The sequence below is a fragment of the Amblyomma maculatum genome, chromosome 9 (genome assembly GCF_055883805.1).
Source record: "Amblyomma maculatum isolate TAMU_Amacu chromosome 9, ASM5588380v1, whole genome shotgun sequence".
NCBI classification, from domain to species: Eukaryota; Metazoa; Arthropoda; class Arachnida; order Ixodida; family Ixodidae; genus Amblyomma; species Amblyomma maculatum.
The window spans coordinates 10,357,985-10,428,178 of NC_139352.1; the positions used below are offsets into that span (position 1 = coordinate 10,357,985).

A 70,194-nucleotide genomic window follows, 5' to 3' on the forward strand; every position below is an offset into this window, starting at 1 on the left:
ATATAGTAACGGGACCTGCTCATCAACCTTGACACGTACTCCAACAAGCGTCGCGTTATGGGCTATGCCTCCTTCAAAGTTTTACACCGGTCTTCTAGGCATACGTATGACACGAACTTATATGACGGAGCAAATGGGCACTCTTCCGAATTCGCCGCGTCCCCGTCGCAACTAAAATAGCAGGTGGAGCGCAGCATCTATGGGCGCATTGATAAGGAGACGATGCCTACGCTGACGGCACGAAACCAAGGCACGAGCCAAGATAAGAACATTTAATGCCCTAAAATGGGTTTCAACATAGTTCGAACTGAGGCTGTCCCGCACACGTAGCGAGCAGAGAAGGAGGTATTGGGGAGGGGCAGTACGGGGGATCGCGGAACCCACAAAAGTTGGCCGTGCAACCCAGTATGAGAACGTCTATTTAAATAAAGTATTTAATATACTCAATTCACTATATCATACTACATTCCATTCAAATGAAACCAGTTAGAATTTATTTACACTGGTAAAAAAAAGAAAACAATCTACATGCATTAAATAATTATCAGGCACTTCACCTAAACGCAAGCACTGCCTAGCCAGTTGTGAAAAAAATGTTTCTCAAACACAGTCTTCATTTCTCAGGAACACCAGAAGAGCCTCTGCTACTCATCGCACTCCGCATTCGCTTTAAGAAGCGATCGGGATTGGCATGGAACTCCTTGAACAGCTCAGTTATTATGGTGGTCTTTTTGTCGCGGTGAATTGCGGCCCTCGTATTCCTGCACCAAGTTTCCCCGCTGCCACGGCAGCTTTCCGTTATTCGAGCCAATAAGCGTTCGGCGTCCGCATGCATGACCGCCTGTCTGTCATCCATCTTGCGGATCGCATATACATGGCCTCTGGCAGCAAGCAAACTTTTCCTGCAGCGTTCTTCCAGCGTGGTACAGTGGTCTGTCGGCGGGTCACTTTTGGCATCTTCCTGTTGCACTACAACTTCTCCAGCTCCAATCCGCGATCTAGCGTTGGCGGCAGATTCAGCAACGAGGGACTTGCAGTAATGCTGTCGCGATGAGAGGATGTCGCGAAGACTGTGAATGGCGTTCAGGACATCGTCGGTGCGCAGCTCGTAAGTCTTTGCACAGGCCTGTATGTCACGAAGTCGGTCATTTTGGTTCAGCAGTTGGCGCAAAGTGGCCACTCGCTTCTCGAAGATTTCCAAACGTTTCAGTATATCTGAACAGCAGCTGGCGTCTTCTGCGTCAAGCCGCGCTGACAGGAGCACGCGTTCAGCCAACACTTTCGGAAGCTGTCCCGTCGTTGGCGATGCACACGACCTGTCGAAATCGTCACCATCACCCAGAAACGCGCTAACACGTTCCTCAACAAGGCGCGGTAAGGCAGCATACACGGCTTTGAGCGTGTTCTGGTGAAGTTCTTTGTTGGGCCTTTCGAGACGCGCTACGTCGTGCGTAGCGGCGGTCCACACCTTCACGTCGTGAGTGGCATAGTCGTCACTGGATAAAGTGAAAACGAGCTGTGCGCAGAGGTTTTCTTGCCCTTGTGCGACGAACTCCTCTCTGCCATCCCGCAGGATGCCAGCAATGAGCCGGTTAATATCTTCTGCAACGCCCGATGTTGAGTGAGCGCCAATCGTTTTCTTGGAGAAAACTAGGCGCAGTAAAGTGGCTTTGCCCGGTTTGCAGAGCTTGTAGCAGAGACTTGTCTCAGCTTTCAGGCGGACGAGTAGCTCACCTGTATCGAATGGCATTCCGGTCCCACCAGCGTATCTGTGAATGAGCAGACCAATTTTCTGGGTCACTTCAGCGACAACTGCTCCAGCCTTTTCGTGCACTTTCTTCAAACTATCATCACAAGCCGAAAGCCGCGACAGCTCCGTACCTACTCTGCTTATCGCAGAGTCTAAACACTCGGACGTCATAACCCCCTTCGTGACAGCACACGCGATGCACGGAGTCCAGCTGCTTATCTACGGACCGCTCTATTTATACCCTGCGTTCTTGAAGGTCCGCTCCCATTGGTCGCCTCCGCAATTGAAAATTTAAGGCAAAACATATGACGTTGCACACACATCAACCGTCGAAGAATGGGAGCGCAGCAGCCGTTGTCAAAAGCGCCCGACGCGTCCAGCAGTAGCAGCAGTGTAATCTGTCCCACTACTTCCGCTTGCTCGAGCGTTCGAGCGCACTAACAACGTCGGAGTTAAAATCGGCCATGCATCGCATTCCGCGGAAGCCAGTATGTCGCTCATCAGACAAATCCAGTGCCGGGGCCCACTCGTTAAGACTCTACAAAGCCATGTGCTCCATGCGCTTACCGGCCGCAGATATTAGCCACACTTGAGCGGCTCTATGCAGTCCAGTAGTTGGCTGGAATCGTGTAATCTACGAGGAGCTCAACCACCACCTCCTCGTGTACACTGATGGCTCCGTGACCAGAGAAAGCTATTCGCTAGCAGCGACAGCCACCATCCCCGCCCTATACCCGCATACCCGCATAGTCCGCAGCATGTGCCATTCCCGAAGTCTTCCACCATGGCGGAGCTGTCTGGACGTCTCTTCGAACTAGCTCCGCCGCCGCCCAGATGTGCGCTGCTGTGCAATTTCTGCCTCGCCTTCAGCTGCCTTCGAACAAACGTCCATAAAACTCTGCTGTTGTGTCAGATTCATGCACGCCTCCAGCGTCTCGTATAATGCGGCTGGGCTATACGCGCACAGTGGATCCCCAGTCATTGCGGCACCGAGGCAACGAATGCGCCGACGCGCTCGCGACCTCAGCACACAAAAAATTACCTCCAAGCGACGCGCCCCTCGCGCTGGAGAACGTGCGTACGGTATTCGACGACCACCTCCGGACGCAGCATTCCGACCCACGCACCGCACTAGGTGAGCGCATCCGTAGGAGGAGGAAAAGCTTTTACTTGCAGGCCACTTGGATCTCAGGACGACCCCACTCGCGGTTAAACGTTCATGTCGTGTTAGTCCATGACGTATGCGGCCCGGCTGGCGGCGATCTTCTGCCTGGCCGGATCCACTGACCGCCTTGAGGTCTTCGACGTGGGAGGAGACGTCTGGCAGGATAAACGAATGTGATTAAGGCTGGCTTTAGGGTGGCAGCACAAGGTACACTTGGGGATACCCGCCTAAATTTAGAGAGATTGAATGGTGTCGGGAGCGTTCGAGTCTGTAGGCGACGTCAGATTGCCTTAATACGGATTGCTGAGGTAGTGAGGGATGGGTGGGGTGAAGGGCAGATGATGCGCTCAGCGCGGGAGTTTGCGGTGAACTCAGCAAACGAGTGCATACGATCATTCGAGAAATCCCCCACAAGTTCCGCCTGTGAACAGTTTCTTGGCCTCGGGCAAAGCTGTCGGCGGCCTCGCTGCCGGCATTTCCCAAGTGCGCAGACACCAAGATGAGCTCAGCTCAGCCCATCGGAGGAGGTAGGGGTGGTCATGTGCAGCAGGAGTTGAGCAAGTGGATAAACCCTGCTCCTGGCATAATTTAAATGGCGGTTTTATAATGACTATATAAATGGCGTCTGTGTATGGGAGGGCAGTAGTTATAGCGGTCCCCTCGGCTTTTCAGGGGTGGTGCCTGAGGAATCTGGAGAGTTATGGGGGTTCTGTGGGGGTTGTGGACTATCTCAGTTTCTAGGTAATAGTTTCAGCTAGATTGAAGTGTAAGATATACGATGTAGGTAGGGCTTGCTACTAGTGATTTATTTTTTGCAGGAATAGTAATGCCTAGCTGGGCGAGTATATGTCGTCCAGTAGATGTAGCGGCAAGTTGAGCTTAAGGGGGCCTCCAAAAGTTCGTGTATTGGGTTAGGGACTTCAAGTTCTAGCAGTCTCTCATTGCTAGTGCTTTTCGGTAATTTGCGTGCCGCTGGTATCTACCATGCCACCGGCGCAGACGAAAGCAGATTAAGAGCGCGACCGTCTCCGCGGGTGGCGTGTTTTTTCGTAAGGACAGACCCCGTATTTTACGGCTCTCTTGGCCTTCGAAGCGGAACTACTGCAGTTTGTCAGAGCGGCAAGGTGATGAACAATACTTTGCCGAACAACTCTGCATTTCAAGCAGTTTAGGCTGACCGCGCCGGCTGATTCCTTGAATTGCGCAGCTTTGAACAGGCGCCTGCGCGCACGTCATGGGTCAGCCAGTTCGTGACACCCCGGCAGCTTCCAGCAAAGACAAGGTGAATGCAAACTACGCCGCATTTCAAGCAGTTTATCTCGGCACTCTGACTGGCGCCTATGTTCTCAGCGTACTCGCCGGATGGTGCGCAGGCAGATAACAACGCGCCCACGCTTTAGGCTTTTTGCTTGTTTTGCCTAAAAGTAATTAGTTTTGCGTGATTTTGCGTTCAGTTTTAAATATTGGGGCGTTTTCTTTTTATGGTATTTACCAATGCACAATTTATTTCGGTTGATGTGCGTTGGACTGTGTGAAATTTGAACATTTTGAACAATTTGAAATTTGAACGGACGGACAGACGGACGGACGGATGGATGGATGGATGGATGGATGGATGGATGGATGGATGGATGGATGGACGGATGGACGGATGGATGGATGGATGGATGGATGGATGGATGGATGGATGGATGGATGGATGGATGGATGGATGGATGGATGGATGGATGGAATATAAGTGCGTCCCCTTTGAAACGGGGTGGTAGCTGTTGCTACCATGCTCGTTTTTTTTCTTATATCTTAATTCTTGTTTTAGATCGGCTTACTATACCATCATTCTATTTGGCGCTTCGATGCGCGCGCCCTCTCGAGCGGCAGGGGAGTTGGCGCATTGAGACACTTTGGAGGATTGAGTTTCGTGGCGCCTCCTGCGAACTATGATTCAAAATGATCACGTGATTGTGACATCACAAATACACACTGACGCAGGTTTGGCAGGGGATTTTTATATTGGGACGAAAAACAAGGCGGTCAGCGACGACGGAAGCAGAACGATGCTCGGATAAAGTAGCAAAATGGACGCCGTAACCGTTCAGCCAACTTTGAATTTCGCCTACCTTCGACTGCTCCCTGTCTTGGCCAGAGAGGTCCAAATGGGAGCCTAGAATATCAGATATATAAGGCAAAAACTATATATATATATATATATATATATATATATATATATATATATATATATATATATATACCTTTGTCAAGGAATGTATGTATATATATATATATATATATATATATATATATATATATATATATATATATATATATATATATATATATATATATATATATATATATATATATAAATACACACACACACACACACACACACACGCGCATATATATATATATATATATATATATATATATATATATATATATATATATATATATATATATATATATATATATATATATACTTGGCCACTACTCTGGATTTCTCTCGTAGTTAAAATAAAAACACAGTTGCGTTTCATGAAACTGCTATACAAGGTTAATCTCCTTTATAAAGTTCGCCAATACACCCTATATATGCTGTGCACCTTGACTTAATTTCCAGCACTTGTATATGATCTGTCCTAATTATTTTATGAATAAGTCTCTGAAGTAAGCTTGTAATACAGGAGGTTGCCTCTGCATTTTATACTTGCGCGGATAGCAGCACTATCGTTTCTCCGTAGAGTACGCTGGGAGCGGTGGGCCGTTACCTACGAGGACTGGAGCTTGGCAGGTGAAAAGGACACAAAATAGCCTCATTATCACTGATAAGCAAGGCGCAAGTTGCAAAAACGCACGCTGCAAAAGATAAACTCCGAAGGTGTGTTTCACTGCGTGATAAGCTCCGAGGAACGCCCTTCATGACGTAAGTGTTCGTCTTGCGGTCGTCACATTGGCTTGCAACCAGGAACTGGAAACGCAATCGTAGTGCTTTGTTTAGGGAGCTCCCACCTACGGTGATGTCCCAGACGGATATATGGCGTCGCGTATACATAGATTATGGTGGCTCTTCACTGCCTGGCAGCGGCTATGACACAGATGTTAATAGCGGAAACTACAGTGGACAAAGTACCAACTGTAGGCCTCCTGCAAATCACACAACAAACCAATTTCGACTTGATCTGGCAGTGTGATAAAATACCCTAATGAATATTTCAGATGGTTACATTCTACCTAATCTGCCGTAGCCGAAAGGTTTGGAATAAAAACAACTTCTCTATCCGACGCAAGATTTCTCTACTGAATCTTCGTGTGGCTGCTGCAATAAAGATGCGCTGTCTTTCACGTCCGTGTCAGGCACTCTCTCTAGACGGCTTGCATGAATTCGAGACAGGGTTACATGGCAAAATATCGTGCGCAAAGCAAATCTGGTCCGGTTCGCGCGGTGAACCACTTTTACGCCGTGAGCCATTGTGCAGCGATTGCAAGCATGGACCGATTTCTGACTGACCCCCGCGTTGTCAGTGAGGTTGGTATGCAGGCCCGAGATAAAGGCAGACACTCGGCTTATTCGAAACCAAACAATAGCGTGACAAGCACTCCAACGGGTTGTTGCGCAAACGTGCGCACACTTCTTTGCACTGTGGCGTCATTGGAGGTTCACGATGCGTTCTTGATGGATATCGTTCGGGCTTCATCGCCACGAGGCACGCGCAACAGTACAAATGTGCCAGTACTATGGTGTCATTGTAGTAGTTCTTCCATCTTGTTAAGGCGAAAACCTTACCTATGTCGGCAAGGTCGGGTCTGCAAAACGTGTCCGCAGCCGTTCTATCGTTTTCGGAAGAGTTAAGATCAAACGAATGGTTTTGATCGATAAAAAGATGATATGAGGATGCTGTAGAAAAAATTCTGCCGATAGGATGATTTGTTAATTAGAGCCAAAAATGTAAAAGTAAAATCAAGCATATGTCGACATTAGCCATGCCACTAAGGTTGGAGTGAAAGCGGAAAAAAAGAGAAAGGGGTGCTGTAGTGAAGTGCCGCGGAGTAATTTCGACCGACTGGGGATCTTTACGTGCGCTGACATGGCACAGCACACGGACGCCTCTTCGTTTCGCCTCCATCGAAATGTAGTCGCTTCCTCGCCTATCATTTGCCTCTCATCGTTTGCCTCTTATCGGTGTTAGTTGCAGTTGCTACACATAATTTTAATTGGCTTGAAAGGAAGGAAAGGCGCAGTATCTGTCCCACTTTCTCCGGCAAGTGTGTTTGGACGGTGCACCATCGTTCCTGTCGCGTGGCGTTCCTTGTCGCGCGTTCAAGTGTGGGATTGCAGATGACAGCAACGGTAGAGCCCTGCCGGGGTGGTGCAGTGGTAAGACGCCCGACTACTGTCCGGAGTTCCCGGGTTCGAACCCGACCTCGGCGGCTGCGTTTCGATGGAGGCGAAACGAAGTGGCGTCCGTGTGCTGTGCGATGTCAGCGCACGTTAAAGATCCCCAGGTGGTCGAAATCCGGAGCCCTCCACTAGGGCTCCCCTTTCTCTATTTCCACTTTCACTCCCACCTTCCTCCCTTCCCTTACGGCGCGGTTCAGGTGTCCACAAAGCAAGTGTGACAGATACTGCGCCTTTCCCTTCCTGTGAACCAACCAACCAACCAATAGTCACCTGCGAGGGAACCTGCTAAAGCACACTCAGCTGACGTTGATGCGTTAGTGTGACGCAGTAAGCAAAACATGCAGCAAAGAGAGCGGAGCGAAGGCTTTGCAAAATGTGACACGTGTTTTGAGGGCAATAAAACCTGCAGCTTCAACGTTCAGTGAAAAAACGATGCAGTGAGACGCTCTGCATGCAGACGTGTATTTGCACGATAAGCCGCCACTTATGTGACATGTTCGGGAAGCCGAGCGTCGTATCGCCCGAAAATTAGCACGCGCAGCTGCAGCTACGTTCTCAACGAGCTTGGTTGGTTGGTTCATAGGAAGGGAAAGGCGCAGTATCTGTCACACTCGCTCTGTGGACACCTGAACCGCGCCGTAAGGGAAGGGATGAAGGTGGGAGTGAAAGTGGATAGAGAGAAAGGGGAGCCGTAGTGGAGGGCTACGGAGTAATTTCGACCACCTGGGGATCTTTAACGTGCGCAGACATCGCAAAGCACACGGACGCCACTTCGTTTCGCCTCCATCGAAACGCAGCCGCCGAGGCCGGGATTCGATCCCGGGAACTCCGGCACAGTAGTCGGGCGTCTTACCACTGCACCACCCAGGCGGGGCACTCTCAACGAGCACGTACTGTCTTTGCCTCGCGGTAGACCTTTACCACGACCAGCACAACGAAATACTGAATGTTTGACAGATAACCTACGTTTCACGCACACGCTTGCAAAAAACCGCCCACAGCGTTGAACTGGGGCCGCTGTCGCGCCCACCCCGCGTGAAACAAAACAATTATCTCACACGTGTAAACTATAACGGAATACGACGGATATGGCACATTAGACGGGCCTAAAGACTACACGCCGCCTTCTAGGCTCACTCCCATCCTGTATCTGTGTAATAATAAAGTTTTACCACCACTCCGAGCCTCGTACACCTACGCATCGAATACTAATGACCGAAAGAGGTCGCTAAACGAAGCTGAGATGGTATTACAAATGTGACATTTCTTTCCCCAGACAAAAAACGTAAACTGCCTTCATTTATGTGCGTGAACAATATATTTGCTTTCTAGTTGTTTGGTATAATGTTAATTTGAGTGCTTTAATATTTTTAATCACTGTTCGCGTGGGCCCTCTGCATCATTCATCATCATCATCGAGCTGAAGGCGCTGGCAATGGGTTTCGACAAGTGTTTTGTTCATATAGTAACGGGACCTGCTCATCAACCTTGTCACGTACTCCAACAAGCGTCGCGTTATGGGCTATCCCCTACAAAGTTTTACACCGGTGTTCTAGGCATACGTATGACAAGAACTTATATGACGGAGCAAATGGGCACTCTTCCGAATTCGCCGCGTTCCCGTCGCAACTAAAATAGCAGGTGGAGCGCAGCATCTATAGGCGCATTGATAAGGAGACGGTGCCTACGCTGACGGCACGAAACCAAGGCACGAGCCAAGATAAGAACATTTAATGCCCTAAAATGGGTTTCAACATAGTTCGAACTGAGGCTGTCCCGCACACGTAGCGAGCAGAGAAGGAGGTATTGGGGAGGGGCAGTACGGGGGGATCGCGGAACCCACAAAAGTTGGCCGTGCAGCCCAGTATGAGAACGTCTATTTAAATAAAGTATTTAATATACTCAATTCACTATATCATACTACATTCCATTCAAATGAAACCAGTTAGAATTTATTTACACTGTTAAAAAAAAAGAAAACAATCTACAGGCATTAAAAAATTATCAGGCACTTCACCTAAACGCAAGCACTGCCTAGCCAGTTGTGAAAAAAATGTTTCTCAAACACAGTCTTCATTTCTCAGGAACACCAGAAGCGCCTCTGCTACTCATCGCGCTCCGCATTCGCTTTAAGAAGCGATCAGGATTGGCATGGAACTCCTTGAACAGCTCAGTTATTATGGTGGTCTTTTTGTCGCGGTGAACTGCGGCCCTCGTATTCCTGCACCAAGTTTCCCCGCTGCCACGGCAGCTTTCCGTTATTCGAGCCAATAAGCGTTCGGCGTCCGCATGCATGACCGCCTGTCTATCATCCATCTTAAGGATCGCACATACATGGCCTCTGGCAGCAAGCAAACTTTTCCTGCAGCGTTCTTCCAGCGTGGTACAGTGGTCTGTCGGCGGGTCACTTTTGGCATTTTCTTGTTGCACTGAAACTTCTCCAGCTCCATCCCGCGATCTAGCGTTGGCGGCAGATTCAGCAACGAGGGACTTGCAGTAATGCTGTCGCGATGAGAGGATGTCGCGAAGACTGTGAATGGCGTTCAGGACATCGTCGGTGCGCAGCTCGTAAGTCTTTGCACAGGCCTGTATGTCACGAAGTCGGTCATTTTGGTTCAGCAGTTGGCGCAAAGTGGCCGCTCGCTTCTCGAAGATTTCCAAACGTTTCAGTATATCTGAACAGCAGCTGGCGTCTTCTGCGTCAAGCCGCGCTGACAGGATCACGCGTTCAGCCAACGCTTTCGGAAGCTGTCCCGTCGTTGGCGATGCACACGACCTGTCGAAATCGTCACCATCACCCAGCAACGCGCTAACACGTTCCTCAACAAGGCGCGGTAAGGCAGCATACACGGCATTGAGCGTGTTCTGGTGACGTTCTTTGTTGGGCCTTTCGAGACGCGCTACGTCGTGCGTAGCGGCGGTCCACACCTTCACGTCGTGAGTGGCATAGTCGTCACCGGATAAAGTGAAAACGAGCTGTGCGCAGAGGTTTTCTTGCCCTTGTGCGACGAACTCCTCTCTGCCATCCCGCAGGATGCCAGCAATGCGCCGGTTAATATCTTCTTCAACGCCCGATGTTGAGTGAGCGCCAATCGTTTTCTTGGGGAAGACTAGGCGCAGTGAAGTGGCTTTGCCCGGTTTGCAGAGCTTGTAGCAGAGACTTGTCTCAGCTTTCAGGCGGACGAGCAGCTCACCTGTATCGAATGGCATTCCGGTCCCACCAGCGTATCTGTGAGTGAGCAGACCAATTTTCTGGGTCACTTCAGCGACGACAGCTCCAGCCTTTTTGTGCACTTTCTTCAATCTGTCATCACAAGCCGAGAGCCGCGACAGTTCCGTACCTACTCTGCTTATCGCAGATTCTAAACGCTCGGATGCCATAACCCCCTTCGTGACAGCACACGCGATGCACGGAGTCCAGCTGCTGATCTACGAACCGCTCTATTTATACCCTCTGTTCTTGAAGGTCCGCTCCCATTGGTCGCCTCCGCAATAGAAAAGTTACAGCAAAGCATACGACGTTGCACATACATCAAGCGTCGAAGCATGGGAGCGCAGCAGCCGTTATCAAAAGCGCCCGACACGCCCAGCAGTAGCAGCAGGTGTAATCTGTCCCACTACTTCCGCTTGCTCGAGCGTTCGAGCGCACTAACAACGTCGGAGTTAAAATCGGCAATGCATCGCATTCCGCGGAAGCCAGTATGTCGCTCATCAGACAAATCCACTGCCGGGGCCCACTCGTTAAGACTCTACAAAGCCATGTGCTCCATGTGCTTACCGGCCGCAGATGGTAGCCACACTTGAGCGGCTCTATGCAGTCCAGAAGTTGGCTGGAACCGTGTCATCTACGAGGAGCTCAACCACCACCTCCTTGTGTTTTCGCTAGCAGCGGCAGCCACCATCACCGCCCTACAACAACCTAGGCCGCAGCATGTGCCATTCTCGAGGTCTTCCACCATGGCGGAGCTGTCTGGACGTCTCCTCGAACTCGCTCAGCCGCCGCCCAGATGTGCGCTGCTGTGCGATTTCTGCCTCGCCTTCAGATGCCTTCGAACAAACATCCATGGAACTCCGCTGTTGTGCTAGATTCGTGCACGCCTCCAGCGCCTCGTATAATGCGGCTGGGCTATCCGCGCACAGTGGATCCCCAGTCACTGCGGCAACGAGGCAACGACTGCGCCGACGCGCTCGCGACCTCCGCACACAAACTATGCCCCTCGCGCTGGAGAGCGTGTGCGCGGTCTTCGACGACCACCTCCGGACGCAGCATCGCGATCCACGCACCGCACGAGGTGAGCGCATCCGTAGGAGGAGGAAAAGCTTTTACTTGCAGACCACTTGAATCTCCGCTCGACCCCATTCGCGGTTAAACGTTCATGTCGTGTTAGTCCATGACGTATGCGGCTCGGCTGGCGGCTAGCTTCTGCCTGACCGGATCCACTGACCGCCGTGAGATCTCCGACGGGGGAGGGGACGTCTGGCAGGATAAACGAATGTGATTAAGGCTGGCTTTAGGGTGGTAGCACAAGGTACACTTGGGAATACCCGCCTAAATTTAGAGAGATTGAATGATGTCGGGAGCGTACGAGTCTGTAGGCGACGTCAGATTGCCTGAATTGCGGTTGCTGAGGTAGTGAGGGATGGGTGGGGTGAAGGGCAGATCATGCGCTCAGCGCGGGAGTTTGCGGTGAACTCAACAAACGAGTGCATACGATCATTCGAGAAATCCCCTACAAAAGTTCCGCCTGTGAACAGTTTCTTGGCCTCGGGCAAAGGCCTCGCTGCCAGCATTTCCCAAGTGCGCAGACACCCAGAAGAGCTCAGCTCAGCCCATCGGAAGAGGTAGGGGTGGTCATGTGCAGCAGGCGTTGAGCAAGTGGATAAATCGTGCTCCTGGAATAATTTAAATGGCGGTTTTTAGGTAATAGTTTCACCTAGATTGAAGTGTAAATGTAGGTAGGGCTTGCTACTAGTGATTTATTTTTTGCAGGAATAGTAATGCCTAGCTGGGCGAATATATGTCGTCCAGTAGATGTAGCGGCAAGTTCAGCTTAAGGGGGCCTCCAAACGTTCGTGTAGTTGGTTAGGGACTTCGAGTTCTAGCACTCTTTCTCATTGCCAGTGGTTTTCGCTAATTTACATGCCCGCTCCTTATTCGCCTCGCATCCATATGGTCAGTGGGCGATCGCTAACCCGGCTTCAGCGCGCGATGATCCTCCGTGCGCGCATTGGGTGTGTGTGGCCCAGGGAATCACGTATGCACCCCGGACATGCGAGCAGTGATGATGGGACGGCTATGGCGAAATCCTTCTACCATGGCTGGGGCATATAGAAAGGGTTTAGTAAAGAGCGGACATTCGGCGAAATCTGGCCCCAGGAAATGACTCATGACTGACAACGTTAGGTCAGCTCCTCTAAATGGATGGCGCCACGAGCTCTGGCGCACTTGCGTCGCGCTCGCGGGTGCCGCTGGTATCTGTCGTGCCGCCGGCGCAGACGAAAGCAGATTAAGGGCGTGACAGTCTCCGCGGGTGGCGTGTTTATTCTTAAGGACAGACCCCTTATTTTACGGCTCTCTTTGCCTTCGAAGCGGAACTACTGCAGTTTGTCAGGGCGGCAAGGTGATGAACAATATTTTGCCGAACAACTCTGCATTTCAAGCAGTTTAGGCTGACCGCGCCGGCCAGTTCCTTGAATTGCGCAGCTCGTGAACAGGCGCCGGCGCGCACGTCATGGGTCAGCCAGCTCGTGACGCCCCGGCAGCTTCCAGCAAAGACAAGGTGAATGCAAACTACATTCCAAGCAGTTTATCTCATCACTCTGACTGGCGCCTATGTCCTCAGCCATGGCCGAGCACGTATAAGTAGCGGTACGTAATCGCCGGATGGTGCGCAGGCAGATAACAGCGCGCCCACGCTTTAGGCTCTTTGCTTGTTTTGCCTAAAAGTTAGTTTTGCGTGATTTTGCGTTCAGTTTTAAATATTGGGGCGTTTTCTTTTTATGGTATTCAACAATGCACAATTTATTTTGGGTGATGTGCGTTGGCCGGGTGAAATTTGAACATAAAAGGAATAGGCTAATGTGTTAAAGACTAGTGTTCTCGCATAGATACGTACGGGACCATTATTTTTGAGACTGCCAGAAAAAAAAAAAACGATAACGCACAAAGATCATCATCATTTCCGAATACCAACAGGCTCAAATCACAAAGCTTCTAGAAAAACAAACCTGTGCGCCGAAGACTTAATCATCTGTTACAGGGAAAACCCGCTTTGCAAATACGTAATGATCACTTGAATGCGCTTTAAATATGGCCAGAGAAAAGCCAACACTTAGATCTTTCTGAAAACCTTGATATCTGAGAAGTGGTGCGCCAATAATTCCGTTATCTCCGTTTGAGAAAACATGCATTCCACCTGCGCATTTATTTTCAGTGCTCCGAACACAAATGGCTGGTAGCTTGTCTGTTATTGCCGTCGGTGTGCGAAATATTTTTTATCAGATGAAACGCCTTGTCTGCTGTGAATGCAACTTTTAGAAGCCAAAGATTAACGTTGGAGAATGAAGCAATGCTTGGAAATTTTAGTAGGAATCTTCGTCGTGCAGTTTGACGTGTGTATCTTGCGTGGGCAAAAATGTTCAGCGTGCAAGGTTCGGAAGAGCATATTACCCCTGTTCGTAATTTCATTCCTTTACAGCTTTCTTACGTTTCGCTTGCTTACGCAGTTTTTGGTAAACGGGGCTTAACAGCAACAAATACTTCCATTTATTTATTTCACCAGTACAACTGGAGGGATCTCCTGGCAAAGAGCTGCTTTTGCAGCTTGACGGGGCCCAGAGAACCCTTACAAAGTGTACACACTGCTAATTTTCCTCCTGATTCCAGCAACCAGCATTCTTTGCTTCGTGTCCTGGTGAAACAATTGCTGCATACGTGCAAGGGTCTCGAAGAAATCTTCGGAATCCCACGATTCAAAAGGCTTGTTGAGCTTTGAGTTTCGGCTTGCCATTTCACGGGGGTTAGTGAAGATCGTGTATTTCAACAGCAATATAACTGTTAACCTGAAAATGTGTTAATAAGCACGAAATAGATATCCCTGATGTTTTCTGAGAGATACGAGTATCAGTGCGTAATTTCGCATTGTAGGTAGATTGACAACGTGAAAAAATTGCGTGGTAAGGTTGGTTGGTTTATATCGTTTTTCATCCCAAAGAGAACCGGGATACAACGACGCGTATAATCGAATCATTTCTATATTTAAACTACTGTGCAGTGCGGCTATGAAGTCTATAACGAGTGCTAATTAAATTTTCATCGTGAAATCAATGCAAGGTAATTTTTGCTTGGAGTCTGGATGCTTTTCAGTTTATTTCAGCCTTACAGCATAATATTTGTGTTTGGAAACTTTTCAAACTTTGTTAAAGTCGTTACCTGCTGGAATTTAGCTAGCAAGGTCGTGTACCCGAAAGCACGTGAGTGTGGTCGCTAAGCTCAAAGCAATGTTGTTCCCTGCGGAATAATTTAACCAAGACGGCTTGCAGTTTATTTGCTTGAAATATGTGTTTAAAATAAAATACAGCGTGATATTTCTGAAAGAGCCGCGAGTGCACTGTGAGCGTTGTAATATATAATTTGTGTTTTCTTACGCATCATTTGCGATACCTTGTAAATCTGTCATGCTACATTTGTCCACCTGTATTGTTTCTTGCCTTGTGTAGACTTTTTGTCACTTGGCGCCTTTTCTGCAATACTGCTACATGGCAAAGGCCGTGACGCAACTACATTGATGGTCAGTCAGCAATTGTCACGAAATTTTATTTTACAGTGCTTAACATATCTAGGAAGAGATTGTGGCTTCAATCCACGCTGTGAAAATGGTTGGACAGCGATGCTGTAAACGAAACCCAATTACCCATTTCGACGTCACATGGTTTTGTTCTTTTCGTACAACAATATATTCACGCTGTTCTTCTGGCGTGTCTACTTTTCGTGGTCTACCATGGTAGCCTGGAATGAACTGAATGAGTTGATAGACCGGTCTTGCTGTTATATATGAGAACATGATGACGTCACTACGTTATTTCTATGTTTTTCGGGGCTTTTACACTCGGAGTAGCTTGCGTAGCCGTAATCTTTACCGGGAAATACAAGCGAGGAGAAGGAACATGATTCGCATTGTTTTGCAGGCGCTGTTTTCATACATTATACGGTTTGCACTTCACACGATGGCTTCGAATGACGTCAACCCCATTTCGAAGGGGCTGCAAACCCAGTCTTTACCTGTACACGCCGAACTGTCTTCCATTGTTGACACACGCCTTATTATCCATCATGTTCTTCTGATGCTTGTTTTGTGGAGCTGTATGAGTATTCTTGGTTTAAAAGGAGATATGCTGTTTGTATTCAATTTTTATCTTGGCGTTTTTTGCTTACGACAACACGAAAATTTCCCTGGACGGCAGAGGTATAGAGCTTGGCTGTGAAATAATAGTAGACCGTACCTAACACAACGAATGCTCCCCCGGGGCGTGGCAGGACGGACGCGCTTGCTAGCATTCAAAACTGCGCGCCAGGGCGCAGCGCATATCTGCATTCAAACTGCGTGCCTTAACCGAAAGCGGAGGTGTCAAAGTCCGTTGGGCCCTATGGGAGCCTCCGCTCTTTACCGAATCCTTTCTCGGTGGCTGCGGTGCGGTGAAAACTCTGGAGCACGTGCTCCTTTACTGTGCCGTGCTAGCCGAGTCACTCCGCTCGTTGCTCCCCTTCGAAACGGGGTGGTAGCAGTTGCTATCATGCTCGCTTTTTTTCTTATATCTTAATTATTGTTTTAGATCGGTTAAATATACCATTATTCTATTCAGTGCCTCGATGCCCGCGCCCTTTCGGAGCGGTGGGGGAGTTGGCGCATTGAGACACTTTGGAGGATTGTGTCTCGTGGCGTCCCCTGCATACTGTTATCCAAAATGATCACGTGTTTGTGACATCACAAAAACACGTGGCGTCACACTGACGCAGGTTTGGCAGGGGATTTTTATATTGGGACGAAAAACAAGGCTGTCAGCGACGACGGAAGCAGAACGATGCTCGGATAACGCAGCAAAATTGGTGCCGTAACTGTTCAGCCAACTTTAAATTTCGACTATCTTCGACTGATCCCTATTCTGGTCAGGGAGGCCCAAATGGGAGCCAAGAATAACAAATATAAGGCTAAAACTGGATCTTCCCAGATTTCTTCCAAGCACCCATAACTCATTCCTTATTTATATTATCTATTATCTTCATCCCATCCCATTCCGCTACTCCCCATGGTAGATCGGGGGAGTTTTCCCGGGCCCGCTCTCTTGACTGTGGGTCGCTATAGTGGCATTTCCTTTTTTTTTGTTGTGTAACTCAGGGGATGAACTGCAAATAATGATTGATGACCTAGACAAAAAAATGAGAAAGGTAGACTTGAAAATCAATATGCAGAATACTAAGGCAATGTTCAACAGCCTAGGGAAGGAACAGCAGTTTACGTTACGTAGCGAAGCACTGGAAGTAGTAGGCGAATATGTCTGCTTAGGACAGGTGGTAACTGCAGATCTGGACCATGAAAGGGAAATAAAAAGGAGAATAAGATTAGGATGAAGCGGATTTGGCAAGCACTCCCAGATTATGATTAGCAGCTTACCGGCATCGCTCAAGAGGAAAGTATACAACAGTTGCATCTTACCGTTGGAAAAATATGCTATAACAGTTTGATCTACCGGTTAATTTACAGCACCACAAATTAATTGCTAATGGAAAATGCTGTAGCAGCTATAGTGTAGAAAGGGATGCAGTATTTGAGGTTGGACCTGCTTTGAACAATGCCAACAGTGAGCCTCCGCGCACCCTCGGGTCTGGTCGTATTCTGCCTGATGTGGGAAAGTATACTCTGCAGGGGTGGCGGTACTAGCACTGAGAACACTGATCTGAATGTTTTGTTCACTAACGTACGCAGTATCTTCTCCAGAAGAGATGACTTGTGTGCTCTGATAAATGATTGCAGCGCTCATACTATTGTTCTCACAGAGACGCGCACATCAAACGAATCGTAAATAGCATCACTTGTGGAACAACCTTATGTATGGATTCCACAAAAGAAAAGTACTCAAAACTACGGATACCAAAGGTGCGCGATATGTTTCAGTTCTCCGTGGTTCCGCTGCATTATTTCTCAAGTGATTTCACAATAACTGTCTAGAAAAATGAAACACTAATAAAAACAGAAAGACACGTTATTTCAAGTTTTCACTAAATATGGTAACATTAAGGAAGTATTATGTCCCTGGAAGATTTACCGAACTTAGCGAGAACCTCTTTAATATTAAAAAAATGTCGAACGATAAAAAGCAAGAGAAAATGGTACTTAGCGACAATGCAAAAATAAAGATGTCTGCGACTTTGGATGAATAAACTGTCTTTTTCTACATCTTCGGACTTTGGTTATTGCTATTGACTTTTCACAGCCTTTTCTTTTTTTGTTTTGTCGGACAGGATAGAATACCCCTATCTGATATTTGTTTTCTGAATTTATGCGCTTGAAACTGATGGTGATTCCCTGGCTGCCATGCCACCCAACAGGCGTTCTGTGCTTAGGCTGACCAGCAGATTACATGTACGAAAAACAAAAACTGCGAATACGTTGTATTGTATTCTTTTAAAACCATATATTATTTTGGTCATTCATGGCTTTTATGAAATGAAATGAAGGCGGCTGAAGCTAGCAGAGGAAAGCTTTACTTGAACCGTTGGGGAGAGAGGTCGAACGCGTTGGCAGCGGAGCACAAGGCAACGATGTTGGAATTAGTAGCTATCATTCTGATATAAGTAAGCACACCAGAGTGAAACAAGTGGTCAACAAATGTAGGTCATATGAATATTTGCGCTACACATGGGCACAACGGTTATTGCGCAAATGCCTCTGTTTTGGATGGCGTCCTGTGCACACTAGAATCGGTTATCCAGAGAGCAGCTGGTACGAGCTGGAATTTCGCGAGATAGCGTTTCTGTCATGCGTTCTCCGCACCACCTGCAGAAGCATTGCGCCGTGTACGTGCGCTGAGCAGTTGTAGTTAACATCGGTGGTTGTGGAAGGTCGCAGGGGAAAACAGAAAACATTTTGCAGTTCTGTACACCTGGTTGTGTGAGCAAGCTTTTCCGCAGCAATGAAATGCCCGACGATGTGGCTGGCTTCAGTTACGGTCGCGTTTTACACCGCTGGATTCGAAACTTCAGGTATGATTTTAAATGTAAAGGTGGGAAAATCAGTAAAAGAACCACAACATTCCGGTTCAGCTGGAATCTTGGCTTGTCTTCCAGAAGTTAGGAAATATCGTTTTTTTCATATGAAAGCCCAATAGTGTTGCTATACCTGAGGGCACCCATTATAGCTGGCTAACTATGTTAGGCAACGTCTGAAAAAAGATCTGAGGGTAGTATAGTGTTCTGTTTACTTTTATCAGCACCTGTGCCTTTATTCGGCATGTATAATGACAGCGTTCGATGTGCCCCGCACTGTATTCATCATATGCAGGGACGCAGAGAACTACAGTCTCGCGGATCAAAACGGTGTCATAAGGGCAAATAGAATCTACTTGACTGATTCATACATTGTTTTTATACGTTGTTAAGTGTTTTGATGGCCCAGCTAGCTATCAGAAGAGAGGAGAATGGGCCCCCATTTTCGTGGCTGAGCATGGTTTGGGTTTTGTGCACTAAATCAATAACTTGCTAGACATCGTCCTAATAATCCCATAGGTACCTTGCAAGCTTGTTCCGGTATTGAAAAGGGATATCTCCGAGCCTTAAAATACCTCTAAAGCTCGCTGCCGTGACCCATGCCATAACCATGTAAAGGTAGGCGCCTTTTAAAGGCTCAAGTGGCCAGGCTATTAGAAACACTGTAGTGGAAGGCTCCGGAAATTTCGGCCACTTGCGGTTTTGTAACATGCACTGGCACCGCACAACGCACGGGCGCATTGCGTTTCACCTCCATTAAAAAGTGGTACCCGGCCGGCATTCGATCTCGCATCCTTAGGCACAACACAGCAGTAGAGCTCCCTAACCCTTGCATACCCGCGGTGGGGTGAAATAATAGTTAGAATGGCGTGCTGCAATCATTAGGGACCCGTTATTCTCGTGGCCTGTGGCGAAAAAAGTTACTTATAAAGGCGCGCAAAACTGGCCGTAATAAATTTTATCATGCAGTATATCGGCTGGTTTAAGACGAAGCAAATCCAACGCGTTTGTAAAATCGACAACCAAGGATGCAAGTGACCATGTGCGGGTGGTCATTGCCCTTTGGCTTCAGAAAGTAGGGGCAGCACACGAGCACGAATTATTTCAATTCTGCACGACACGTTGGATTTTAGAACAGGAACTCGCTGGCAGAAAACAGAGATATCATTTTTTTTAGAAAAGTTGATGCCATTATCAGGGACACAATTAATGGCGAACTATTTATTTCTACTAATTTCAAAATGCGTTCGCAGAATTGTACCTCACACAAAGAAAGCCAGTTCAATAAAAAGTAGCAAATCATAACGGGGCCTACTAGAGAGCACTGTTTCTCGTGCTTTATTAAATATATGGCTTACCTGAAATGGTTGGTGGAGCAGCCATTGCGATTCATAAAAGCGGCGATGTTACATCTATGCAACATTGAGCGCATGAGCAAACCAGCAAAGCAGACAAATTGTGACTCGGCGAGATACATAAAACAATTTTGCATCCCGCATTTGCGCAAGATTTTGAATGGAGGCGTATTGTAACGCAGATTTCATCTAAAAGTCCCCCCAAAAAAACGTAAATTGTTGCTTCTTGCAAGTAATAATATGGTCCTTTGCAAGAGAACCGTTTGTATATTGCTTTATCAGGCGAAGGTTTCACTACGACATGTATCCGCCAAGGACAACCTGTGTCAGAAAGGTGTTGTGACCTCGACCTGATTAAGCGTAGGCGTGCACAATTTCGTGGTGTCAGCCCAAAAGTATACTGCGCCTTCCTTTCCACAAGACCTAACTAAAAGAGCAAAAATACTACAGGTTAAACTATCCTTCAACCAAGTTTCATAAGCGTTAGCCATCGGCCGCAGTCGCTGTTGCAGCTTCGATCTTGGTTTGCTTCCGCGCTTGGTAAGCTTCACGGCCGGATTTCGCATGAGTAACCATATTTTGATAGCAGCGTTTGTGCCAGGTTATGGTAAATAGTTTTACACCATCCAGAACGTCCCACATCAAACGGTTTGGCTACAATGGTCATTTGAAGGTTTATGGTTTGAAACGACAAAGGTCGTCGGTGCAAATTCCTAGGGTGCATTAGGCTCTGGCGTAACCAGTAATTTTGGGCACCTTACCACGCTAAATTGTTCGGTCACACTGAAATTTCTGAGTGAAATAGGTGGTCCACAAATTTGCACAAGAATTTGCATGGTTCACAAACCAGGGCATATATAGCGGAACGAAAGTACATTGTTGTGTTACGGCACCCTAGTGCCGCTCATGTACCAGAATAACGCGGTATTGACAAAAAATAACACTACCCTTATCAGTACTCCCACCAAAACATATATAACGGTAAGAAGGTGACCGCAATGACGATATGTTTTAACAGACAGCTTAAAGAAATTTCGGTGCAACTGCATAAATTCAGTTTACTTCGAGCAGCAGGGATACATGTTTAATCGGAGCCTTTTTGTTGTAGTCATCTATTGCATACAGGGACGAAGAAGCTGTATCAGTGTATTCTTGTTTTGCCATGACGCAGTGTCGGCGTCGAGCTACCCGGCCCAGAAGAACAACGCTGCCTCTGATGGAAACTGCAGAGTAGCCACCATACCGGACGTACTTGGCATTAAAGAAGTATGAGCAAATCGCGTTGAGAATTCTTGCATCAGAGATTTGAACGCAATAGCTTTAGGCGCCTTATTCACCGAAAATCTAGAGTCGGTGGCTGGCATTGCCGCTGTGAGCAAACAATGACGAGCATGGCGCTGGCAGGCGGTAGCTCGCAGCTGACGTGGCCGAGCACTAACTGGAAGTAAAGCATTACGTGTGGCGGGAGCTGCCAACTTGGGGCGCTCCTTTCACGTGTGAGGGAAATATCAGAATCATTCTGCCAAGGTTGTCGCATTGGTTTGGTAAAACTTTGTTTCCCACATGGACACTCGGCTAGGCGCCAGGTGTAGAGGGCAGCTCCCACGTCGGCGTAGAGAGCCCGAAGCTCTCCGCCGCCGCGCGGGCCTCCTGGACAACCCGACGCTGTTCGTGTAGTGAAGCACTGCAAGCGTAACGTGACCGACTGGCTGCGGGTTAATTTCTTATTCTATATATTAGTGTTAGAGCTAGAACATTTTCCCACACCTAAATCATTTGCATAATGGGGATTGGGATGGACTTGATATGCCCCTCTGGCATTGACTGCTGCTTCAATATATTGCACATAATTTAACAGCATTTTCAGCTTCTCTGGTAAAACATTTTGTGGAACACTTAAGCTCCGCTTTTAAGGATACGGCGCGGCACCGTATGCTACCATCTGATATATAACCCCCCCACTCTTTAAACAAGCCGGCCCGTATGAACGTGTGTGCGGGGAGTAGAGGTAACTTGAACGCAACGGTCTCAAGGCATAAAAAACTGTAATCATTAGAACGGTAATTATTATAACTAATTACCGAACTGACTAGTTAACAATATTCGACTGTTTTCTGATGTCCACCAACACTGGCACGACTGTTGCGCAGGGGCCGTTTTCACACCTGTGAATTAGGCCTGTTCCCAATTTTTTGCTGAGGCTCCTTTCAAAGTGTTGCTATAATTACTCGCTTCTAACATCAAGAAGCCGCTGCAAACAGCGCTTGCCTTTCCACTTCTGCTCTCTGTGTGCTGTGTTTACTTGACTTCAGCATAATTTACGCAGAACGCTTTAAACACGACAACATCGTTAGTTGCTGAGGTTTCCCGACATGGAGCATGCATTTACATGCTATGTTCCTCATAAATCTCACAAAGGGCGGTACAGTTACTACAGAGGCTTGCCATTGCTCATGCCGCAGAATGCGTTATGGAAAGCCCACAGTAAGAGTGCAGCATCCACTCTATCGAACACAGAGAAACTTGATTGATTGATTGATTGATTGGTTAAAATTAACTAATTTCCACTGATTTAGGAGGCCCCTTACTTCCCGCTCCTGGCATACAGGCCTGAGGAACGGGAGCTGGAACCTCCGCGACTAAGGACTGGCGAATATACATTGGTTGTTCGCGGCCTCAGCCGCCAGGCGGACGGCTTTTTGCTGGTCAGCGGGGACGTCGCTTCGCAGCAGGGTTACCCAGGCTTCTCTATTTTTAATGGAGACTTAGGGCATTCCCAAAGTATACTGTCGAGGGTCCCCCTCGCTTCGCAGGCTTTACATTTATCATTTCTTTTCTCATCTATCTGGGTGCGATACAACCAGACAGGGTTTGGAAAATTTCCGGCTTGTAATCGCCGCCAGGCTATGGCCTCTTTATTATTTAAGCTTGGATCCGGTGGCGGCATCAGGCGTCTTCCTAATCTATAATTTTCGATTATTTCTTTATAAGTTTGCAAACGTTCGTCCATCGCCTGGCAGTCGGGCGGCTCCGCGTTTGCCAGGAAGTAGAGATCTCGGGCTAAATCATGGGCCGCCTCGTTGCCGGGGACGGACGCGTGTGCTGGGACCCAAGTTAGGGAGATTTCGCGATCGATTTTAGCTACAGCTGTTAGAATTCGGGCGGCTTCTTGCGAGACCCTGCCTTTTCCGATATTCCAGAGAGCAGTTTTACTGTCACTAAAGATCAATCTAGCCTTCGTTCCGACGCAAGCGAGCGCTATTGCGACCTCTTCAGCCGTGTCTATGTTTCTGCTTCGGATGGTGGCGGAGACGACTGGTGCGCCGTTACCATTGACTACCGCGGCGACTGCCGCCCCTGATCGGCCGCTTGCAGCGTCTACGTAGGCAACTTGTTTTACTCTGAATTCTTTTGCTCTTTTAACCAGTGCTTCTGCTCTCTTCTCCCGTCTCTTCTTGTGGTATTCTGGGTGCATGTTGCGGGGGAGAGGACGGACAATGATGTTCTCGCGACATTGTGGCGGTAGGGCAACCTCGTCGGCTGTGCCCCTATCTATTTCTCGACCCACCCATTCTAAGATGGTTCGACCCGTGCTCGACCTACTTAATCTCTCATGTTGGGAGATTCTCACCGCTTCAGCGAGTTCCGTCCAGCTATTATGCACTCCCATTTCTATCAGGCGTTCCGGGGCGCTAGGTCTACCCATCTCCCAGAGAAACTTTACATTCATCTCATGCAGCATAACAGCAAACATTTTGATCAGGCTTGAAAATATTTGTAATTGAATTAGTTTTTTTCTGCGAATGACGAGGGTACTTAACTTAATTTTCTTCTCTTGCTTCTTACAGTGCCTCCATGACAAGGAGAATATGTGTGATATCAACAACGTACGTAAACATCCCTAGACTTGCTGCTCCCTTTTGCGAATGGAAACGGTTTTCATTTCCTGTGATTTTTCAGCTTGCCTCTATGGTCGCATTTCGATGGAGGCGAAAGGCTCTCGTGTGCTGTGCGCTATGAGTACGTAATAAAGTGCAGGTGGCAAAGTTGATACGAAGCTAACCGCTATAGCGCTCCTCGTAGCCAATCTGCCGCTTCGAGACGCTGATATCCTGCATTTATATTTTGTTTTCTTAATCCTCGCGTTGTCTAGATATTAGCCGAAGCTTCTAAATTCTATCAGATCTCCACGCAAGATGATGCAACTGAAGATAGCTTGCTTTGTGCTCTGCGAATTTAACAAATAAATGTTACGTTTACCTTCTTTGAGCAGAAAGTTTAACAGCGTTACTAAAGACAATATCATATATGGGGTTTAATTATTGCCGCATAGCAACACGGTTTTATTTTATAGTGTTTAATGTCTCATGGTGAGTAAGGCTCTGAGAAACGCTGAAGTGGAGGGCTCTGAACATTTCGACCGCCTTGGGATTTTTAAAGCACAACAACAACCGTCTAGGCTGTTGTTGTGGCTGTAGGAAGAAAGAAAAGAAAATGCACGGGCCTGCTACTGGCTGAGCCACTTCCGATGCCTCGTGCGGACCGAAGAAAAAATAGACAAGAAAGAAAAACGAAGAGGGAGAGAAAGACGCGCTCCGCAACAACAGCCGTCGTCCACCACCACCGAGGCGTTGGCGGGTGCAATGACGGCCATCCACTAGACGGGCGCCTTGCCTTTCGCTTTTCGAGAGAACTTCACGTATTCCATAAAATGTACTGGTGCAGGTTGGTTATTCAACTTGATCTTAGTAGTTTATTCAAGAATTTTATGCTCATTGTGCCGCAATTTCCGCCTCATTCCGAATCCCGTAACAAATGCAGGCTGTTCATACGCGCCTTATGAACAAGCAGTTACCAAATAAAATTTATTACATAGCAGTGGTGCTCAATGCAGCAACAGATTGTGATTTTTCATTATTAGAGTTTGTGAATACCGGTTTACCTTTATTTTTTTATACGCGTTTACCATAGAACTATGAGCCATGATCACCAACGAGAACTAGTGGTTAACATCACTACCTAAAGCAATTTCTTCAAATATTAGCAGTGCCCATATCTTGAAGCGTTATCGAATGGAAATGAATTTCTCTGCCGAATAGAACAAAATTTGCACCAAAATGTGAGCTTCCATCTCGGACGTGCATGCTACAAATCAGGCGGTACTAACTCCTTGTATATTTAGCCCTAAACAGATGGAGGCAATATTCTGTCTATTCTGCGCTCGCCGCTATGTGAGCAAGACTGATGTACATGAAAAGGGCTTTCGTAAAGCGACAGTTGAGTCTAACCAGGAGGCCGTGGCTTTCAACCTTTGTATTTAAATCACACGTAGTAATGGGTTCTAATTTCGCTGTGCGGAACATTTTCTTCTAGCGGGACGTCGTGGAAATTCAACCTCTTCTCAGGGTAAGTATAGCTAATATATATCCATGCGTTCTCTTTACCATGGAATGTTTAATAGAACTCCCTGAAAGCGCCGGACAAATTTGTTCCTTGAGAACTACGGAAGATTTGGCAAATATTCTGCCATATGTGAATCAAAGAAAAACTTGAAAGCTCTACCATAATAAGTAGCATGCGAAGGAAAATATGATATAGAACGCTGGGCTTCTACGAGCCTTAAACAATAATTAACCGCTCAGGTGAAAAGCAGAATGACCCCTAACATGCGCCTGTGGCAGCTTCGTCTCCTTTTCGGCTGATGACGGGCAACGGTCAGAGCTCCTTCGCCGCACGCACGCCTGATAAGAGGGCAGCCCTTCTCGTATTTTCTTAATTTTTGTCAGCGATGCAGTGTCCTACCTCTCGTTTCATCGTCAGGTTTGTCTAAAAGCTTTTCACTGAAAAATATCTGTGAATGCTTATTAAAACTATGCACCCTCGCGGAGAAATAATATTCAACTTCAACTGCTAACTAGCTATGAGCAGCGCCTAACTGAGCTTGAACAATATTCAAGGCAAAAAAATGTGGAAATCAAGGGTCTTCCTTTTGATCAGAACGAACATCTGCCAGAGATACTTCTGAAAGTTGGCGAAGCTATCAAGGAGCCGATAACAATGCAGGACATAGAAATTTGTCATCGAGTCCCGACAAAGAATAACCCATGCCCAAACATTATCGTACAATTCCGAAATCGGTCAAAGCGTGATGCTGTACTTGATAAAGCCCGACAATCAAAGATTACCACTGACAGTCTTCACCTTGAAACAGTTGCACAGGCAAGCGCTGCCGATGGCAATTCTAACTCCGAAGGTGATTCAAACGGCAGCCCGTCCCGGACTCGTGCAGCAATTTATGTTAATGAGCACCTTTGCCCCACATTGAAAAAATTGCTGGGAATGACTGTCACTCGAAAAAAGGAGAAAAAATGAAAATTCGTCTGGACGAGAAATGGACGCATTTTTGCGAGAAAGGATGAATCGTCCGATGCGATCCGCATTGCCTGTGTAGGTGACCTAGATAAAATAGTTTAAGGAGAGCTCGTTTCCCGTTGATTTTGTTCCACTTCACCATGGCCAAGCAGCTCTTCTTGCCCGCTGATGTTTCTAATTTACATTCGAAAAACAAAAATGTCACTTCTTTCTTTCATTTGAATTCTCAGTCATTACGCAACAAAGAAGATGAGGTCTTTAATTTTCTCAAGTCGCTAAAATTCTCATTTGATGTAATTATGATAACAGAAACTTGGTATCGAGACGATGAAGAAGTTCTAACCCTCGAAGATCACAATACATTTTCCCAGCATCGAGTTAATAAGAAAGGAGGTGGTGTGATGTTAATGTTAAACAAATCTTTTAATGGCTGTGTTATTCCTCGTTTCTCCATGGTAGTCGACGACTATGAAATACTTTCTTATCGCTGTGGCTCAGATGTGTTTTCAGTGGTTTATCGTCCTCCCGGTGGAAATGTGTCTTCTTTTCTTTTGTTTCTTGATGATTTTTTGTCCTGGATAACTGACAATGGGCTGAACCTGATATTAGGTGGCGACATCAATATAGATTCTTTAACTTCATCTCATGAACAGCGTGAATTAAATATGATTTTGGATTGTAACGGTTTTCGAAACGTCATCTTGGAGCCAACAAGAATGCATACAGGCTCATCTATCGATGATTTTATCACCAATGTTCAGTGTACATTCACACAATCTGGTGTAATCTGTGCTCAACTGAGTGATCACTTACCAATTTTTCTCTTTGCTGATCGTGCAAACAAGCGTCAACGAAAGAAGCAAATAGTTCAAACATACCAAACGATAAACCCAGATACCTTAGAACTATTCAGAGCCAAACTTAGGGAAGTGTCCTGGAGGTGCGTGTACGAAATTAATGATCCAGATCTAGCGTATGATACTTTCATAAAGATAATTACAAGTATATATTTAGAGTGCTTTCCTGAAAGAACTTGCAAGAAGTCAAGGAAAGCTCGTAAACCGTGGATCAACAGAGACTGCCTCAAAATGATAACAAAGAAAAACAAACTCTACAGCCGTTTCCTTTCTTCAAGAGCTCCCGATGACCTTAAAGCTTTTAAAAATTTCAGAAACCAGGTAACATCATTTCTTCGCCAAGCAAAGAAAGATTACATGAATAAGCTATTCAACTCCAATACAGTAAGACGAAGCGATCTTGTTTTGGAAGGAAATTAACAATATCTTAAACCCTCAAGGAGACCCCCAAACTTGTACATCGATCAAAATAGGCGACTGCGCGTTATCCGGAAGGCAGCTGGCCAATCGCTTCAACGATCACTTTATTTCAGTTGTGAGGAGTGCTCATGATCAACGCTCTGCAGAATATCTAAAATTTCGTACCACTGAAACTGCGTTTCTGTCGCCGACAGATAAGCATGAGATTCAAAGTCACTTCGCAACCCTCCGTAATAGCAGGTCTCGTGATATAGATGGCTTCCAGGTGCAACCCTTTAAATATGTCATTGATATTATCAGCCAAGTTTTAGAGTACATATTCAATATCTGCCTAGAAAACGGAGTATTCCCAAAGCGGATGCAAATGGCTAGGGTTTCTGTTATCTATAAAAGCGGTGACAGAAACGACCTCTCTAACTATCGTCCAATATCGATACTTCCCGTCTCAAAATGTCTAGAAAAGGTGATGTTTAAACGTATTGCTAGCTTTAGTAAAAAACACAACGTAATAACTACATGTCAGCATGGTTTCAGAGAAGGCAGGTCGACAGAGAGCGCCCTTCTTGTGCAGAAAGAATTAATACTGGAATCATTTGAAAAGAGGGAGCTTGTTCTGGGCATATTCGTTGATTTTTCAAAAGCGTTCGACCGGATCAACTATGAGACTTTAATAGCCAAGCTAGACATATACGGTTTTCGGGGCGTCTTTCTTCAGTTAATCCGATCTTACTTAACCTTCCGTTGTCAGCAGGTCAAGATTGACAATCAGCTTTCCGATATACAGGCTCTACGAGCTGGTGTTCCTCAAGGCAGCATATTGGGTCCACTGCTATTTAATCTTTACATAAATGATGTTACTAGTCTAGATAACAAATGCACATTTTTAATGTATGCTGATGACACCAGCCTATTTTTTAAATCAACTAATGTATATGATCTCTTTGGGCAGGCGAATCAGTGTTTGCTTTCCCTCCATGAATGGACAGCCATTAACTCCTTGGAAATTAATACCAAAAAAACCAAAGCAATACTTTTCCGTCCCAAAAATAGAATCATTGATTTCCTGGGATTATCGCTGTGGCTAGGTTCGGTAAAAATTGAGCTCGTCCCGGAATTTAAAAGCCTTGGAGTGTATTTTAATGAACATTTATCATGGAATAAACATGTAGACACTACGATTATCAAAATAGCTAAGGTAGTGGGTATTCTTTCCAGGCTTCGGTATTGCTTACCGCAATCTGTAAAAAAAATTATCTTTCAGTCCCTATTTTCTTCTGTTATAGGATACTGCTTTTTGGTTTGGGGGACCACCACCTTTTCGAATGTTAGCAAGCTTCATAGATTACAAAAACGAGCCCTTAGAATCATCGTCAACGTTTCTCGAGACGCACCAACAGAAGCGATTTTTTGTAAATTGAATATAATTCCTATCCCGCAGCAATATGAACAAACTTTATTAAGGCGCTACAGGACTACAGCCATAAACACAGCTATCTTCTTCAAGGAACTCTACAGACTTGAACGCAAGTCTCACAATTACAGCACTCGTACAAAAAATCATTTCGTCATTCCAGAAACCCGAACAAATTACGGACGACAGAGCATTAGTTACACCTTGCCTCTTCTTCTAAACACAATTCAATAGTTACAGTGTGCAGATAACGCTGTTATTTTTATTACCTCACTGAAAGTGTGCATTTCTGTAAATATGTTTTCCACACTGCGTGTATGTTTTTTCTTCCTTGCCGCAATCGTATGTCACCTTTCTACAGTATTTAGTTAAACATTATATGAAAGTGCCATTTCGCCCTGTTGTTTCTGTTAAAATTATATTTCATTGCATAGTCAACTCATACGCCGAAGTTACCAAGTTTTTGTAAGGGGCGCAGCCCCTCGTCAAGCCGTTAATAGGCTTTTTGGCTGCGCCCCTAGCATCCTTGTGATGTTGAAATAAAGATGACTTGACTTGACTTAACTTGCTGGATAGAAATCAAGGTTGAAAAACGTGAGTGAAATTCAATCAGTAAAATGGAATTCAAGCGGTTAGTATCTAATTCATTGTGCTGCAGTAGAAACGGGAATGAGAGCAGCAGCAGATTTATATGCTATGGCGGTAACACCTACACTAGTAACAACTTTAGGTTAAATTCCTTCAAGTGCGCAGTGACGGAATTGAGTAGTTCTTTTCCCCTTCTAGGATGACTGAACCTGATGATTTCCCTCAGAATTGCAGTATAATATTTTATTTGACGCTCGCTCTTCGCGAAGAGAATTGTTTGTCATGAAACTTATAAGGGTAATTGCTCTTTTATTCCCCAGTAATATCCTTACGAATCCTATTGCGATAGCTGTCAATCGTCTCTTCCGACCGATCCTATAACCCGGGTTCCCTTCCCGCCTTGGCAACTTAAAATATCTTTTTCGTATGCCTATATGAAGTCCTTCTTATTGCTCGCTATATCTAAAACAATAACAGTTCTGATCCCATCCCTTGTCATGAATTATATGCTAGTTTCCACGAGAAGGCGTTGTTGACGTTTTAGTACACTGTCTCCGAGTTGAACCGCTGCTGTTCGTAAGCTTACTCTGGTAGCGCTGTACGACCCAGGCCGAGCGCACCTCGGCGCCACTGCCGCTTCGCGTTTGCAGCCCACAGCCTGTGTTCCGCGGTACATCGTGCTTGGTCATCCCACCGAACCAATGGCATTCTGTCCGTGAAAGTTCTGCAGCTTCAAATCTCAGCAACGTACACAATGGCACCTGACCCCTCTAGGTGTCTCTCATTGCCTGAGTCTCTTTGAGACATTCAACCCCACAAACCAAACCAAACCTGACTCGATCCTCTAGGTTTCGCGGCGTAACTGGGTAGAGGGGCACAGCATACTTTTATGCTCAGGATTATCCCGACTGTGAGAGTGAAGCCCCCAGACTGGCTGTTTCCTTTACCTGCTCTCACTGTCCATAATGACGCCATGCGCGAACGCTTGCTGACGTATGAACAGCAGGATCGCGGAGACGAGTGACACCAGAAAATGTGCGAGGGGAATATTTTTACTGGATCGCTCTTGTTAGCCCGTATGAAGAGAGGAAATAACCCCTGGCTTTCATGTTAAATTACTAATTATTTCATAAGTTTGCTGCTTTGCGCGTATTGTTGCAAGAAAACTGTATTTATTTTGCCCAGTATGCGCGCTTAGGTCATTAAATAATTAAATTTCACTGCATGGTAAATATTATATTGCTCATTTGATCAGTGTCCTTTCAGATTAAGAATTTTTTTCACCGTATGTAAGTGATCATATATAAATGGTAATGATCCTGTAGATGGGACATTTGCAGCATAACTTTCACTGTCTTATCTGAGATGTTATTGTACTTTTCAGTGTGCCATGGTCGGATTGTTTACAAAGATCTACAGGCCCTTCGCCCTAAAATGGCTGCGGTTCATGGTCGTGGATTTTGTCGGTGGTAAAGACAAAGAGCGTATGTTTTCTTCTCCTGACACCCCTTTAGTCTTAAATGGAATTGTCATAAACAAAGTCTTTTGGAGGTGTAAAATAAAGGTCCTAATCAATGATACCTTGAATGTACTGATGCTGAATGAGAAACAAAAGGAAAGAGAACAGATTGGCGCTGCTGAAGGGCCAGCTGCAGAAGCTACCAAGAACCGGCAATGAATTATTCCTGGAGCATAAATAAATGTTAGAAAAATAACTGAATCATAAATCCGATATTTTAAATTTGACATATTTCATGTACGCGTAGGTTAAGGGTACGACCTCTTGACGTATGGGATAAGAGTCAACAAAAGAGGAAGTTTATAAGCACAAAGCAGTTCAAAAGACACCCACAAACAATTTGACGCAGGAGCGCCCACCAACAACTGTAATTTAATAAAATAATCAAATACTTCTATACTGTCTTTGTAATAAAATTACGCAACAAAGATATGTATGATACATAGGTCTTACTACTTCAAAAATCGCATTTCCGCTTTTGTTTGGGAAACGAAAAGTGCCACTGACAGAACAATCATACGGCCTGGATTATCTCAGCTGCAATTACATTTTTCTGCATCTGCTGGTCGCAGTGCCTTGTTTACACGGAGCAGCTGACAAGGCTTGATGCGAGCAGCGTTTAGATACCATCATCTTATCTATTTATCACAATTGTTTTTTGCACAATAAATATTCGTCGTGGATTATCAAGCTAATATCCTAAACCTAGCCTGAGATAGCTGCAAATATTGCAAATCAAGCACCACACGTCTGTCAGAAAAACTGTTATAAACTGTAGTAATCGGAAAGCAGAGCTATCTGGTATGACATTTTGTGCAAAGAGTGCAAAGCACAATGGACAAAAAAGGAAGACGGGACGACGGCTGCCTATCAACTGAGAATTCGACGAAACACGTATAAATATACATAATGGTCTCTTCCTGCAACCAGCTGCGCATATACATAGATAAAACCTAACGCTGAATATCATTCAGAATCGTGAAGATAAGAGATTTCTCTCTGATGGATATGAACAGATAGGGCGCTGACGCATGTATCATGGTTCTTATAGATGAGATATGAATTCAATTCCCTTGTCAATTTATATTTGCGCCTGCAGAGGACCGAGACCTTATGAAACAGGGGGATGCAAGGGGTTTATGGGGACATTTTTGATGGTGAAATGCAAAGTTTGAGGACGGATCTTTACCCGAGGAACTATGCTCTTTTAGACGTGTGCTCAGGCATAATCTACCTTTTTTCCCTATGTGACCTTGAAGCGAAAGCTTCACTACGCCAGCTGTTCGAGCCGTCAGCCTCACGGCGGTTTTCACCTTCGAGTGACCTTGACAGACACTGCGCCTTACTTTTCTTATAACCCAATTTACAATGAAAGTGTTGTTGTTGTGGCTGTAGGAAGAAGGAAAAGAAAATGCACGGGCCTGCTACTGGCTCTGTAGCTGAGCAACCTTCGCTGCCTGATTGATTTATAGGAAGGGAAAGGCGCGGTAACTGTCTCACTTGTTTTCTGTGGACACCTCAACCGCGCCGTAAGAGAAGGGAGGAAGGTGGGAGTGAAAGTGGAAAGAGAGAAAGAGGAGCCGTAGTGGAGGGCTACGGAGTAATTTCGACCACCTGGGGATTTTTAACGTGCGCTGACATCGCACAGAACACTGACGCCCCTTCGTTTCGCCTCCATCGAAACGCAACCGCCGAGGTTGGGTTCGAACCCGGGTAATCCGGCACAGTAGTCGGACGTCTTACCACTGCACCACCCCGGTGGGGCCACCTTCGCTGCCTCGTGCGGACAGAAGAGAAAATAGAGAAGAAAGGAAAAAGAAGAGGAGGAGAAAGACGCGCGCCGTAACAACAGCCGTCGTCCCCCACCGAAGCAGTAGCAGGTGCAATGACGGCCTACAACAGATAAAATTCGGGGGCTGGCTAGCCCCCGCCGCAAGCGGCGTTGACCTACTGTCCCAGACCCGTAGGGCCAGGAACTGCCACCCTTCACCGCTAGATGTAGCAGTGTGACTAAATTTACCCTTCAAGTGGCCTTGGCTTGGCAGTGGTAAGACGCCCGACTACTGTGCCGGAGTACCCGGGTTCGAACCCGCCCGCGGCGGCTGCGTTTCGATGGAGGCGAAACGAAGACGCTCCCGCGTGCTTTGTGATGTCAGTTCTCCTCCTCCTTACTTGTGGCTGTGGCGAGTCCAGGGTGGCTTCTGTCTGCACGATGCAGCGGAGGTGGCTCAGCTACAGAGCCAGTAGCAGGCCCGTGCATTTTCTTTTCCTTCTTCCTACGGCCACAACAACAGGGTGGCTTCCGGTCGGCGGAGGCCTCTTGAGCTCGCGTAATTATGGCCAGTTGGGTTGTTTTTCCTGAACTGGCACTAGGCGGAGTGAAAACGAACGTCTCTCTAGAAGATCCGTTAAACACGCGAGTAACGGAATCAGCCGACATCGGCATAAAATCAGGGCCGAGGGCATTTCAGATAGGGTAAAATGGCTTCAGAAATAGGACGCACAACCGTAGAATACAACATGCGTGCATTGAGATAACGTTGGGAAAATCTTTCGCTGGGACAGGGAAAATCTTTCGCTGGGCACTGCCGCTTGCGGCGGGGGCTAGCCTGTTCGAATTTTTACCTGTTGTGAGCCGTCATTGCACCCGCCACCTCTTCGGTGGTGGACGACGGCTGTTGTTGTGGCGCGCGTCTTTCTCTCCCTCTTCCTTTTCTTTCTTCTCTATTTTCTCTTCTGTCTGCACGAGGCAGCGGAGGTGGCTCAGCTACAGAGCCAGTAGCAGGCCTGTGCATTTTTTTTCCTTCTTCCTATACAGCCACAACAACAACAACAACAATCGCTTTTCTTTTATTCAACGCATTACTAATCGTTAAAAATGTCCTGGGCCAGGGTTACCAAGGCCAACTGATCATTCAGCTGGTCAGATGCTAACCAAGCCAGCCACGTTGGGGGAGGTGTGTGTGGAAAGTGGGGTGATTGAATTGCGACAAGGCATGAAAACATGCAGTCGAAATTACTCCGGAGCCCTCCGCTACGGCGCCCCTTTCCGCTTTCACTCTCACCTTCCTCTCTTCCCTTGCAGCGCGGTTCAGGTGTCTGCCCCCGCCGGGGTTGTAAAGATCCCCAGGTGGTCGAAATTACTCCGTAGCCCTCCACTACGACTCCTATTTCTCTCTTTCCACTTTCACTCCCACCTTCCTCCCTTCCCTTACGGCACGGTTGAGGTGTCCACAGAAAACAAGTGAGGCAGTCACCGCGCTTTTTCCCTCCTATAAATCAATGGCCCGGCGGGGTGGTGCAATGGTAAGACGCGCGACTAATGTGCCGAAGTACCCGGGTTCGAACCCGACCTCGGCGGCTGCGTTTCGATGCAGGCGAAACGAAGAGGCGTCCGTGTTCTGTGCGATGTCAGCTCACGTTAAAGATCCCCAGGTGGTCGAGATTACTCCGTAGCCCTCCACTACGGCTCCTCTTTCTCTCTATCCGCTTTCACTCCCACCTTCATTCCTTGCTTTATGGCGCGGTTGAGGTGTCCACAGACAACAAGTGAGACAGTTACCGCGCCTTTCCCTTCCTATAAATCAATCAGTTTTTCCGATAAATCAGTCAGTTCAGGTGTCTGCGGACAAGGGTGACAGATAGTGCGCCTTTCCTTTCTTGTGAACCAATTATTATTACGGAGTGGCAGTACGATGTCAGCGCACGTTAAATATCTCCAGGTGGTCGAAATTACTCCATGGTCCTCCAGTACGGCTCCTCTTTGCACTTTCACTCCCACCTTTCTCTTTTCTCTTAGGCGAGGTTCAGGTATCCACAGAAACATGTGTGACTGATACTGCCCCATTCCCTTCCTGTGAACCAATTTATAACGTAGAGGCACCCATGGGTTGTGCGATACCCGCGCACGTTAAAGGTCCAAAGGTGGCCAAATTGCTCCGGAGCCTTCCCCCAAGGGACTTCTTTCTCTCCGCTTTCGCTCCTATTAAATCTGGAAGATACTGCGCCTTTCCTCTCCTGCAAAACCAATGTACAATATACAAGAAAAAATGTGAACACGATCTTAACCTCGTTAGGTGTATGTAGCGTTCACTCAAAAGTATAAGGCTCCTTCCTCGTTTTCACCAAAACGTAATTAATTATTATAAATAAATATGAAGAAACCGCGGATTGAAAAGCGGGTGTTAAAGAGGATATCGCTGCAACACTCACTTATCTCTATCACTTGGTTGAAGCTATGCTTAAACTCCCACAATTTTTTTCTCACACGTGAGAATGACTTGCGTTCTAAAGGACGCATGGAATGAAATGTGCATCAGGCTTAACCTGGCATCCCTTGCTTCTAACGCTTGGGGATACTTGATCTCGTAATTTTCTGTCGTCCTTGGCACAAATGCTGCCTGGGTGCGGAAAACACTACTTCCACCTGTGTCCTATACAAGCTTTAAACGATGTGGCATATCATGAGTGTATGGCACCACGGCGAACTTTTTTCTGCTTTTGGGGAGGCCCCGGCGTCTTTTTTTTTCTCTACTGTACTCCTTCAAGGACCTTGTTACATGCTAGCAGGAAAGCCAGCTGACTTTAGTCTGTTAACCTGCTCATGGAAACTGTACTCAATAGCGTGTTCACAGGACTTGAACGTCGCTGTACAAATACATGACACTATACTATCCCATAGTTCACGAGTTTGGATTGCTCGGAATTAAAATTCATCGAAGGCTTGGTTGAGCTCAGCTGAAAGACCCAGCTCGTCTGGTCTTGCGCGAGAATCCTCTTTAAACCTAAAAACTGCCGCACACTTTTAGACTATGTTTCAATGGTGTATTTAAGGCCTTTTTCACGGTCCCAGAAAATCTTCAAGATGTCTTCGACATGTTTGGTGGCGTCATGTGTTTCCACAAAAATCAGAAAATCATTCACATAACGGAAGACTTTATTCGCAAAGCCTGGCCTTGTCGACAACAAAGCACAAGTCAATATTGCGCAGAATAGGTTCCACGCTCGACCCAATGCATACGTCAGTTTTCTGACAATGCGATTTGCCTTCCCAGTGGAAGAAGATTGATTTCGAATAGAAAAACAAAAGTTTCAAAAAGGCCCCGACTGATATTGATTGATTGATTGGTTCACAGGAAGGGAAAGGCGCAGTATCTGTCACTCTTGTAGCTGTGGACACCTACCGACTGATATACCTAAACTCTTAATGAACCTCTGTTTGTCCTTATCTTTTGTTATGCATTTTCTGACAGTTTCCAAGACGAAATCGTGCGGAAGCGAGCAATAATATCCTGAGCGTGAATGCTGACTACATTACAAGCACCTGGGTTGTGGCACCACAAATAGTCAACCGCAGCTGATGAATTTGACACCAGAGAAGGATCTTATTGCTTGAAGATTTTTTTTACTTTTTTTTTTTACTCAGGCACAAAGAAAGATACACTGAGAAGGAAATTGAATCAAGCCTGTCTCATCTCAGAACCACGATACTTGAGTCAGAACCCCATCTGTTAATATCCATCAGCGTGAAATCTCATATCTTGACGATTCTGAATGATTCCCAGTTGTACGTTTTACCTATTAACATGCGCACCTGGTTGCAGGATCATTCTGAATATTTATGTGTGCTTCCTCGAATAAACTGTGTTGATAGTCAGCGCTTGTCCCGTCTTGCTTGTCCGCTGTGTTTGGCGCTGTTTCCACACATAAGAAGAACAGTTACATTCGTATGTAGGTATTATTCAAAAAAGTAACTTTGTTTACGTAATCTCGGAGTCTTTGTTATTAGTACTCTCTGAAAATATCACGGTTTCCTGTTGGCTTCCGAATATGTATTTTCCTTGTGGACCCATGCCAGCGTGCCAGTTGATTGGGGTTATCCTTTTTATCTTCACACATTTGCAATCTCAATTGAGGTAGCCGCAATTTACAAAAAAAAAAAAGAAAGAAAATCGGAGATAAATCAGCATATTATAATATTCACCAGCATCCAAATGATAATAAATACAGAGAAACGGAAACACAAACTCCCAATTCAAGTAGAATGAGTGCCTTATTTGGTCCCCATGATCCAGCCGTGTGGGACAGATAGAAATTACGGCGGATGAAAGTGAATGAAACGCATACACCGTTATCTCTTCGTCCCAAAAAATGACGCATATTATGGTATTTGTCAGCATGTAAAAAGAATTTATCTTGGATTTCTTTGCGTGATTATAAGTGCAAGCAAACCAGAGTTATAACAAAGCCAATACTAAACGAGAGGATAACATATAAGGTATATTTATGCCCAACATAAGCTTGTCCTGCGCGTGGTTGGTGCCCATTTCATAGAGAGGCCAAGAAAGTGCTCATTTCTTCTCTGCGGCATGCATAAGTCAGGAGAGTGCTCATTTGAAGGAAAATATTTTTCTGCAAGGTTATTAGGTACGCTAATGCTGTTTGTATATTTAGCACCGAAAACCATATCATAGTGCGCAAAAAGATAGATAAATAATCTCAAGCTCTTTGGTTTCCTTATAGAACACAAATAATTTCTGAGCAATGGTTATAGCGTGACTGAAGTATTTTCTGTGTTCTTCCGCTCATGTATCTCAAATAAAGGTCCAACTATTTCGATGGGGCGACTCCTTAAGAGACAATCGTTACTATTGTTTTGACGGAGGCGCTGTTTCTTCTTTTTTTTTTTTTCAGTTGAAAATAAAATCACCGCCGTCGCGCAGCTGAGTTTATTCCTTTCTAGTTTTCCTGACAATCTCACGCTGCATCACACAACCTGCGGCGGTTATTTCGAGGCTTTAATGACAAAGAAGACTGAGAAAGTAAGTAGCATTCATATTCAAATTTGAAATGTTGCCATTTGTTAATAGTAATTTTAATAGTAATAGTAAAAAGATCTGGACAATTTTTGGAAACTTTCGGTCAATTGTTGCGGGGAATAACGCTTGACAACACTTTATGGCATATTATTTTTGGCAGGATCTGCGAAGCCTTCTTATTCTACATAAAACGTACCGATCCTGAGTCCGCAATACATATCTTGAAGGAATCTTCAACACATCCAGAGGGGATCGAGAAGGTATTTGAGCCATGCTAAATGCCAAGAGGTGTAGAAAAAACTGCGTGATAGTATAAATGGTTTCCTTGAACGGGCGTGTTCTGTAGTAAAACTAGTTCATTACTGCACTGCAGTAATGAACTCTCAATTTTTCCTGATATGAAGGCGGCCTCACTTGATTTTCCCCTCTATTAACGAATAATTACGCCTGCAGTATGCGTGTCCCATCTTATTCATATTAAGATAAATACAATATATGCACGCAAGAAAAAAGAGTTACTTGGTCTTCCTTAATGCTCCTTTTGCGCCCGAAATGGTGCAAGACAATTGCTCACATTGTGCGGTACACAAATTCGCATATCGTTTCTTATTATTTCTTATTACTGCTGACAATCTAAACACCTAAAGACAATACTTATGAAGACTAGACTTAAAAACATCTAAAGCTTTATGGAAGGTTAGCGTACGGCAAATCGCATTTATTCATTTAATTTAGATACTCCTGGATTGCTCGATCAATATATTTTTATGCAACAAAAGAAATGTGCTCTTCTGAAGAACATTGCGAATTTAATGCATTGATTGATAGTTCATAGCTCAGTACTCCTTATTGTAGGCTTTAAATAACAACTTAAAATGCTTTTAGTTGGCATTACCCCATTATTTGTACAATTCGCAGCATGCAGCTTTACGATGTTGAATGACGTGCAATATATTTCAAAGGCTGCCGGAAGAACAGTAAACTTTTGCACAGTGTATCCAATTCCTTGCACATCTGACAGACTTAGGCAATTTCATCATTTTAGCGATGTTTTTTAACTCGGTACATAAAAGGATACATTATGATGGATGAAGGGTACGGTCAAATAAATGAGGAAACGTTAGCTGATGTAATGAAGTCCAGGAGTGAACGATGGTGCGATCTCTGCATATAAGCGGCATATGACGACGGATTGTGGGGGGAGAGACCAGACCAGTTGCCACCAGGTGCCGTGTACGCGTCGGTTTTAGCGCTGGACATTGCCACAGCAGGTGTTGGATATATCATCTCGGGACTTGCGGACAGGACACCCACGGTGGGGATACAAATCTTAAAACTGGGGCTACTTTCGAGCCACTGCAGGTGTTATGGCAACCCCAACTCTCATCATACGAAGCCCAACCTCCTCTGCACGGGTTAGACCACGGGGAGGCTTGCCGTACACGGATGTATGAGAGCACGTGTGTGGCGTCGGAGTTGCTCCTTTCTTGCTAAAAGGAGGGTAGCATTATCCAGTTTCATGGGCTTTGGCGATGACGAGTTTGGAGTGGAAGTGCCTTTTTCACCCTTTACATCTTTTCGGTGCTTATCAATTTTATGAGATCAGATTAAGGAAAAACCCTGCTGCAAGAGTGGAATGACGGCTATCTGTTGTAGAAGGCAGAAAATTAATAATTTTGTATTATGTTCTTTAGTAGCGTCTTCAATTATGTCGTATTTTAGTTTCCATAAATTAGTCTATAGCTATGATGCCCATGTCTTCTTGATTTGATTTGTGCTGTTAGTGCGACTATAAGGTTATTTAAAAATGGTAAAGACCTTCTTACAAGAAAGGGAATCTTTGCTTTATACGCACAAATAATTTGATATAAGCTATTATATAACTAGACAAGTGTCAGTTTACAGCAGGGCTATGATTATTTTGGCCGTGTCCTTTCTGTAGCGAAATAGTTTACGGCGATTGCTAATATGTGAGAGCATTTATTGTTAAGAGCTTCAGGAATAAAGGCCAGCAGATAATCGCCTTACAGTTTGATATCTGATCTCAAACTGCAGATATCTGATCTCGAACTGCAAGCTGTTCACAAGCTTTACCAAGATGGCTTGCAGGCGTTCAGAAACTATTTCATTAAAATACGTCGTAATCTTCGTTAGAACATGCCAGATTCATATGTACAGCTGTAGTTTTTGCTCAGTCATGTGAAGCATGTTCAAAAAGTCTAAGAAAAATATTGCTTTATCGATAGTTCTTTTTTCTTATTATCCGAAGTGTAAGCAGAAATTTGTGCTGGCTGGACTGGATTTCTTAGTATACCTTCTATCAAATAAATCCACACTGGAGGAACAAGCTTTGATAAAATGCTTAAAAAGTGCATTCCAGGAAGGTGCCTTCCTCACAAGCCTAGCCGCAAAGGTGTTAGTTTAGGGGAAATGTAAATTTTTAATGCAACTGTTTTGTATAAGGGGATACCTTTTTCTGTGCACAAAATTTACTTACCCGATGTAGTTCGGTAGTCCTGCCCTAGGCTTAATTCTACCTACTTTTGCACAGTGAAGCAATTACCTTGCTAGTGATCGTTTAATACTAGTGGACCAGTTGTCAGCGTGGACGTCACGAGATGTTTGTCTACAATAAATCAAACAGCACTGCAAGTAGAAATAACCATTAAAGTCATTTTTATAAATCGACTACGCATATCCCTCTCGACCTTTTTTCAGCGTCTCAGTTCCACCCTACACATGGGCAACACTGATGTTATGAAAAATTAGCACATATCCAAGAGTGCTGTTCAAAAGGCACCACCTAATGCTTTTCGTGGGAACATATTTCGTCGTTCCTAGTACCATGGCATACACTGGGGTGCTGTTTTCTGGCGTTTTGCCCATTTTCAGTTTTCGCTTAACATGGCGTACAAGCCCACCATTTCAAATTGTTCAACCCAAAGGAAGTGCACACGATCTCGAAAGCGCAACATAGCTTTATCTACTCTTCTTCCCAGGCGCAGCGCTAACTCTACTTATTTGTGGCAGCCACGAGCCTGAACTCATGATTATCGACACCTGCGAAAGACGTGCGCTTGCCTGTAGTTCTTAGCCAGGAACGCTGCAGCGCGTGCAGCAGTTCATAACGTTCTTACCACATATATACGTTACACCTACGTTTCCCGCCAGTTATGCAATATATACGTTACGGTGCTGTGAGTTGCCAGTTTCGTGTTGTAAGACATAGCTGAATAATTAAATTCCAGTAAGAAAAACATTATGAATATCCGGATATTTGGTGGAGGCTTGCAAAGGTACCCCGTTATGGGCGGCGAAGGAAGAAGCATGAAATAGATATTGCACATAGATCGCGGGTATCTCGGCGGGAATAAAAGCAATTTGGCATTTGAAGCAGGTTTATTAAACAGGTGGAACGATTGCTGTGTTCTAGAAGCTATAGTACTAGTAGTAAACATTTGTTTCATAAACACATTTATGCTGAATACATGAGATTATACTATTTTAGATGTGGCTGAACACCATCCAATGTCAATAGTTTTAGCTATTTCAAAAATGTCAGATATTGGGACATCTCCTAATTTTAGGACAACTGTAAAATATTAGCAAACGTTATTATTCACATGTTGATGCGAATGGTTTAAGCTTGTGATGACAAATGTTTTCTTCCAAATGTTTTCTTCCCTCTAAGACAGTTAGTATAAGCGTCTTAGAAAGCTACTTGGATGCGTTTCTGAAAATATTTGTGAGGTAGCTGCGAAATATTTCGAAAAACGGTTTATAAACATGCACTTGAAATGGTTTAAGCTTTCTAGTGGTCAGAAATTTCTTTAGGTTTGTTTAGCACTCACTGCCCATAACTCGGACAGCCACGTATAACCAACTAAGCTCGTTGCGAAAATATTGTGTCACACATGTGGCATATTGTAATGTGTTGTTATGTGTATATTGATAGATATGCTTCCGTTCTGAGGTACAGAAACTTGAATATCGGAGCTTGCCCTGCGCCCACACCAAATGATTCTGACTGCCATAAAACGCAAGTGGAGAGAGATGTCAAAAGTATCAGCAAAAAGAAAAAAAATACAACTAAGGACCTACCGAAGAGAGATCTGCTGATATTTTGATTGTTATCGTGAAGTTATGGAATGTATGAGAGAACGTTACGCTTATAAACTCTTTCCCGGAAAAGGTCCATAACTGGTATGGCTAAAGCACAAGGGGCCCTTTGCCTATGTGCTAAAGGAGAACTTTTTTTTTTTTTTTTCAGTGCATAAATGAAACATTGAAGCTGTGCATATCTGGCGAAGAAGTCGATGTAAGTTTATTATTATTTGTTTACACTAATTTTTAATATTTTGTTAACAGTTCTTAGTTTACAGGTGCCAGGAATTGTATTGCTACAACAATATGGGAAAATATCGGTCAAAAGCTTCAACCATGCGCTTAAAGCCCATTTTGTATTGCTGTTATTATTAAGAACATTTGGCTTGTGTTTCAGTAAGGATGCAGCCTAAAAAAAGTCTCGAGCGGTTTGAGCCTATTGCTTCCATGCAGATCTTTTTATCGTCATTTCGCTTGCTGTCCTTAAAAGGGGCATTCTTTAGTCTGACGAATACCTGTTGTCGGATTAGTTCATGGATTTCGAAATGCGTCATTATAGCTAGGACTTTCCCATCATCACTAGGCAATGTTATATCGACGAAGGTTCCCGTACGATATGAGCCGACCCAACTAGCATGATGAATGCTGAAATGTTTTGGAAGGGCGCTTGTAATATAATTACAAATCACGTGACGCAAGCAACCAATGAACAATTACGAATGTTCACAAAGAAGTAAACAGCCAATAAGAAACAAAACCCCAACCGAAACTGATACAACAACTTCGTGACATAAAAACAAAATTAAAATTTATTTGTCGCCTTAAAGAAGAGACCATTCACGTACAAAACATCTGTGGAGCAGCGCAAAGAAAACTCTGATTTTTACGGCGAAAGCTAAGAGATGCACCACCGGGTGTGAAATTTAAAGCATATAAAACAATTGTAAGGCAGTGTCTGGAATACGCAAGTATAATTTGGGACCGAAACCAAAAATATCTGATAAACAAACTTGAACGTGTCCAGAGATTAGCAGTGAGGTTTGTATTTTCCTGTTACCAAAAAACGAAGTCCATTAACAGAAGTTCTTTCACTAGCTGAACAACCAGATTCTGTAACTCGGAGAAAATAACTAGGCTCAAATTCTTTTATCAGCTTTATCACAATAATTTCAACCTAGATTCCAGCTTCCACTTGCGGCCACCTGGAAGACTGTCATCCCGTACAGACCACCCCTTGGTAGTTATGTCTTATGCGCCTAGAGTTGACGTTTACAAATTTTCATTTCTGCCTAAAACAATTGTGGAATGAAATAATCTTGACCGACGTGTATTTAATAGAGCTTGTTCTTTAGAAACCTTCGAAAAAGTGTTGGAACTGTGTTGCACTGAAGAATGCACCTTTCCCACCCTGTAACAGCCCGGAAGGGGTAACAAAAACGTCGGTCTCAAAAATTTGCGCAAAAAAAAAAAAAAAAAAAACTTTTTACTTCTTACACTATTTTTGAAAGCGCTCTCTGCATGGATAGTATTTATATGGTACTCAGGAAAAGCTTCATGCGTGAAGACACCATTATCATAATCATAAGCCCAACTGCGCCAAGTGCCGAGCAAAGGCCTCTCCCATATCTCTCCAAACGACCCGGTTGTGTGCCAGCTGCATCAACAAAATCCCAGGAAAAATTCTAATTTAATCCACCCAGCTAAACTTCTGTCGCACCTTCTTACGATTGCCTTCACTTCGAATGTAGAAGTTTACCCTCAGAGGGCATCGTTTATCCTGCCTTCGCATACAAGCCCAGCCTATCAATGCTCTGTATTTTCAGTCAGTAACTCGCGTTCATTCCCTGACGCACTCCCCAAGCTTCTTGTCTTTTAATGCTACACCTCTATACTACGAAACATGGATGTGAAAAGGGAAGGATTGCCAACCACAACAGCTGAGTGCGTCAGGGTGGTTTCTGCATTGTGAACAAGGGAGCTGTGAAGGCTGTGCAACATTGCTTTCGAGATTTTTAATTCCACAGTATTTATTGACTAAATACTTTTGAGCCCAGTTTCGAAGCGACAAAATATCGGGTGTCATTAAAGTGGACCCGAACTAAAAAGAAAAAAAAAAGCAGGCAAGCAGAGGTTACAGGTTTGCGCATGATCACAGAAAATTTGATGTTGTAGCAATCGTTAAAAGGCAACTCTGAGAATTTGTATCATGCTTCCAGATAAAAAAAAAATCTTTTTTTCATCTTTCTGTTCTGATTTCGCCATGTGAAAATGTTCACCTGAACTCTGCATACTGTTTCCACAACAAAATTTTCAGTATAGACACCCCTAGACTTCAGCGTTCCGAGGGAGTTCGTGGTGTCTTTGAGACCATATTACATTGATCCAAGCGAATGATCTCTACAGGCCAAGCTGAGTTGATGACGTCACGCGTTAGTATGCGGCATCCGCAGCACTCGATTCGCAAATGGCTGCCGCGCATACCTAAGCGTGCCCACAGCGGTTTATTTTCCTGACTTAACTTGTATACGTCACAGATCACAGTGATGGCTGAAGGGAACTTTTGCTCGGCTGTGGAATGTGTTTACAAATTCCATGACGGTGAATGCGGGCGTTATCTGCCATACATTGTCTAGCGCAAAGAAGCGCTACAGGCAAAGCTGCCCGCCGCTCCGACAGGCTTCAAGTACACGTGTGCTCATGCCATATCCAGCAGAGTATCATGACGACTACATGCATTTAACAGAATCTTTTGGACTCGCTATGGCTGTGTTTAAGACGGGTTCAAGTGCAGGCTCTGCACCATCGTTGTTTGGGCACAACTGTGCATCGAAGGAGGCAGGTTAGTCAGGTGTAGCCGTCAAGAGGATTTAGAATATAGCGAAGCTCGAGAAAAAAAAAAAGACAAATACATAGTTAGCCCAATGAGTAGGGATCACATGACTAAAATGCGCAGCGGGAAATAATATACTAACAATTTCACCTGAAACAGGGTATAGACGCATGTCAATTGTGAGCAATAACAACAACAAAGCTACCTTGTGGCGGAGTCACCTCGTGGTGTCTCCTATGTATACAAACGACGTCAGAAGTTTACGAGGCATGCGCTTCGACGAAAAACAGTGCTTTTCTGCAATCTCAACAGCCAGCCTGAAAACTATAACTGCTTTTTCAGCGTTATCTCGTTGAAGCGCAGCCTACATGCTTTCATTTCACGGTGTACATATTGGTATTTACAAAATTAATTTGCTTCGCATTTTCATGCCCCGTAATCCTTGACATCTAAGTTAACAAAGTACGATTTCTGTATAAGTGCATAAAGAATTATTACGGCGAATAGTTACTTGGCTCGCGATTAGAGTGAACAGGAAGTGCACTAAGTAAACGAAAAACTATGCCGTTGCTTCGTTTGCGTACAGTTGCCATAGCAACTGTGGGGAACAGATACCACTTTAGAAGGGCCCAAGGGAGGTAAATGCGACCTGGCGACGTGCCCTCCTCCCTCCTACACCGTTTGGATGGGCCGGAGTGATTTCGGCTGCTAGGCATTGTCCTTCTGTAAACGCTACCGTTGGGAATAGGTTGGCCAGGACCCATCTTCTGGAGCTGGAACACCGCAAGAGGCTGCAGCGATGGCCTTGTGGTAGAGCATCTGCCTCGTATTCGGAAGGTACCAGGATCGGTCCCCGGTGCCGCCGTGTACCCACCGGTTTGCAATGAGGGCAAGCTTTCCCCCGGCCTAGTGCCCGGCTCCTTGGGGTGAAATGCTTGGGAAAGGGCCACATAATGGACTTTTTCCGCGCGAGGAGGACTTATTGTTGTCCGATGGCCGAATGAATCACTGTCCCATCAGAGCAACTATTTGGGACCTATGACCCTACAGAGTGTCCTAAGTAGACATCCCAGAGGTGGCTGTGTGCTCCTTCGAGCAACACACGAAATAAAAGGAGAAATCTAGCTACCAGTTCATGGCCTATATGCAAAGATATCACATTTGATTACCACTGCATTAGGTCACTGCGCCATCTCGCTAGCCGTTCTCTTCGTGTACCAGCTTCCATAATAATAATCATCACCATCATCAGCCAGACTATACCCACTGCAGGTTGAAGGTCTCTACCATTTTCCTCCAATGAACTCAGTCCTGTGCTAGCTGCACCCACGTGAAACCCACGAATTTCTTAACTTCTTCCACACAACTAATTTTCTGCCGCTTCCTGCTACGCTTTGCTTCCTTTGGAATCCAATTGGTTACGCTTAGAAACTATCGATTGTCCTCTCTTCGCGCTGCGTGCCCTGTCCATTGTCATGTCTTCTTCTTAATTTCAACTGGGATGCCAGTAACTCGAGTTATTTCTTTGACCCACTCTGCACGCTTCTTATTTCTTAACGTTACACCTACCATTTTTCGCTCCATCTCTGCGTAGTCCTCAACTTAAGGAGAACCCTTTTCGTTGACCTCCATGTTCCAGCTCCATACAGGCGAGTAGCGGTATAGGATACAAGTATTATACTTTCCTCTTTGGTGATACCGGTAAGCTGCTCGTCATAATGTTTGAGTACCTTCCAAATGCGCTCCATCCCAATCTAGTTCTAGTTATTTCCCTTTCGTGGCTCGGATCTGCTGTCGCTACCTGTCCTAGTAGACATATTCGCCTACCACTTTCAGTGCTTCGCTACCTATTTTAAGCTGCTGTCCCTTTCCTAGGCTGTTAAAGGTTACCTTGGTCTTCTGCATATTAATTTTAGACATACCTTTTTGCTTCACTTGTCTAGATCAATCATTAGTTAAAATTGGTCCCCTGAGCTACTTAACTAGGGATTGCCATCAGAGAATCTTTGATTACTGAAAGATTCTTCATCGACCCTGATGCCTGACTGCTCCCATTCCATGTCTTTGAATACACCCTCTAAGCAAGCTGTAAATAGCACTGGGGGTATCATGTCTCCTTGCGTAACACCTTTATTAAGTGGAATTTTATCATTTTCTTTATGCAGACCTATGATCGATGTGTAGCATCTGTAGATATCTTCCAGTACTTTCACATGGGGCTCACCTACACCCAGATTTCCCAATGCCCGCATGACTGCTGAGGTTTCTACCGTGTCAAACGCTTTCTCGTTGTCAATGAATGCTATGTATAGGAGCTGGTTATATTCCAAGCACTTTTCTATTACCTGGTTGATAGTGTGGATGTGATCGATTGTAGGCTACACTTTCCGAAATCCTGCTTGATCCTTTAGTTGATTGAAGTCTAAGGTTGTCCTGGTCCTATTAGCGATTACCTTAGTAAATACCTTGTACGTAACAGATAGTAAGCTGATTGATCTGGAATTTTTCATGTCCTCAGCATCCCCTTTCTTATAGATTAAGGTAACGCTAGCGTTCTTCCGTGATATCCGGTACTTTCGATGTCATCAGGCATTGCGTGTACCGGGTGGCCAGTTTTTCTAGCACGATATCCCCTCCATCTTTCAACAAATTCGTATTCACCTGACCTTCATCCCTTCCCTTACGGCGCGGTTCAGGTGTCCACAGAGCAAGTGTGACAGATACTGCGCCTTTCCCTTCCTATGAACCAACCAACCAACCAACCAACCTGATCCTCCCCAGCTGCTTTATCCTTTTCATATATGCATCTAAGGCTTTCTTAATCTCGTCTCTCGTTACTGGCGGAACGTCTGATTGCTTGTCACTACCGGCAATTTTATTTTTGTCTTGACTACTTTGGCTATTGTAGAGGTTCGTTTAAAACTCATCGGCTACCTTGATTATCTTGTCCATGTCAGTAATGACATTGCCCGCCTTGTCCTTCAGTGCATACATCTGATGTTGCTTATGCCTAATATTCTCTTAACCGCTTTCAGGCTACTACCGTTCTTTAGAGGACGCTCAATTTTCTCTGTGTTATGCTTCCTTATGTCGGCCACCTTACGCTTATTGATTAGCTTTGATATCTCTGCCAGTTTTATCTAGTCTTTTGGGTTGGAGGCTTTCATACTTTGTATTTTCTTAATCAAATCTTTCGTCTTAGATAGTTTACCGGTATTATCTCTTACAATTCTGCCGCCTACTTCTACCGCGCACTCAGTAATGATTTCTCCGAAGTTATTGTTCATTGCCTCTAGGCTAAGGTGGGCTTCCCCGGTTAGCACTGAGTATCTATCCTGCAGCGAGAGCCTGAATTCTTCTCCTTTCCCCTTACCGCTAATTCGTTGATGGACTTCTTCCTCACTAATCTGTCCCGCTCCATCTTCAAATCCAGATTAACTCGAGACCTTACTATTCTGTGGCCACTTCATCGAACCTTTCCGCTTACATCTACGTCCTGCACAATTTCAGGGTTAGAACAGAGCATAAAGTCAATTTCATTCTCAGTCTTCCCATTAGGGCTTTGTCATGTCCACTTCCGGTTCTTCCGTTTGTTGAAGAAGGTATTCATGATTCGCATGTTATTTCGCCCAGCTAACTCAAACTCATGATATCCCTTGTACATCGCAACACTAGAGAGTGACAGGTTTTGTCCGGAAACTATTAAGACTATTCGTGACGTTGCGCGCGTTTGAGCGAAATTGGGAAACCAGTTTCGACGGATGGTGAGGAAGCCATCTGCTTCATAATGTGGCGACTTCATTGGCTTCGAACAGTTAAGCAATGAACGGGCTTGTGCCTGTTTCTTACCTCGGTCGAGGAAACGGGAGGGAACGTCGAAACAGTGACATGCGGGGAAGTTTTGAGGAAGTCGCAAGTACAAAAGTAATAAAATTTTTTACTGAATTCTCTAACAAGTTTTTAGAGGGCGAAAATGCAACCAAATACAGAATGAGATCATAACAGAACTAGGCGCGGAAATCGTGAATGTCTTTCGTATTTCAGCACGTAAAGAGTCTAAAGTGCACACCCCTCGAAATTTTTGCCTCCAAAACACATGCAATGTCTATTTACCCAGAAACACTTCCTATTGTGTACTACTAATTAATTAGTAAATTAAGAAATTAAAAATTGAAAAAAATCAAGAAGCTTCATATTAAAAAAAAATTACATTATTTTTGTTTGTCTTTTTGCTGCTCTTTAATTTAGCCGCAAGTGCAGCCTTTCCTTGCACAGATTGATAACAATTTTACGACACAAACTGGTGTCGACCTTTCAATCTAATTGTAAAGCTCTCGAGTTTATGTCACTAGTGTCAAAGGTTTTTCTGCTTTTCACCCTCCTTTAACATATTTTTTAAGGCCTGCGGTAATGGAGAAATAAATTATTCGAATAAATGAGTGCTCTTAGACATTTGTTCGCGGGTATGTATGAGACGTCGAATATAAAGGAGTACTCTTGCCTCTTGCAGGAAGGTTTCCTGGAAAAGTTTTTATTTCCTGTAATGGTGAGTGTTGCAGGAGTCAAATGAAACCTCTAGTTCATACTGGCATAAAAACAAATGACATAATAAAAGCACTTTAAATATTTTTGTTCTAGTGCGCGCTTTGCAGATTAACATGGTCTCCAATGTTACCGCTTTGACCCATTAAGGTGAAGTTACGAGGTTCTTGAAAGAACAGTTTATTAGGCTAGTTGGTAACAGCTCATCGCAAGTGTGAGGTTTGGTGTTGGTATGCGGAAACGCGGTGGGCACAGTGAAGCGTCAGTATCCCTTGTGTGCTCACAGGACAAAGGTGCTTGTCGACAGTAAGGTATTCGCGTAGTGCTAGGTGGATAGCATCTACGGAGGCTGTACGGCGAAACGACATGCGCCAAATACGCATTGTCAGCCGTGGCGCAGGGGTGACTAGCAGGTGCACAGTGCCAACGCGTAGGCGACACGGGTTTACGAAGGAAAGCTTTGAAAGGGTCGGTTATTCTAGCCACTCTAGGTCGAGTATTTGGTTGTTTGTTGTTTCCTCTCTCTGTAAAAGAGAGGCCTGCATACACGTTAAGGCTGTGGGGCTGAGACCCGGATCTTGCACGCTAATGTGGTCACTGGGGTCACTGCAATTGGTATGCTTTGATGCTTTGGCTTTTGTTGCTCTTTGCTTGGATATGTGTCCCGAGAAAGAGTTGATAGCTCTAGGAAAGTCGCGAGGGGGTGCACGTAAGCAGCCAGCAACCAATCGGGGTGATGCTTGCTGCAATTGGCTATTATTAAAATGTGGGCTTGACCCCGAGGCATTAAAACTGAGCCGCAGGGTCCAGTCGAGGGTTCTGTGCTACGGCTTAACTCGTCATCTTCGGCTATTCTGAGCTAGCCAGATCAATGTGTAACCAAACTTTGCTGTATATATTGTTAAGTACTTTTTCTGCATAAACTTCAGTTCATCTCTTTGTAATCTCCAAGTGTCGGTATCCGTATTTCGTTACTCATCTTCGCCCCACCTCGCCGTCCTGGAAGACAAGTCCTGAAATTTACTGTAAGTTCAAGGCGCGAAAGCACACACGGAACGGAAGCAAGAAAGGTAACGGGACGGAGCGCCACTCACAGCTGCTTTATTGAAGTAAAGACAGGCAAATATCTATATATTTGCGTGTTTTTCTTTCGGTAAAGCAGTCGTGAGTGGCGCTCCGTCCCGTTACCTTTCTTGTGCCCGTGTGTGTTGTCGCTCCTTAAACTTACGATTAAGAAGTTCTGTAAAATACGGGAGAACGAAATTTTCTGATAAGATAACAAAAATCATGATAAAAATGATAAACAAACAAATTTGACCTAATCAGATAGTGAACTAAATAACGTCGCCTCTCCAGCCAGTAAATTATGCTATATTTCCTTTTCTTCATGTGCATTGCAGAGAGCTTAAGGGTGTACAGACAAATGCAGGGAGGCTTAGGAGGTAATTTGATGATTCTAACAACGCCTGTTCAAAGCAGACAGATATTTCATCCCTGTTCATTTGTCACCTCGTTAAACAAGAAAGAAAAATATCACACTGAATGCCTCAAGAGGATTCTCTCCCCAGCGAATTCACACTAGACAACATCCGACCATGGTGTTCACGTGTCTTCACGCAACAACAGCCGCCGTGACCGGCGTCATTAACGCGGCTACGCACCCAATGTGATCGTTGCCAAAACAGGCAGGCTCAAAGAAGTCTCTACATCTTTCCGTGTTTCATAGCCGTTAGCAAAAGAGGAGGGGCGGGAGCAGAGACACCTTTCGCCGGGTTTCGAGCATAAACACTACGCAACTTGTTTCCCGTCACCCTTTTATAGCTAAGTATATCGAAAGGGCAGATAGCGTATTGATTATGAAAGCGAGCGCTCTTTCCTAATTATGAACTCAAACGCAATTGTGGTGGGCAGCACTTTGTGATTCACTAGAAACTGCTGTCGAAAACTGATGATTTTAGCTCGTATTCTATGCGCAGTGTGCCGGAAGCGAACTTCTGAAAGCAGCTTCACAAGACGATATCCGATCCGTCTCTTGCGACCTGGTGAATTCTGTGAGGAATTCATTTAATTGGAAGGGGCGCCAGATTATCAAGGCGCACATGGATCCCATTTGTGAGTATATAGATATATTCAAGGGAAATGATAAGGAATTAGGCATGTTGTTCGCATAACGCGCGAGGGATTATATACGCTCCACGATAAGCTGATATGTACGTATGACGCAGTGCTTAAACAGCTTCGAAGGTTGGACAACTGCTGTTTATCTAAATAGTGCCGCTAGAGGTCCGGCTTAAGCAATGTGAATATTCCGTTTTAAGGAGTGACGAAATTTCAGGTCGGAGAAATAATGTTTTTGACATGCTCCTAGGCACACTTGAATATTTTGAGGAGTAATCGGATAGTTAGTCAATAATTACGCAATCAGTGTGGGGGCTGTAAGGCACGTGTTCTTGGTGATATTTAAAAGATAGCTGAAAATTTTTGACAAGCCGTATTTTGAAGATTACGGACGTTGTTTCGACGATAACTGCCTATAATTAAACACAATTTTGAGCATGAAAAAATAGTATGCTTACATCATCCGAAAAATGTTGGTTAGGTTATTACTTCACTTAGGTTCCATAAGAATGGCACTATTTCGGAATGACGCAATAGTTTAAGAAAAAAAGAGAATTTTAGTGAAACGTCACATATGAAAAGTTTTAGAAAAAGCATCTGCTTTTAGAGGTTTTAGCTAGACGCAGTAAGTCCGTCTTTCCTAATCTGGCAAAGACACGCTGTTTGCATTATGCCAAGAAGACTGATTTTCTTTTAGCGTCTTACTGAAATTGAGAGACGAAGGGAATAACAAAATTTATTTTCTAAGAGCTCCTCTGCTGCCCTCAGAAAGGTTGTAAAGTAGTTATATTTAGGCATGCTGCATCTTGACATGGTTTGTGATATATAGCGTCCCGAGATGACACACGGGATATGAAGCATGGCGGGGTGAATGTCCCTCTGTTAATTGCAACCAGCTGCGTTATTTTCGCTTGCGCTGACATCGCACAACATATAGACCTATTGTGCGTTTGCCGTCGGCCTATATTTTGACAAAATTCTATTGTGCTTGCACTCGCTATATTTATTTAATTTAATAACCTAGAAAAATTTCTTTAGATTAACGTTGGCCTCTAGAAAAGTTTAATTGCACAAAGGGTAAAGAATGATGTAATTATTGCAAGCTATAAACAAAAAGACAAAATTTTGATTCTTAACATACCTATTATAAAAATTGATCATCAACATGTACAGCTAAGCACATGACATTTATTTTGAATGCGTGAAGGCGTTTCTTTGACTGGGCTGCTTCTATAATGGGTTTTTGTCTGGCTGATTGGTAATTCATTTATAGAACAGTAGCACAGACAGACGCGGACATAAGAAAGGAGCAAAAAGGACGATGAAGGACCAAGACGTTGTGCCGATGGGTCAGTGATTTGTTTCGCCATCAGACAACCTTAAGTCCGCCTCGTGCGGCAGAAGCCCATTCAGAACCCCTTTCCCAAGCATTTCGCTCCCAAAGAGCCGAGCACCAGACCGGTGGAAATCTTGTGCCCATTGGAAACCGGCGAGTGCCCGGCGACACCAGGAATGGAAGCATGGTACCTTCCGAATACGAAGTGAATGCTCTACCATAAAACAGCGCTGTGTTCGCCTCCTTCCTTATGTCCATGTCTGTGTGCGCTACTGCACCTATCTAATCTGAGCTGTGCGCTTAGACATTATTTAGGTAATAAATAACGAGTTGACTGTGAGGCCTTATTGTGTGCTTTTGTGCCTATATATTTCCTCATTTGATAGGTATGAACAAAGGAGAACAAATTTGCCGATGTTTTAAAGTAATGTACTGCGCAACGTTTTGGCAATGCTCGGTTTTTCGAGTTCTTTGCTCCGAAACACCGACACGCTGAATTATCTCCTTGGTGGATAGGTGATTGCAGTTTCGCTAATTGTTTTCTGCAAAGTGCGTGATTATAGTGAGCTTCTTACCTTGAAAATTAGTCACCACATTCGAATTTGCCACAATCGAGAATGTCAGCAGCTCCTATAGTCCATGAGCAACAAGCTACCTTGCTGATCACCTGGTCGTCATTTTTTTTTTCGGCTTTTTCTCGTCGTGAAAGGAGCGATGCGAGGATTTTAAAATGTATTTCTGAAGCTAAATGTGGCAATTGTTTTTGCAGGTAAAGCACTTCCCGCAACTCCATGATGGCCCGCTCTGACTTTGCACATGGGGGCCTGACTTCGTTACTGCAGAGTTCATCCTGCCTCCACATACGCCATGATTAGCTTTTAAAACAGACGCTAGGAGCATAAGCAATATCATGTCACTGGGAAGAATAGGTTCACTTTATGTGCATGTATGATTTTTTTCATCATTAACATGCAGTCTTTAAAACAACGTTGACAGATGCTATGACACTGGCATTAAGAATAAAGGAGAAATTTAAGAGCATATGCTTGATTTCTAGGAAAATATTGAAGCTGCATTATATAAGCTTACACAAAACGGCTAGTGGGAACCATGCATAGACAAAGTAAGGAATCAGAGTGGTTAGAGCCGGAAGAAACATTCTGAATTAACCTTTAAAATACGTTCGATAGCGACGTACTTTTCAACAAAAGCCAGACGAAATTGGTCACCCACGTCAAAGATGTCAAGACCATGCAAAAAATACCGATAGACTGTCTGCTTCAAGGCTGTACTGCGTGCTCTCTGATAGATAAAAATTGGGACCAATTTTCGGGATAAGTCTCAATTGTTCAGAAAGCTAATTAAATCTGCAATGTACGGCTCGAATTATCGCATTCTTGGCTGGATGACTTGGACGGCATATTGCGAAAACCATACATAAGGTATAGTGGTATATGCTACTTTCGGGAATCATGAGAGGAATGGCAGATGCAGAGCGTAAACGCACGAAGGTATGTTGTAATTTTATTCGACGTACCAGTTGTCTTGGACCTTGCTTGCCCATGATTTGTTTTATGTCATTTTCCTTTGGACTGTGTCCAACTTGCATCAGCTGGCGTCTTGTTCGTTTCTGTTTTTTTCCTCGTATACCTTCTCGGCTATCCATTACACCTCTGTTCACTGCGAATTACTTCAACTCGTGCGGCTTATTACTAAATTAAAACTGGAAGTTGCATTTCTATACCTCTTGTGGGCCATCTTGTCTGTTGTCGTCAGTTATGGAAGATATTTTTACGAGCCTGAACAAATGCTGTTTGAGGTGCCAGTATGCCAACATGAGCTAGCAGTGTGAAGCAGGCATGCAGCTCAACTTTTTCTCTTATTTTTCATGAGAGGCCCAAGCTCATGAACCAGGCGAAGTGCTGGGTAGAGGGTTACATGCTCTGCAACAGCACTCAAGTGACACAACAGATCTCCAGCAGAGTTAGAAATCACAAGTGTCTTTAAACTGTCCAGGAAGGTTTCACACCGATGGGTGTGCCACCTGCAAGAGAGACGCAGATAGAAAGCCCTGCTTTTGCCAATGGGTACAAACATGCCTGCATGACGTAGAAGTGTTGTGTCTGACTTGGTGTTCCAGGGGTCCTGGTGGGTCGGATTCCCATCTCAAATATACTGCTCAAGTTGGCAGCTCCTGCCAGTTTGGCTGTGACATGTGGTCTCGTGACATTGAAAACCTCTGACACAGACACGAACATCGCTGTTACACAAGCTTGAAGGCTTCAGACAAATGCGCAAACATCTTATATTCGAACCGCAAGCCCTATAGTATTAATGACTGAGAAATTGAGGGAGTCGGCTAGAGAATTTCGGCGACTTTCGCCGGCAAAGCAGCCATGCCTAAATGTGTTGTTGGAAAAATGACTTGCTGCTCAGTGGTGCATAACAGCCCATCAACGTTTTCTCTGTAACACACTAGAGTGGTTAGAAAGGTCTGTTGGGGATGAATTTTTCACCGTGACAACCCAAGTAGCATAGCTTGAACATTAGAATAATATCATAAAAGTGTAATATAAGTTGCATAATGCTTGTGTGACATACAAAAGCCTTATAGTACAGCATTCAATCTACACATTTTTTAATATTCACTTTTTAGTGTTATAAATTAACAAATGCTTTATATACTATTATAAACACTACTTTAATGTTACAAATAATGTTAAAATATAAACTTTGCAGGCTGTTATGTTTAAATCATGACTATTAAGCAACACTGCAAATAGGTTTGAAGCAGCGATTCACAGCACTTATCCCCTTTTTTTCTGGTAAGGATTTTCTTTAACTAACAATTTTTTGTGACTAGATATATATCTAATATGATGTTTGCCTTAGAGAACATGCACTGCTCATTATTTACTTAGAAAGGTTTGCTTGCCACTATAATGGTGTGCGAATATATTAATTTTTGTATACGAATGGAATATAAAGGTGGGAAAAGCATTGAAATATCGATTAGAATTTCTCACCAGTAAAAAAATTAAAAATAGCAAACATTGTTAATGTTTATTTCAGGAAAAATTAAACTAGAATTCCTCAGAAGTGTGTGCCCTCTGAAAGAGCCGGTATAAATTTTATGCAGGATTCTGTATCCCATTTGTTTTTTGTTCACGAATACAGATATATAGGTATATTTATTGAATGGAATGATGATGATGATGATGATTGAATGGAAAGGCAGAGAGGTCGGCTGGAAAGCTGAGTATCTGACATGCTACTCTGCACCATGCAGCCCCTACTTTTACCTAAAGGGAAATCTGTGCTGTCATATATGGGAGTTTACATGGAACATGGAGTTTTCTGACGACCGGTTCAGCCACCATAGGCGCTCAAAGCATCATTGGCCAGACATGGGCTGGAGAGCTACCGAGTGCAGAACTACAACTTTTGGAAAAAACTAATGCAAAGATAAACGTTGTTCTACCGTAAATAACGTCCTAATATTCAATATTGTGACCATAAATTGCTTAAAGAGAGAGAAACAGCATGTCAGTGGGAGATTTATCCAATATAAGCGATGGCTGCTTAGTTTTGAGCAGCACAAATACCAATATTTCGCACTTAATAGGCACACTTTGAAAGGAAAGAAACGTTTTGGAAATATTTATTGTTGCGCAATTACTTAAAGAAGTTTTTAGCGGCATTTCGGGAAACAGAAACCTTTTATTGGCGACGTCTGCTTTTGCGCCTTCGCTACTATGGCTTTCGCTGTCTATGCATGTCTATGTACGCACCTCGAGATGATGATGATGACAAAAAAGTAAACATCACAGTAACGCCACTTCGAGCATCCGAGAAAAAACCGACTAACCCGCACATGGTCCCGCACCAAGTAGCACACCGGCCCATGATCGTTAGCGCGCCCATAGTGGTTAAAGTCAACGTTACTAGAACAAACTCAGTTTCAAAGCTCTGCCCGGAGAGGTGTCCCAAGTGGCGGTCGCGAGAACTAGCGGCGCTGCAGTCGACTCTTGCTCCTTGCCGGGCGCGTCGTCTGCTACACGCGGCGCGGAAGCATGGGGCGGCCGGCACACACGTAGCTGTTACGTGTTGCCATGGCGTTGTCAGATGGGGGGAGGTTTGGTTGCATAAGGCTCCGCGCCTCAAGGTATCACATAACCCATCGACGTGTTGCCGTTGCACTTACATGGCTGTAGTAAAATTATAACTACTCTTGCTCCCTCGCCGCCACTCTGCCCCGCGGCTGCCAGCGCCGGCGGCTGCAGCGGTCTTCTGAAACACGTGCCAGCGCCAGTCAGTGCGCGTCGGCTGCTTTTGGCTTAATTCTTTCTTCTTATTTTTATTTTGTGACATCGGTACTTTCCATGCCGACCTGCTTTGCCCCAGGGTACAAAAGTGGGTATCGAAATGAAGACTCGAAAGGCCGTCATTTCTTCGCGCCACCGAAAGACCCTATTGAATTTAAAAGATGGGAGCAAGCCCTTCACAGAAAAGATCAAAAATTGACTTCAAAATGCAAGGTTTGTGATCTGCACTTCGAAGAGGAAGACGTCCTAAAGACCTATCGGCATATAATTCAAGGTAAGGAAGTAATTTTGGATAGAGGGAAATGGATGTTGGCACCAGGCACTCTACCAAGGGTTTTTCTTTCATTGCCAGCACACATTTCAAAACCGAAGCATTCTAGACCGAAAAGAAAGTCACCAAAGGATCGCACTTCCACATGTGTTTCGACAGTGGTGTCGGAAGTGAACTACAAGACTCCGTATCAGAGCAGCACGAACAGGACAGCAGCACTGAACAAACGGACTCGGATTTCAATCTCGATTTCCTGGAGTCTGTAACTTTGGCAACAACTCAATGGAAATTTGAGTACTTTCGCGATGAGGAAACAGATGAAAATGCGAGCTGTTTTACATTCGTCGTCTAGTTCGAGGAAACTTGCTAGTTGAAAAGACTTTTGTGATCGACGAGCGGTTGTAATGTGCAATGAACGCGTACACCGGTAAAGTGCACAAAAAGTTCTTATATAATGTGCAAAGGGTTGGATAGGTAGAAGATCTTCTTAAGCAGGCCAGTGAAATGAAATTGTATGAGGGGGCCGCAGTTCAGAGCTTATGCGAAGAGCGAATGCATCATAAAAACTGCTCTGTGCTAACAATTCGCGCAAAGGCTGCGCAGAAAAATTCGGCAAGCAAGAGGGTCAAAAAAAGAAAACGACTTCAACAACTGAAGACATGACTGCTAATAAAAGCACTTCTGCGAGCTTCGGCAGCAAACAAGAAAAAGAAAGAAGGAATAGCTCAGTTAAAAGAAAACCTCGAAAAGAACTCAGAAGACGATTTAGAGCGGCGTGGAGCTGGCAGGAAAAGTCAGAGTAGCAAGAAAAAAGGCCGAGCTGCTCTGATAGAATTCTCGCTCTCTGCAGTTGGGCTTACTATGAATATACGCGAATTGTGATGTTTATATATAAATAAGAATGTGTGAAATCGTATTCGCTGTATCACTGCCGAATTAATCTATGTCTAAATGCTCATTCTCCCTCAAACAAAAATGATATGTTGTGCTGTATAGTCAAATATTTGCCAAAGAGAAAGCAGTACGTGTTGTTCTTTGAATTGCTGTCGATTCTTGCAATTTTTATCAACGTTGAGGAAATCAAGTTCTTGTTATTTGCTGCACTTCATCTGCACATTACTGTTGTTGACAATTACTGCATTTTGTTCATTTTTCTTTAGTTGCGTTACCAGTTGAATTTCATTACAATTACCTCTACAAGCAATAAAATAGTGTCGTTACTTCTTTTGTTTTCTCTGTGCATTGGGGGGGAGGGGGGGGGGGGGAAGGGGGACTTCTCAAGACCATTATGCGAATAAAATCCCAATTACCCATGATAACTTGCTATAAATGTTTTTCTTTTTAGAGAGAGGGACTCGTGTTTGTTCAGTTATTTGATTTTGCTCTGCTTATGTCCATTCCCGCTGAATCCTTTCTCAGTTGATTCGCTAATTAACTCTGCCCTTCCTACGTTCTTGTATAAGATAAGCAACAAAACTTGTTTTTAGAAATGCTAACGGATCGTTATTCTGCGTCAGACCTCAAATATAGGAAACTAAGAACAGACGTTCTGATTAGACAACGACGTAGGCCGTTTGCTGGCATTGAATCTTCGTCTAATCAGTACTGGAATACCCGCTACAAAACAGAAGCCAGAGGGCAAAGCAACGAACAGCGTTGGGGAGCAAGTCGACGGCGTTGTCAGATTTGTTTCATGGCTTTAATGAGGAAATTTCGCAGCACATAAACACGCTCTCCCAGGTAACACTTAGCTTCGAAGCCAAAGCTTTCGTAATTTAGTTATAATTTTACTGCAGCCATTTTAGAGCGCAACCGCAGTTCGCTAATCTATTTGTGCGCTAGCCGCTCCATGATTCCGCGCCGCGTTTAGCAGACGACGCGCCCGGGAAGGAGCAAGACTCGACCGCAGCGCCGCTAGTTCTCGCGACCGCCACTTGGGACACGCTCCTCCGCTGGGCGGTATGGGGAGCTGTTTGTGAAACTGGTTGGTTAAAGTCACTGGGTTCGGAGGTCGTGTGTTCGGTTCCCACCATCGGCACGTTGTTTTTTCTTCTACTTTGTGTTTAATTATCTTTCCCCTAAACAGATTACATTACTAATCTCTGTGATTATCCAAGTAAAGATTAAAAAAAAAAAGACATAAAGTACCATCCCCAACGCTTTCTTTGGCCTCGCCGACTGTTGGCTTCTTTCCTTCAGGTATTATAACGAGCACCCTCATTTTCCCTTAATTGATCTACTGGAGTTCCAGTGACTTTAATAGTGGTTGAAGTGCAGCGCCCTCAGCTTTTCCTCTAGTTAAGAGTGTAAGAAACTCTATGGTAAACGGGGAGCAGGTTGCGTTTACGCTTGCGTCCAATCCAATCCAATCCTGTAGATTTCGGGGCCTTTGCTTGAAAGATGGTGCGCTTGAAGCATCGGTATGTGTTGGTTGAGATTTTGTGGAAAGATTGGCAGGACCCGCACATTTTCGAGCTTCCAGTCACCGAAAAGGACATTTATGCATGCGTGAGGAAGGCTGTGCACTTTTTACATGGCGACTTTGGCGTCGGAGTCACGAAGTTCAACCTCGCGATCAAGTTCTTCAATCCCCACACACGCGTCTTTTTGTTGCGGACTCGGAGAGGTGCCCATACGTTGACTTTATCAGCGCTGCCATTTGTTAAGAAGATCAAAGATGAAGCGGCAACCCTCAGGGTTTTAAAGCTCACGGGAACCATCAGGTCGTGTTTGAAGTATCTGAAGAAGTACGACTGCAACGTCATGCTCAGTGTCTTGAAGAGATGTGACAATGTGGAAGCGAAACGGAAATTTAAAGAGAAGATTGCCAAAGTGTACGAATCAATGGAGTCGAAAGGGGGCATGCGCCCTAGTTAAGTGCAGAAAGCTCGAAGGTTGCCGTGGTCGTGCTTCGTTACTGTTACGGACGCCCGGCCCTCTGTGTTTGGAAGGCCATGTGCTGCAAGGCAGACTGGGGCCACTATCCAACAGGCAAGCCTAAATGTATTGACTGACAGCAGTGTGCATCCCTGTTCGTGACCAACAAAAACAAGCGATTGTTTTTCATTTTCTATATTTGTAGAATACAGCTCTTTCAGAGATCGACGCAGTTCCATTCTTATTTATATAGTGCGCGGGTTATAGGTGTTCGGACTAAACTGCCGTGTTTGAACAATTCAAACGAAAGAACCAGCAATCTACAGGGCAGTGCAGAAAGTAATAACAACCTCTCCGATTTATCATCACTATGGCAGGGCACTGCAGTCACCTTAAAATGCACATTCGTAGAAGCTCAAATGTTTACATAATGCATTGAAAATCTGCGTAGGACATGTTTTGCAATATGTTTGCGAAGTGATTGTCTCCAATTGTACTAGGTCATCTCGTGATTGTAGGGCTAGTTACTTGAAGCAGGCCTATGAAAAGGTAAACACCTGTCGAGCTTTACAATTTTTTTGCTGCATATTTTAATCTGTGATTCTAATGGTGTCAAATTGTTAATTAGGTTGTAATCATTCATATTTTCTGTGGCACTGTGAATGCGGTCATGGCCGTGTTGTTTAAGAATGCACGCCGACACAATCGTTAAGCTCGATGTGCCGAGCCACCAAGTCTTTTATTTGATTCCTTTGTTGTTGCCAGCTGCCCGCTGTGCGGCTTGCACAGTCAGGTTACCAACTTTGGGGACTTGAGTTGCCTGGCCGGTACAACCGTAAGTAGCCGTAAAGAGCAAATAACGAACAAAAAAAAACAACCCATAAACAATTATATACATTAAAAACATGCCACAAGAGCAACTCACATGCTTTCAAATTATATGGTAAATGCAAGTGCAAAATCTAACAGTTTATCAATTTATTAAGGGTGTGGTTAGACAAAAACAAGAAAAAAAACTGTCATGGTGCTAAGTCTGTAGGCAAGCAATAGGGCCTTTGAGGGGTGAAGTCATCCTCTGATGCACTCACATCGTGTTGGGGGAGCCTAAATTTCTATGATTCGATTATACTGCTTTGGCACTATGCTCATAGGAATGCAAGAGGGGAACAAAAGTGGAGTGCATTATGTTAAAGGGATTGCTGTTTCCTTCACTCCTGCTCAGCAGCAGTATCTACTCCAATCTCCCGCGAGCAAAGCCATGGCTAAACTAATTTCATTTCACCTTGTCACCATTATTGTGACACAAAGTCGTGACCTGAGTGCATGCAGACATATTGGCGGGCTAGACAGGACTTTAACTTCAGTGTGCTCAAGTGGGAAATTGAGTTGCTTACCTTCCGTACCTAAATTCTACTGCATCTTATGTCGAACCTATGCTGCAGACTAAACTATTTTCGTTGGTTGGTTGGTTGGCGTATGGAGTATTGTGTCCTAAAGCAATTTGGCCTGTGAGGGATGCTGCAGAGGAGTGAGCGAGGTGATCTCGACCACCCGAAGTTCTACTGAGTACGTAGGCACCCTGTGTTTCGCCTTCATTGAAACGTGGCTGCCACGACCTAGATCACATCTGGGTTGCCTGGCCCGGTAGCCGGCTCCCTAACCTCTGAGCCCCCATGGCTCACTGTTGGCGTGAATGCGGGCAGCCTCAGCAATGGCTAAGACCTTACGGAGAAGTACAAGGTATTTACATGCGGCGTCATTAATGCACCAACAGCAACTTGAAAGTGCTATTAGCGCAGAAGAAGAAACCAAAAACTGTTCTATCACGTGCAAATCTGCTTTGTGAAACGGTGGTTCATGTAATATGCTGACATGTAAATTTGGTTAGCACAATAATACCAAGTGCGCTGTAAAATGCACAAAATGCCAAGGTCAAACACTTGTAACTGTACAAATCATGCACATTGCGCAAGTTATCAGGTCTCATTTTACGCTGACAGCATAGACCTGTCTATAATGTACGCATTCACAAGTCAAGGGCTAGCTCATGGTAAATCTCTGCCAGCAGGCTTAATTAAAGCAAGTTTTGAATTTGCCTTAGCAGCTGCCACGGTAAAGTATCCCTACAGTTGGCTTTTGTGGTGACTTTATGCAGGCGGTGAAGAACACAGCACACGCACCACAAATGTTGCCACATATAAACCAAGCATTGCAGAACTTCAGGCTCACATAAGCTATAATGCTCGAGTCATCTGGGCATTTCTTCAACAAATTCCAAGTTTTACAGCAGCAGTTCTCAAATTGGGTTGCATGTGACCTTAGCCAGATCGGAACTCGCACTGCACAGTATGAGTGCCGTTGGAGTTGGCTCAAATCAAACCTGCAAAGGATGGTGCTTTGAGAACCACCGTCGCCAGTCATAAGAGATTTAATTTTGTTACTGGTATACTCTATACGCAATAATAACTCAGGCCACACTCAATTAAGAGTCAGTACTGTTGATTTCTGCAAAGCAGGCCATGCAATAATGGCTGCAAGCCTTCAGCCAGCTAGGCTGGCTTCACCGCACAGTATCTGGAGCACTGAATGCCAGCTCCCCCGCATTAGAGCAGTGTGGCATGGAAAACAACAAGCCAAGCCGCAGGCCGCTTCTGAGCAGACTTGACATCATCTTGTCATGCGGCTTTACTATGTCAGCACTGCCAGCAGATGCCCAAGGAGGCTCAGTCGGCCCAAATCCATGCAGGCAAAGTTATCACGCAAGCACCATTAGAAGAAGCACTCCTTGCAGGAGCTCGGCTCAGAGTTCGATATATTAGGTGTTCCATTAACGGCAGTTGATATAAATGAGAACAACACTGCTACACTTTTGCATAGAAGGATATTCAAGGAGATATTCAGACAGCTCAATACACCTGGGATTGGCTACTTACTGAGTGCACATCCAGAACATTCTTCAATAGCAAACACCAAGCTATGAAACTGCTGCCTTTTCATTATTTTGAGAGGAAACAAACTTTTGAACTTTGAAATGCCAAGAATTAAACATACTTGATACACTTCCTGATATTGCCCTGAGGCCTGACATACTACCATCTTGATGGTAACCTTTCCCCTGTGTATGCGGCTTTACACGAATGCAATTTTACGAAAAGCAAACTCTGCAGAACACATAATACAAGAATTCTTGGCCCTGCGTGAGAAATACAAATATCACTGTATTTTTTTACAGATAGATCCAAAACAGCTGCCTATGGTTGGTAGTGGTGTAGTAGAACACAAATGGGGAACAGCAGTTGAGGTGCCTCAGTGTGCATCACCTTTTACTGCCAACTGTTATGCCATATTCTTAGTTGCAGAAAAGTCAGTAAAGAACAACTTTGGTTAGTTGGTTGGTTGGTTGGTTGGTTTGTGGGGTTTAACGTCCCAAAGCAACTCAGGCTATGAGAGAGGCCGTAGTGGAAGACTCCGGAAATTTCGACCACCTGGGGTACTTTAACGTGCACTGACATCGCACAGCACACAGGCGCTTTGCTTTTTGCCTCCATCGAAAAGCGGCCGCCGAGGTCGGAATTCGATCCTGCATCCTTGAAAACAGTAGTCAAGCGCCGTAACCACTGCACCACCCCGGCGGGGGCAGAACAAGTTTGAAAACAGTATAATCTACACAGACTCCCTCACATAACCACATCACTACAATCCAAAAATGCAACAAAGCTTTTAACAGGAAACATAACCCATAATGTAATAACAGCCGAAACCCAAGGTCATGAAATTGAATTTTTTTGGATAGCTAGCCACGTAGTCATCAGCGATAAAGAGAGAGCTGATGCATGTGTCGCAGCCACTTGCAGGGCTGAAATGCGGGAAGTGGATGTATACCACATAAAGGTACGATAATATTTGTACAAAGCCAACTGAGAGCAAAATGGCAGGCAATGGTATCATGAGATAATGAAGTAAAGTTTATTTTAACTTGTTGAGTTTATGTGGTTTAACGTCCCGAAGCAACTCTGGCTATGAGAGACGCCATAGTGCAGGGTTGATAATGAAGTAAACAAGCTACACCTAATGAAGCTAGTGATTGAAGAATGGAAATCATGTGGCCATAAAGAGTGTTTTATTGAAGTTGTCTTAGGTAATCTTCATATTGGACATATTCATTTAACACACAACTTCATTGTTGCGAAAAAAGACAAACGTGTGAAATCTGCGACAAGGTTATCGTCACAAGCCACAGCTTAATTTCATGTAAAATATTTAGAAACACTAACGAAAAACATTTCCCAAAATTTTATGACAAACACATCCTATTATACCCTAGCTTACTCTTAGGATAAAATTCATTCATTCAAACTTCCTGCATTGTTTCATTCTTAAAAGAAGGAAAGCTTTGTAGCCAGTTGTATTATATTTAAAGAGAATATTTTTAATTCCCTCCCACTTAGCAGAGATATTGAACCTTGTGTCTGGAGAATGATGGGCTAGTTGCCTATGTGCCATAAAACACAACAAACTTTTCTTTAAAGGTATCATATTAAAAAAAAAATATCTGTAAATGCATATGTAGACTTACTTTTTTAGTTTTGCATTACCTGACTCCATGACGAAAGTTGCGAGACAGGCTGACATGCTCAGGACTGCACTAGAGTGTAACACTGGCAATAATCTCTTGTGCTGTAAACTGTTCACAGCACAACTATTCAGGTACACTAAATGTCAAGGTGGCCACAAGTATTTTCTTTCTTTCCTCTCCTTTAAACATTAAATTGCTTTTAGCTTCCACTCTTAGCAAGTTCTGGCAAACATTGTCTAGAAAGCACGGCAAAGCTGAGGCTAAACATGTAGCCAAACTTTTTCAAATATTCTATGAATATTTGTCTAATAACATAGCCCACATGTGATTTGACCCTGTGCTGGGGCATGCGAAACGGCTTCATTTCGCAGTGTTGTGAACCATTGAATTATTGCCACTAGAGTGCTGCACGAACCTCACTCTGAAGCCTGAGCACGACCCAGGCCCACAGTGCGAAACTTAGGACCGGCTCGGGTTTTTGGGCAAGCCCGGGCAGTGATCTAATCACTACAACCTCATTTTATGCGTTCTGATCAGCAGCGTCTTGCACGACAGGTTCTAAATTATTTAATTCCTCGTTTTTGCGCTTCCAAAGGTTTTGTAGTGCTAGTGCTGCTGTCATCACTGTGCAACAGAGACGTCAATACCCAAGTCAAAATCCAAAGTGGAACGACTTCAGTGTGATTTATGGAACTGGTTCCACTTGCAAATTGTACCACTTATAAGTGATGCCACTCCGAAAATCACATTGAAGTGGTCCTACCTGCTACATAAACCGCTTGCAAATGGTTTGGTGTTATGAGATTCACAATGCTTTCATTGAAGGCAAGGCAAACTTGGGAGCTTATATCATACACAAGGAACAAGTCGGGCACTATTATCGCCAACTGAATATTTCCATCAACTGAGTACCTTCTTGATCCCATTTATTTATCTTCTTTATTAGCTCGTACTGGTTTCAGTAATCACCACTGAGTGAAGCTACATTCCGTTCTGCAGTGATTGTGCAAATGATGAAAACCACCTGCTGTCAAGTGGGACCATGTGAATTTCCATTTTATATTTTCACCTGGATAGGCAAAAATGCTTGCCTACATCGACAATGGCATCTTAGTGTCTCTGCACATTAAGGTGAGAATGCTGCCCAATACACATGCTATGGCAGAAGAATTGACGAGCATCGCTGTGGTCCAAGTAGAGAGTGAAACAAGGACTCCTGAGCATGCCGCCTAGTTCCATGGTCCTAATACATATTTTGACGCTACACTTGGTGGAATATCAATATCACCATTCCATCACTTCCACTCGGAACCAGGGTGTTGAACCAGCATTTTTTCGAGTTTGGTTTCAGCTCCGGAAACATATTCTGTTCTAGTTCGACCTTGCAGAACCAGTTCAAACAGGTTCAAATGAGTTAAAAAAAAAAAACCACTTTGGGTGTACTTTTTTAACTTCACTTTGTTAATATTGAAGTTCGTTTCCTGTTCCAGTATATTTTAAAAGCTGAAAATTCATATGGTAGTCCACAGTCAGAACTGGGCATGGTCTTACTGATTGGTTTCCGATTGAGAAAGGAGTGAGGCAAGGCTGCATACTGTCGCCCTGCCTATTTAACCTATATGCAGAGTGCATCATGAGGAAGGCCGGTCTGGACGAGTCTTCAGCTGGAGTGAAGATTGCTGGAAAACCTTAGATATGCGGATGATACCACTTTAATGGCAGAAAGTGAAGTGGAACTCAAGAGACTTCTGATGCGTGTACAAGAAGAGAGTGAGAAGTTTGGGCTTAAACTGAACATTAAAAAGACAAAGATCATGGCGTCTTGCCCTATCAAGTCTTGGAGCATCAATGGACGAGAAGTGGAAGCTGTGACAGATTTTCTCTTCTTGGGCTCCAAGATTACCTCGGAAGGAGACTGCAGCCATGAAATTAAGAGATGCCTGCTTCTGGGAAAGAGAGCAATGGTTAGCCTTGACCGCCTAGTAAAGAGCAGAGACATTAGTCTGCCAACCAAGATCCGTATAACTCCTGCTATGGTCTTTCCAGTTGTGATGTATGGATGCGAGAGTTGGACTGTGAATAAGGCTGACCACCGAAGAATTGACGCGTTTGAATTGTGGTGCTGGTGAAGACTCTTGAGAGTTTCTTGGACTGCCAGAAGATCAAATCAATCGATATTGTCGACCATAAACCCTGACTGCTCATTGGAGGGTCAAATTCTAAAGTTAAAGCTCAGCTACTTTGGTCATCTGATGAGAAGAGAGGAGTCGGTGGAGAAAGATTTGATGTTGGGAAAGGTCGAGGGTCACCGGAGAAGGGGTAGGCAGCGAACGCGATGGTTAGATGGCATCCTCGAGGCACTGCAGATGAAGTTATGTGATGTTAGGAAGATAGTGAGAGACCGGAAAGCGTGGCGTGACATGGTCCATAGGGTCACAAAGAGTCGGACACGACTGAACTGAACTGAACTGAGTCCATCTCTTGTTTTTGTCAGATGGGACGGACTCCACTTGGTTGTACAGACCTACCGCTAATTGCACGGAGCTCCTTGCACCACCTCGTCTTCACATTTGAACATCGGAGCTTCACTCCTGACATAGCTTAACTTGCCAAGGGAAATAAAGCAAGCAGACATCCGTAGGGAGACAAAAGGAGGAGACATCTTCGTGCTATGTTCAGATACAGCTCAAAAGTAGGCCAGTAAATTGCTGCCCAGCGCGGCCTTCCCACCATCAGTGTCAGCTCATCATTCTGAAGTCTCGGTCAACCAAACTGCATCTGCTGGTAGCGCATTCGTACGGCTGCTACGCACGTGCCATGTGATTCATTGTGACGTCGTCGAACGATAGGAAAATGAAATGATTTGCGTGACATTTCTTTAACAGATTTGTCATTTGATTATTGAGTTGTACATATGCAGAGTTATCTATTTGTCTAAATATATAACTCAACTTATGCTATTGTTTCACTGCCTAGAACGGCTCCCGAATGGGGCAACTTCCTCTATGAGCGGTGCCATTGCGCAGTGTAGCGGCCACTCGTGTTCAGGATGAAATGATAGCTTGACTCCAAAGATTGGTGCTATGCATGTGGCAATATGTTTTCCTTTGTTCTTGTCATCTTTTTGCTAAGGAGAATCTTTTTAATTGGCTGTGATGTTTGCAGTAGTTTGGTTCGGGTATGGTTCGGTTTCGGTTCCAGGTGAAAATTTGTGTTCTGTTCCAGTTTTTGGTTCTGTACCAGCTCAACACCATGCTCAGAACAGGCCATTCGATAGTGAGCTCCCAAGAAGGAAAGGTGTCCACTGATAGCCATTTTTTAATGTGATAGCAACAAAGGCCCCGTTCACCGAAGATCTTGCATTGCATCGGTGGCTGTCCGCAGGCGTTGGCCTTGTGAGTGAAAAGTCAGGAGCATGGCACTAGCAGGAGGTAGCTGGAAGCAGATATGGCTGAGCACTAACTGGATGGGGTTGCATGAGATTACGTTTCGCAGGAGCTGCCAACTCGGGCCCTCTCCTTTTTCCTGTGGGAGGGTGATATAAGAATCAGCCTGACTGGACATTTGAATTTGCGTTTTTGAATTCACGTTACCCCTAGGCCACGCAGGCATGTTCATACAGATCAGTTAAAGCGGGGCTTTATATGTGGACTGGTAGCCTACGCTATCCCTGAAAGGCGGAGCTCATGTGCTCTCCATAATTTTTTTGTGCCTGTTCCACAAAACGTTCCCTCAGTTTGAACGGCCTTTGTTATTATAGCAGGTCATAAAACAAAAGGCATTTATTAGAAGGGTAATCACATACCCTCCCCTTGCAGCTCAAAATGTATTTTACCACCACCAAAGTGAATAGTGGGGGTCACTGTTCACTTCCATCACATAGGCTCCCCCCTTTTCTTGTTTTCAAGTGTTATCAAGTTTATTCCGTTGCTTACATTTTTCACTGTGGTCGCTTACACAAGTGTGGCCTGTTCCATACTCTCTGTTGCAAATGCTCTGCACAAAATAATTTCTGTTGCAAAAATTACTGCAAATATCTATTTATCATTAGCATATCAATATATCCATGGTAGCAACAAAGTGAGGATCCCTTCTTTATGTGCAATTTTACATTTCCATGTTGTATTAATCTTACACGGATGCCATAGTAGACATGCCGCTCCAAGACAACCAAAGTGCTCCCTGAAAGCCTGCCAATGTTTAAATTATAACATTGACATTCTACAAGTTTTTGCTACCAACAACCTGCCTCACTGTGTAATGCTGCTTCTGAAACATGCATCAAAACATGTTTCCTTGTGACAGTATAGCAGCAACTGTGTGGTCTTAGTAGAATAGTGTGCTTTTTTCTCTGCAACCATATACAGAAGAAGCTTAAAACTACAGCTACAGTAATGGCTAGCGAATGCAAAGTCCTGCATGAGCAGCATATACTATACAAACAAGCCTGCAGCTCTCTCTCAAATGAACCAGTAAGTAAACTTAAGAAAATTTCGTTAGTGATTGTATCAAAATTGGTCTCTTCGAACGGAATCATGGACATATAAGTAAAGTAGCACATTTCTTTGAGGACTACCAAATCTAATGCGACATCATTAGTGCAACACTCCCACATAAGGGAGCATTAATCCTAATCTCTCTGCAATTATGCTTTATGTACCCTTCACTCACACTCTTAACGGAGTTTTTTACTGCTCTTACTTTGTGTTTCCAGTAGGTCTGAATTGTATTTTGGTAATTTGCCTACTAATTGGTGCTGGATAAAGTAGTTTAGAAACATTGCTCACTTAATAAATTAGGTCAAGATGGCAACATAGCAATATTTTAAGACAGAGCAGTGTTGTGTAGTATATTCATCTATGCCTACATTTGCTTGCTCAGAATTTTGTCATTTCACAAATTTTTTTTATATATTATATATTAAGACTAACATAAATGCTTGTGCTTGAAGGGGAATTCTAAACTCTGTCATATTGATCTCTGTCATACCCTGCGAAGGTCTTGTAAAAGATTGCAGTATCAATAAAAATATAAAAAAAAATATTGATGTTTATTCAGCTGCCTGCAGTTGCAAATGCAAACAAATAAAGCTAACAAATTGTGGGAGGGTTCGAACGGTGCCAGAATTAGCAAGGTGGTTCCACTAGTGGGGTATTTAAAGAAAGAAGAGCTAATTCATTGAAATAAATTTGTCGCCATTGGGCTTTAAACTCAAGCCCTCAGCATGCCAGGCAGACAAGCAACACTTGGGCCATGAAGGGTCATTGGTACTAAGTATTTTTTGAAAGGGTTATGTATAGT

The 70,194-nt window shown here is 44.5% G+C and overlaps 4 protein-coding genes across 6 annotated transcripts; 2 read left to right on the top strand and 2 right to left on the bottom strand.

The window, feature by feature from the left end:
- Positions 1-281: 281 nt before the first annotated feature.
- Positions 282-1,943, bottom strand: LOC146178251 (uncharacterized). The gene has a single exon (XM_084579723.1). The coding sequence runs from the start codon at positions 1,919-1,921 to the stop codon at positions 614-616; it is 1,308 nt and encodes a 435-aa protein (XP_084435849.1). The 5' UTR covers positions 1,922-1,943; the 3' UTR covers positions 282-613.
- Positions 1,944-9,026: 7,083 nt separating this feature from the next.
- Positions 9,027-10,918, bottom strand: LOC146178252 (uncharacterized). The gene has a single exon (XM_084578055.1). The coding sequence runs from the start codon at positions 10,690-10,692 to the stop codon at positions 9,385-9,387; it is 1,308 nt and encodes a 435-aa protein (XP_084434181.1). The 5' UTR covers positions 10,693-10,918; the 3' UTR covers positions 9,027-9,384.
- A 43-nt stretch (positions 10,919-10,961) lies between these two features.
- LOC146178253 (uncharacterized) lies at positions 10,962-55,470 on the top strand. 3 transcript variants are annotated; one of them, XM_084578057.1, is made up of 10 exons: positions 10,962-11,603; positions 21,101-21,195; positions 23,778-23,816; positions 25,303-25,335; positions 30,962-31,061; positions 37,790-37,917; positions 42,185-42,232; positions 49,359-49,394; positions 51,367-51,502; positions 53,614-55,470. In XM_084578057.1, the coding sequence occupies exons 1-10, from the start codon at positions 11,243-11,245 to the stop codon at positions 53,637-53,639; spliced, it is 1,002 nt and encodes a 333-aa protein (XP_084434183.1). In that variant the 5' UTR covers positions 10,962-11,242; the 3' UTR covers positions 53,640-55,470. The 3 variants fall into 3 exon arrangements, with proteins under 3 accessions (XP_084434183.1, XP_084434185.1, XP_084434184.1); XM_084578059.1 differs by lacking the exon at positions 21,101-21,195; XM_084578058.1 differs by lacking the exons at positions 49,359-49,394; positions 51,367-51,502.
- A 4,320-nt stretch (positions 55,471-59,790) lies between these two features.
- Pop5 (POP5 ribonuclease P/MRP subunit) lies at positions 59,791-60,545 on the top strand. The gene has a single exon (XM_084578060.1). The coding sequence runs from the start codon at positions 59,841-59,843 to the stop codon at positions 60,315-60,317; it is 477 nt and encodes a 158-aa protein (XP_084434186.1). The 5' UTR covers positions 59,791-59,840; the 3' UTR covers positions 60,318-60,545.
- Positions 60,546-70,194: the final 9,649 nt, after the last annotated feature.

What these genes read in the sequence shown, in the direction of transcription:
- LOC146178251 (XM_084579723.1), bottom strand. Translation starts at nt 1,921, where the DNA reads ATGACGTCCGAGTGTTTAGACTCTGCGATAAGCAGAGTAGGTACGGAG.
- LOC146178252 (XM_084578055.1), bottom strand. Translation starts at nt 10,692, where the DNA reads ATGGCATCCGAGCGTTTAGAATCTGCGATAAGCAGAGTAGGTACGGAA.
- LOC146178253 (XM_084578057.1), top strand. Translation starts at nt 11,243, where the DNA reads ATGTGCCATTCTCGAGGTCTTCCACCATGGCGGAGCTGTCTGGACGTC. An exon ending in CGATCCACGCACCGCACGAG is followed by an intron (nt 11,604 to 21,100) that starts GTGAGCGCATCC and finishes GCCATGACGCAG; the next exon opens with TGTCGGCGTCGAGCTACCCG. An exon ending in ATATGTGTGATATCAACAAC is followed by an intron (nt 23,817 to 25,302) that starts GTACGTAAACAT and finishes ATTTTCTTCTAG; the next exon opens with CGGGACGTCGTGGAAATTCA.
- Pop5 (XM_084578060.1), top strand. Translation starts at nt 59,841, where the DNA reads ATGGTGCGCTTGAAGCATCGGTATGTGTTGGTTGAGATTTTGTGGAAA.